This window comes from Ammospiza caudacuta, chromosome 15 (genome assembly GCF_027887145.1).
Source record: "Ammospiza caudacuta isolate bAmmCau1 chromosome 15, bAmmCau1.pri, whole genome shotgun sequence".
NCBI lineage: Eukaryota > Metazoa > Chordata > Aves > Passeriformes > Passerellidae > Ammospiza > Ammospiza caudacuta.
Window position 1 is genome coordinate 16,918,508 of NC_080607.1, and position 64,257 is coordinate 16,982,764.

General features: G+C 49.7%; 1 protein-coding gene across 4 annotated transcripts; it reads left to right on the forward strand.

Annotated features, from left to right (window-relative positions):
- Positions 1-11,385: 11,385 nt before the first annotated feature.
- PMEPA1 (prostate transmembrane protein, androgen induced 1) lies at positions 11,386-51,622 on the forward strand. 4 transcript variants are annotated; one of them, XM_058814775.1, is made up of 5 exons: positions 11,386-11,488; positions 26,728-26,766; positions 43,985-44,139; positions 49,916-49,969; positions 50,057-51,622. In XM_058814775.1, exons 1-5 carry the CDS (start codon positions 11,386-11,388, stop codon positions 50,621-50,623), a joined length of 918 nt encoding a protein of 305 aa, XP_058670758.1. In that variant the 3' UTR covers positions 50,624-51,622. The 4 variants fall into 4 exon arrangements, with proteins under 4 accessions (XP_058670758.1, XP_058670755.1, XP_058670756.1 ...); XM_058814772.1 differs by lacking the exon at positions 26,728-26,766; XM_058814773.1 differs by lacking the exon at positions 26,728-26,766 and having other exon boundaries at positions 50,060-51,622.
- Positions 51,623-64,257: the final 12,635 nt, after the last annotated feature.

Sequence of the window (64,257 nt, forward strand, 5' to 3'; positions counted from 1 at the left end):
AGGGGAAAGCAAGTGGCCATTTAATGAGTCTGAGGTGGTGGATCCAAGAGCTCTTTCAGAGGGTGAGGAATGGGAGACAAGGAGGGTGAAGGGCTGTGTGGAAGTTGGCATTAAATAAGGAGGCCTGGTCATGTAAGGTCTTGTTGGGGAAACTGCTGACTTTTTGCAGGTTAAATGCTTGAAGGAATTGCAGAGTCAGGCTCCTGGAAAATGAGGGCACACACCAAAAAATCAGCACCTCAGCACATGAGCAGGTGAGAAGATCAGGTGCAGAGAGGTAAGCCAGTGCAAAGCCTTTTATCCCAACCTTCCTGCAGCCCAGGAAGGATGCAGAGATTGCAGAAGGGAGCAGCATTGCTGTCCCTGCACAGCAGCACCTACCTGGCCACCAATTTATCCCCTGGGATGGGTTCCCTGTGCAGCTCTGCCCAGACTTTGAGAAAGCTGTTCCAGCACTCATATCTGCTGCCTTGGCAATGCTGCTTTTGCCCTGCCAGGGCCAGTGGGATGGCTTGCAGTGCAGGCTGGAAGCATTCCCTGGGCTCCCATGGCTTTTCCTTTAAGGGAGGAGCTGAGAGATGCCTCAGCTTTGGAGCTGAGTTCTCTGCTGGCACTTGTCACTCCTTGAGTATTCTGGGCTGGAGCTTGTGGTCTGGTGTAAGAAAATAAATCCGCCTCTGAGGAGGCTTGAAGAAAAGTCCCAGTATCTGATCAGAGGTTTTGCTGTTAAGGATGGGATCAGTTGCAGCTCTAGGAATGCCTTATTCCTCACACTTCTCCTGTGCTAAGGACAGCTGGGATGGGTCACACTGTCCCTTGTGCAGCATCTGAGCCCTGAATGAGGTTTCCACTTGATATGTCCAAGTTTCTACCAAAAGCCTTGGGTGGAAACTTGCTTGTGTATGGCTGGTTGGCAGCAGGCAAAACTCTTCAAGGAAGAACAGCTAATTGCATATTCATAATCGCACATACTTGAGAAAAGCCCTTAATTTCTGCTGTGGTGGATCTGGAAATCCACCCCTGTTCACGTTCAGCAACATCTACCCTCAGCCTCTGAAGAATGTGGATCAAGCAGAGCTTTTTGGCCCTTTTCCTCTGAGAAAGAACCACTAATTTCATCAGTTGGAGCACATTATTTTTTTAACAAAAGAGCATGATACAGCTCTGTACACCAGTTGGAAGCAATGTGATTTGTGTCATGAATACTAATATGCATTTGATGGTATCCTATAAATTCAACATGTTCAGAAGAGCGTTAACAAGAGTTGTAGGAACCATACTTAAATTCTTCCCCTACTTTTTTTGTCAATTAAAGGAAAAGGAAGCTAGTGAGAGTCTGCATTTGTATCCAAAACAAATATGGCTTGGGTCACAACAGGACTTCTGCACGCCGTGCTAGACCTGGGTCTACAGCACATGCATTGATTTTTGTCTTCATGAATCACCCTAAAGCTATAGGCAACAAAAGCTGAAGCTATGTAGATGTGATTTCTAGTTCATTTGTTGTTCATTAGAAAGATTTTGTCTCTCTCATTTGCAGCACCCCTGCTGCTGCGTGTTCATTAGGAGAATGGAACGTATTCCAAATATTTCCTAGCTCTGGCAGGGCAGATGGTGGAAAGTAATTTTCCAAACTCTTCTGGAAAAGGATGGGGTGGGGGGAGGGGAGGGGGGGGAACACACCCAAATAACCCCAAGTCACCCCCTGCACACCAGAAGAATTTGGTATTTCTGAGTGCAGACGTGCCGTACACTCTCTGTCTCTCTGGTTGTACAGTGCAGCATGTCGGAGTGGTGGGAAGTGTGTATGAATGGGAATGTATCACATTACATGTGGGATGTTAGCAAGGCTGGGATTTTTTTTCACAGGAAACTGCATTTGCAAAGAGCACACAGCAACACGCAGTACCCTAAAAGATGTGTGTGAAGGAGTGAGCAGGATTCATTTCCCTAAATCTTCTGGGCAACCCAATGCCTGAGGGAATCCCAGGGAGGGAGGACAGAGCCTGGGCCCCACTCCAGTTTCCCAGTCCAGCGCTGTGCAGAGGCGTGAGGCAAACTGGAAGCTCCTCAGACACCCCATCCCCAGTGCCTGGCCTGGCAGGAGGATGTCCCAGCGCTCAGACAATGGTGGAGGAAGCGGCTCTGGCTGCATTTCCCTCCTGCTCCCTGGGGAGCCGGGGCAGCACACACAGGGCAGGGCCACATTTAGCTCTTGGATCCACATGAAACACCCCTGAGCCGACTGCTCCCTTCCTCCCTCACGGGATGGAAGCGGCGCTCACGGGGGAACAGAGGGGCCGGGTCCGAGAGCAGCAGCAGGGCCGGGAGCACAATGAGGGGGAAACAAAGAGCGGGGCTGTGTTTGCTGCCTTCCCGGGGCCATTCACTTCTCCTCTTGGAGCCTGTTTCCTCTTTTCAGGAGCCTCTTGACCTGCAGCTCCCTCTCCTCAGCTCAGAGCCCAAAGCCCCGCAGCTGGATCCTAATGCCTCTTCAGATCAAACCCGGGGCACAGAGCCCGGGCTGTGTGTTTGCAGCCAGGCTTTAAGCTCCTTGGTGCTGGCACCGGGGGCTCCTGTTTGTTTTCCAACTCCTGGGGACAGCAATGGCGCTCTCAAAGTCAATACAAACAAACCAGCAGAGGCTTCAGGCAGTGCAGCAGAGCTTATCCAAGGGCTGCCATCCCTCGGCCTGGGCTGTGCTGATGGAAGGTGCCTCCAGCACTGACCTGGGCTACCAGCTCAGGCCTGCAGGCCCCAAATCTCACACAAAGAAACCTGGCAGAACACAGAACTTCCTCAGAAGAAGGGGGCCAGTGACCCATCCATGCCAAGCCACCCAGCTCGGGAGGGAGGTGCTCTAAAGCCCTGTCAGATTTTCAAAGCTCGTTGTCAGTGATGGATTTCCAAGCCCCCTCTTTCTCCAGGTGCTCTCACAGTGCAGTGAGTGGGTGCAGGTGGAGGTGTTGAGGCTCCCACTGGATTCATTCCATAGAATCACAGAATGGTTTATATTGGAAAAGCCCTCTAAGGTCACCAAGTCCAACCATTCCCCCAGTGCTGCCAAGGCCACCACTAAACCGTGTCCCCAAACACCACATTCACACATCTTTTACAGGAGACCCCTCTGAGCCTGAAAAATCAGGAGCAGAGCTTCCTGTCCCACCAGCCGAGATTCAGGGGTTTGTGCACACCACATCCAACACCTGAATCTGACTTTTAAACTCCTCTCCATCAGCTACAGCTGGCAGCCTTCAGAGATGAGCAGGGGCTGTAATTGATTCGTCAGGGCTCCTGTTAATTGGGCTTTGCTCAATTGTTGTGATATATTTCGTTCCCGATTATTACACTCTGGAGCCAAGGTTCCTTTAGGTAATTTACACTGTTGCCTACGTATGTGTAAAAAATTTATTGCACTCATGTTTTTAATTAAAATGCATGCGATAATACTAAAAGCAGAGAGGGAGAGGGAGGGAGGAGAACGCAGATTAAGTTTTTAATTGTTTTAATAGTGAGATTTGTTTCAGAGAGAACAGGGCATATTGGTTTCCTTGGAAACATTGGCGATGTATTAGCTGTATAAAATCTAGCATAAAATATTTGAGAAAGTGAAGCCTTTAGGTTTTAACTGATGTTATAACTCTTTTCATTTGGAAAATCAGATTCACACATGCTCCCTGGAGCCCCAAAATGGTGTCTTTTTTGTGTTTTCTCTTAAAACTTAGAATATGTAATTTCATAGATTATCAGAATCATTAGAAATCCAAAACTGCAATAACAACAAGGAAAAAAATCCCTTCAACAATTCAATATCCCTGATTCATACAATTTAATTAGATGTGCCTGTAACTTATCTTTGTGCCAAACAGTACCAGGCTCAGGCAAGACTCCACGTGATTTGAGAAAAAAGTGCAAAAAATTTGGCTTTTTAAAATGTTCCAGTAAAGCTAGAGATTATTGGTAATGGAGAGGGGGTAATGTTTTATATACATCCTGTGTTCAGTTGTTTTATTGTACATCACCTGGTTGCACAATATAAACTGCACAGACAGCTTCAAGCTCAGGGAATCACTGAGGCTGATGATGATGATGATCTGCCCTCACACAAAGTCTTCAAGGCCTCTATTTTTCTTGGCTTGTATTTTAGGAACAAGAGGACCCCCAGAGATTCTCATCCCCAGAAATGTCAGCATGTCAAGTTTGGGGTTGCAACACTCCAAGGCAGTACAGGAGGTCAAATGTACGTTTTAAGGGTCTTCTCATTTGAAATTAAAGCACTTTCTCTTTATTCTCTTTGAAAAGCAGCTCTCAAATTATCAGTTTTGTCTCTTTGTGAGAGGCTTCAGCTCTCTGCAGCCGACTGGGACTGAAACAACCACTTTTAATATCTGTGATTCACCTCTGAGCCCAAACTGTGATGATACAGAGCATCTGGGGATCAAATACTGCAGAAACGCTCTCTTTGGAACAAAAAGGGGGAAAATAGACTGCAGATAAAGTACCAGATGTAGGATTTTGGACCATCGGAGAAGAGAATGGATGGCTTGGTTTTAGCATGTAAGACTAATCACTCAGTTGAAATCATTTCAGCAGCTGAGTAAATAGACTTATGGAAAAGACATTTATGGGAGCATTTGTGTTCCAGGATCCTCCCTCTTTCCTAGCCCTGCCGTTTGTTTGCTTTTCTGTCTCGCTGCTGCGGAAGGCTCCGCTCTCGCAGGTTTGGTGTGATGGTGTCAGCTGTGACCGGTGTGAGCAGAGGGGCTGGGGCTGCGCGCCCTGCCGGGGACAGGGCCCGACGGGACAGGGCCCGATGGGACAGGGACCCCGATGGGACAGGGCCCGATGGGACAGGGACCCCGATGGGACAGGGCCCGATGGGACAGGGCCTGAAGGGACAGGGACCGATGGGACAGGGCCCCCGATGGGACAGGGACCCATGGGACAGGGACCGACAGGACAGGGCCCGACGGGACAGGGACCCATGGGACAGGGACCCCAATGGGACAGGGACCGATGGGACAGGGACCCCAATGGGACAGGGACCGATGGGACAGAGCCGATGGGACAGGGACCGATGGGACAGAGCCGATGGGACAGGGCCAGCCCGGCTCGGGGCCATCGCACCGAGCTCCGGTCACCGCCAGCAGCGCCCCCGGCTCGGGCAGCCCCGGCTGTGCCACCGGAGGGTGCGAAATGAGCGGAGCCTGAAGGAAAGCGGAGCTTAAGGGCACGGAGCAGGCAGGCTCGGCCTGCACAGGGAATGGGGGACTTCATGGTCCAGCCCTGTCTGTCTGTCCGTCTGTCCTGCCCGGTGGATGCAAGCAAACCCTGCCTGTCAGTCTGTCCTGCCAGGACTGAGCCCTGCCTGTCTGTCCAGCCCGGCCGGTGCAGGCAGAGCCCCGGCTGTCTGTCCGTCCGTCCGGCTGGGCACGGCGCCTGTGCCCAGCTCGGGGCAGGGCACGGTCACCGCTCGACGCCCCGCAGAGGCGATGCCATCTGTCCCTGCCTGCTGCGCGTACGGGCGGCTGAGCCGGTTCATGACCGGGGCAGGAAGCGCTGGCAGCGCCGCGGGTGCCGCGGCACACCCAGGGCGCGCACAGCGGCAGCGCCGGGGGTCGGGCCGGCCCCGCCCGGCCGCCGTGGCTCGGGCGGCGCGGGGCCCGCGCTGTCCCTTTAAGGCGGCGGCGCGGGAAGCGCGCGCTGCGCCTTTGTCGCGGCCCCGGGTCACGGCGCGGTCACGGCCCCGCCCCACGTGGCGCCGCCGCCCGCATGGCCGCGCGCCACGCCCCCTGCGCTGATTGGCCGCCTCGCGCCCCGCGGCCGCCGCCGTCACTTCTGATTGGCTGAGCCCGCGCGGCCTGTGCCGGCGGGGGCGGGGCAGCGCCTGCCCGTGACACCGGGGCCATCTGGGGCTGCCCCGCGGCCTCCGCGCCATTTAAAGGGGCCGCGTCCCGCCCCGCCGGGCCAGGCGAGTTCGGTTCTGCGGGCACGGTCCCGCTGGGTTTCCATGCGAGATCGAGGGCGCATTCCTCGGGATACCCTTATGGTACCCCGTGAGTGATGGTGATGGCGGGAGGAGGGCTTGGGGCCGCCCTGTGCTGCCGCTGAATGGCGACTCAAGGCAGGGGCATCTTCAGAGCCTCCTCCTCCTCCTCTTCCTCCCGCAGAGTTCCCGTGGCAGGCGCGGAGCGGCTCCCGGGACGGCTCCGGAGCGGGGCAGCGAGCGGGGCCTGCCCGGGGCGGCAGCTCCAGCCCAGCCCGGTGTGTCCAGGCTGGAACGCGCAGAGCAGAGCCCGGCTCTGAGCTCGCCTTTAACGCGAGAAACGAAAGCAGCAAATGTGTTGTGACAAACACGAGCTGTGCGTGTGCAGTATTTGTGCACGGAGAGCACGGGGTGGGTGTGCATGGGCATCAGACAAGGACAGTTCCAGCCGAGAGCTCTCGCAGCTGTTCCGTTCCAGAGCTGCCTGCAGCATCGCTCGGATCATCCCGAAGTCTTCACCTGGCTGTGGCAGAGCTCAGGGTCACCTCTGTGTGCTTTCCAGAGCGCCATTCCCCTCTCCCATATGCCTGTTGTTCCCTTAAGAAGTCAGGGATGGTTTTATGTGTGTACAGTTAGAACTCTTCCCTAGGTGCTGTTTTATTTTACCTGTGCCATCCTGGTTTCTCCAGCACAAGGAAATGAAGTGTGCTCAGGCAGGGAGCTGTGAATTCAGAGCGTGATGTATTTCCTACCACTGCATCAGTAAAATGTAAAGGTAGGGTGGAGTATTCCCAGTGATGTCAGCTGGAGTTATATCAGGCCCCAAATAAGACAGAATGGGTTGGAAGTACATTCTGGTAATTTCAGAGGAAAAGTTTCATTACAAACAAATACTCAGTGACTTTGTATCCCTCCTGGTTGGGAACAAAACCTCTTCAGTGGGACCCTTAACTAAAGCTGCTGAGCATCCACATCCCCATGGCATTGTTCTCTATGGCAGCAGAGATCCTGTTCTAATTGCTGGGGAGAAAACCTGACTTTCTGGTACCAAGCAGTTAGAAAAATAAACTTAAATTGAGAGGTTAGTCACCAGAAAGTGGAAACCATGTCTGGAATTGTTAGAAATAAGGCTTGCTTGAAAATAAATATAGAATTATTCACCATGGTAACTATTGCCCTATTGCGTTAGTGCGTATCGATTTAACATTAATCCAAAGACTAATGCTGTGAAATATTTGGACTCTTTATTGGACAACTGTTTAGTTAACAAAGCTTTGGGGAGTTGTGGAGCTTTTTTTTGTTTTATTTTTCCTTAGGTTGTCTTGAACACCATTTGACTCTTAAGGTTACTTATTTCTCAGATGGATCTTGCTTTTCCATTACATTTTATGAATTTATCCATAGCCCTGCGCTGTAATGATCTAAGTGATGCTGAAGTGTGGCAGTGAGGAATAAAAGGAGAGATTTAAATGTGACTGCACAGGCAAATGCCTGACTTCTAGTCTGGTGCTGGGTGAAATTACGTTACAATCCCCAACTAGCCATGGCAGACTGATGTGCCCGTGTCCTTCAGCCTGTCCAAGGATCCCCGATGATCCCAGAGCTCCTGTGGGTCCCTTTCCATGGCTGCAGAGCCCGAGGCCCAGGGAGCAGCCTTGGATTTGGCAAACCCAGGAAGCGAAGGGAGATCTCGCAGTTCCAGACTCATCCTGGAGCTGTCTGAGGTGTGTCTCCAGGGAAAACATAAAAAGAAGTGGAAAAAAGCTGATCAGTGACAGAGCACAGGAGCCAAAATCAACAATAAAATGTTCTGGAAATGTCCCACAGATGAGCAGCATCCACTGCTGGGACAGAAGCTCTGACAAATGCATTGGGCTGGAGGCTGGATGGTGTCATTACAAAGAACAGGGTGAAGCATTTAAGTTAGATGATGTACTTTTAATTTTTACAAGCCCATCTGGGATCACTTTAATTATTTGTTCTTAAATCATGGTGGAAAAATGCTGATTATTCTTAAAGCCACATGAGTCGTTCAGATGAAATGGGGAAGGTGGTAAACAGGATTTTTAAACCAGCATCGACTTGCAAACAGTTATTTTTTCTTTATTTTTAAAGAAGGTCGGGAAGATGTGTGAACTTGCAGCAGCCTGCACCTGAAACAGGAGCCTTTATCCACCAGAGCTTTGTGAGCTTGTAAAAACTCCCCCTAGAACAAGCTGATTCATGGGGCGAGGGCCTCTGCCACAGCTCCAGGGCAGCCTGGGCACGGGGTGCTGGCAGTGCCATGGCTCAGGGCACCCATCTCCTGTCCCTGTGCCCGGGGTGATGCCTTCGGGATGGCAAAGCCTTTTGGAAGGCAAGGCCGTGCAGACAAGGACCCTTCACTCAAGGAACTGACCTGCCTCAGAAGAATGATCCATTGCTTGGAGCTGCATTCACTCTCTTGAGATTGTTTAAGGGTCTCCTGACTGTGTTAACATCCAAGAATTCTGAATCAAACGTGAACCGTGGCCACATCCACAAGGCTGAAGAGCTCATGGGCTTGGCAGTGGTGGCAGGGCTGGAGCTGCCAGCTGGGACCTCACATGACACAGGGACACGTGCAGTCCTCACCTTGACTTGTTTATGGCACTGCTGTGTTTTCAGTGCAAAGGATGTTAGTGGCAAGCTGGTAGGCTCAGATAAGCTGCCAGCCACCTTTCCTGGCCAGTCAAGGAAGGTCCTTTGGAAAGGTGTTGCTAATGTTCAACCACCAAGTGTTTTAAATACAATATAAAGATAGATTTCCAGATAATAAAAGTAGGTTGAGTGATAAAGCATATCTGAACTGGAATTTGTCTTCAGAATTTTGACCATGTGTGTGCCTGGCTTTTACTTGATGTCCTTTCTGGGGCTGGTGGGCCAAGTGTCTTTGTAACAGGGGTAATGTTTCTTCCTTCACATTTTCACGAAGCATTTCTAAAAATGTGACTGCCACAAAATAAATTAAGCCCAAGAAATAACCTGAAGGAATCAGGATTACCCCTCCTGCATTACTGATGAGGAAACTGAGGCAGGAAACAAAATATAAAATAGAATTGGAAATGCTTTATCTCCAGCTCTAGCACAGATTTTTTTCACATAATTGTCTCTAATCTCCCAGCACACCAATTCCCACCTCTGGTGCCACCCCAGCACCTCCTCTGCCTTTGGGAACGGCACTTGTTGGATAATTCACGTGTGCTCAGTACTGGGGAGCACAAACTTCTCACAGCCCGTTTCTATCCGAGCCACACGATCCCCTTCCCTGTTTCCTTTGGGTCAGTAATTGTTGGGAGTTACCATCTGTCGAGTGGCAAAGAGTAAAACATTAAACAACCTGGCAATTCCTTGTTCCTGCTCTCCAGGCATTTTCACAGGACTGGATGGGCTGCAGGAGTAAAGCATGGGCGGGTATTTATTTAACATTAGTTTGTAGCAGTCATGTAGAAATAAATTCCTTTTCTGGGCAGGGAAATAAAGGTTAAACCTTACCAATGAGTGCCACCAAATCTGATCCGAATTTTGAGACCATCCATCTTCTGTGATTGCTTCAGCTTTGTAGGAATAGGATTTCTGCTCGTTGTTTGCCTGTCCCCACCTCGGTGCATCTTCCCAACAGCATCTCTGGGGAATGCAGGCCCAGCTGGGGATGCCTCAGATACTCCCAAATCCTAAATCAGAGCTATCAACAGTTGCAGGGAAATGTGCTTTCTTAGAAGATAACTGAAGCTGCCTTTATCTCCCAGTAACAGGATTCACCGAGATTTATAGCAGCTACTTCGCACCACTGTAGTTAAGCTTGTTTCAGCATTTTCATTATAAACCTTTGTTTTCACAGGTTTATTTCCCAGAAAAAATATAAAAATCTGTCTCGACTAAAGCTTGGCACAATGAGCCCTTAGGGAAGAGATGATGTTTTTTTTTCCTTTTACCTGTCTTGCAGTGAATGGGGTCACTCCATTTTACAGCGTGTGGTTTGAAACAAAAGTGAGAATGTGTCAGGAACAGTTCCTGAGCTCTGAGCAGCACCACTGGCACCACCATGGGAGCTAATGAGAATTTTCACTGAGCTCAGCCATGGTCAGACTGGGTTATCCCCTGCATCTCCTTCCCAATCTTTCCCATTTTTCTGTCTGAAATGCTGCGCTGGGGACTGGCTGTGTGAAGTGAGCCTGGAGCCCTGTGGCTCAGTGCTGTGGGGCTGGGCCTGAAGGGGGATGTTGTAGGGTGAGCTTGAATTTTGGGTGCTTTTCCAGCAGGATACCCAAACCCAGGTGCTTTTGGAGCTGATTTGCAAAAGGTCCTGCAAAAGGATCATCTCTGCCAGGTCCTGCTGGAGGTGGCAGCTGAGGGTGCCACTGGACCCACCTGGGTGGGCTCAGTGCAGGTGATACTTTAAAGATGCACTGAGGGTGGGTGGGTGCAGTAACGAGTGGAGCATCTCTGATGAGGAAAGGCTGAGAGAGCAGGGCCTGCTCGCACTCAAGGGATGACTGAGAGGAGACCTCATCAATACATATAAATATCTAAAGGAAGGGTGCCAAGAACATGGACCAGGCTCTGTTCCGCGGTGCTGAGCAGTAGGACAAGAGGCTACAAACCAGATGGCCAGGAATTTCCATCAGAACACGAGGAAGAACTTTGTTTCTGTGCAGGTGAACGAACACTGAACAGATTGCCCGGAGAGGGTGTGGAGTCTCCCTCGCTGGAGATATTCCAGAAGCTTGGACACAATCCTCTGCTCCGGGATGTCCCTGCCTGAGCCGGGGGTTGGGACACCGGCTGACCCACGGCGGTCCCTTCCAGCCTGGCCCGCCCTGCGGTTCCGGGGGTCCCACCCGGGCACTGCCCCCGGCCCCGCTCCCGGCGGCAGCGCGGGGAAGGGAAGGGAAGGGAAGGGAAGGGAAGGGAAGGGAAGGGCAGTCCCCGTCTGGCGCTGACGTCACGGTCCCGCCCGCGGCGGCGGCGGCGCGGCCGCGTCCCCGTGGCCGTGAATGAGCGCGGGGGGCGGGAGCGGAGCGGGAGCGGGCGGGCCGCGCTCCCACCGCGCTGCGCCCCACAAAAGTGCGGGGCTGCCGCGGCCGGGCCCAGCGCTGCCGCTTCCCGGGCCGGAGGGGCGCGGAGCAGCCGCGGGGCCGAGCGGAGCCGCTGCCGGGGGCGCTGCGCCGCGCTGGGTTTTTTATTTCCAATTTCTGATCGCAGCTGCATTTCCCTCCCTCCGCCCCCCCGCGCCGAGGAGGAGCCCCGGCTTTATGTGGTGCTGCCCGGGGAGCGCTCGGCGGCCGGGAAGTTCTTTGTGTCGCCGTCGCCTTCCTTTTTTTTTTTTTTTTTTTTCTTTTTTTTTCTTTTTTTTTTTTTTTTTTTGTGTGTGTGTTTAAATGTATAACTTCATGGGGCTGAACAGCACGGCCGTAGCTATTCAGCCCAATGTGTCCTGCACATGCAACTGCAAAAGGTCTTTGTTCCAGAGCATGGAGATCAGTAAGTACCAGTCCTGCTGCTCCCGGGGAGGGTGCGGGAGGTGCCCGGCTGCGGGAGTGCCCGGCGGCCCCGCCGCGGGCGGGGAACTTCCCGCGGGGGCTCCCGGGACCCTTGGCTGCGATGCGCCTTCCCGGAGTGCTTTTCCTCCCCCGCCGTGCCAGCCCCGCTCTCTCTCTCTCTCTCTCTCTCATCTGTTGCCGCTGGGATGTCGGTGCGGGTGTGACACGGCGCGGCCGGGCTGCCGGAGCTGCCCGGGATCGGCCGCTCCCCGCCGGCTCCGGCTGAGATCCCCGCTCCTCCCCATCGCGGCTCCATCACCGCCGCCTCTCGCCCTTTCCCGGTGCCCCTGCCCCGCGCCTTGCCCGCCCGCGGGGGTGATGCTGGGGCGCTGCCCAGCCTCCCCCGGCGGTCTGCGCTGCCCCCGTGTAAATCCCGCTCGCCTCGGTACCGGGGGCACCGCGGGCCGGGCAGCCGAGCAGGGTTTGTATTTGGGAACCTGTTCCCCCCGTCTCCAGCCCCTCGGGGCTTTTTGCTCCGAAGGGCGATTTGGGTTTTTTCATTAATATTTTTCAACCCTCGCAGAGTAGCAGTGAGGGCAGTGCCTGACCTAAATATTCACCACTTCTCTGTGTGCTCTTTCCCTCTTGGAAATGAAGTACACGAAGGTGGGAGAGCAGGAATATTACTGCTGAGGGGAGAGGAATGAGTTGGGCTCTTTGGCAGTTATAAGCAAATGGTATTTTCTGTAAAGGGAAGGTTTTCAAGGCATCCCAGAGCGGGAGGGTTGTCAGGATTGTACCCTGCTAAGCACCTGGTTCAGTGCCTTGAAATCCAAACCCTGCACAGCCTAATGCAAAATGGCCCAAAAGGAAAACTTGGGAAAGAGTCTGGATTTTGCATATATGCCTGGCACTGCGACGGGGCAGGCTGGCGCTCGGTGCGTGCAGGGAGAGCCAGCTGAGCCGTGCCTGTTTCTGCTAGCACAGGATCTGCCCCGTTACCTCCAGCGGGGCTGCAGAGCATCTGTCCCTTGCTATTTTGGATGGCTTTTGTCCAGCGTCGTCTGCCTTCTCCTTCCCCAGCTTCATCCTTGTTTAATTCAGGTGTCTGAGTCCCGGAGAAGGTCTGCAGGCATTTGTATACCGGGTACTAAAATGTGTTCATTCTGAATTTTAGCATAAACCATACCCTTTGTACTGTATGCACTTTTAATCTTGATTTAATCTCATTCGTGTTCAGACAAAACTAAGCTGGATTTGCCTGATTTTATTAACACTACCGGTACTGAATAGACCATTATTCTTCCCTGACTTTAACAGGCCGGGCTAGATGTGCATACCAATAGCAGTGTATAAATAATGAAGATACAGTTCTTTTTTGTGCCAGCCAGTTGCTGAACATAAACTGTGTCCCACAGAATCCCAAGGATGAGACTTTGTGTCTGAACAAGGCTCATGGTTGTGATAGAAGTTGTGAATTAAAATGTGTAATGTCTTTTGAAGAAAAAGCTTCTATTCCAGTCTAACTCTTGGCATGAGGTTTTGTTGGAACAACTCAGGCTTTTAATTTCACTCTTTGACTTTTTAGAAATGGCAAAGTTTCTAATTTTTCCCCCCATTTTGTCAGCATGTGAAAGGCTTGGTAAGAGGCAGGTGCTGCTTATGGATAGGAGGTGTGAGAGACAGGGAAGAGTGAATGACACCGGGGGAGACCTCGGATTGAGATGGGTGTTATTATAAATTATAAGTGGGATCTTCATGCCTGATGCTCCTGAGGTCCTTCCCTGCCTTGTCCCATGTCCTCTCTCAGCTCTGGGGTCCTGACACTCAAGTACTGAGTTCCCGTGAGCTCCCTTATTGCTGCCCTTCCTTATTTCATGTTGGGGTAGGTTTCTTATCTCCAATGTTATTATTTATTTCCTGCTGATGGCGGGCAGCATTGCTCACCTCTGTGCTACAGGAGAGCTCTGCTGGTGTTACCTGATCGCCTCCTGCACCTGGCTCCAGTGGAAAGGGCAGAGCTGAGCCTCCCTGAGATAAATTCATTCTACAGCGTTTTTCCTCCTCCAGTCGCTTGATTTTCGTGCATCTTTCTGACACGACTTTCAGGGAACCTCAGAGCAGCTACCACCAGATGCTCCTTAATTTTCCAGCCAAAATTTTCAGTTACCAGGCAGGAACGCTTCGGGAAAGTGGCACGGGGAGGAGGAACACGCAAACTCCTCTGATTTACAACCCTCTAAATAGGTTAACTGTCCAAGCGATGCCCAGACCCCTTTTCCTCGCAGGATTCATTCCGTATGGCGGCTGCGGCGCTGCGGTGGAGGCAGCAGCTGCTTTCTGTGTGTGGCGCTCCCAGATTAGGATTAGAGCAGGGTTTTTTGGGGGCGGGGGCGCGAGTCTCGCCCGCCGCCGGGCTGCAGTGCCGGTGTGCCGGGCGGTGCTGAGCCGCCAGACGGCTGCAGCAGCGGGCTCCACTCGCCTCGGCTGCCTCAGCGGGTCAGGGGTGAGCGGCGTGCCGGAGCAGGCTGTGAATAACCAATTATTGGGGCAGGCTCCGTGCCTGCCTCCCCACCGGTGCTGGTACCGCCGGGACAGCCCTGCCCGAGCTGCCGGGGCGGCTCTCGGCACAGCCCGTGCAGACACTTTGATGGTGCAGGATGTTATCCGAGGCGTTTGGGATTTTTGGGAGGTGTCCTTGCATCTGCCAGCATCGATGCCGATCCCCCAGCTGCAGCGCCCGTGAGAGCAGGTTCCTGGCCAAGCCAACACTTCTAGGTTTTCACATTCTTCGGTTGAATAACAAACCAAATGCATATGGCTCAACCAGGGATCACATCTTCTTTCCGCTTTCACACCGCTTTTCTGACAAATGCATTTCTTTCCTGACACTCTGTCATCGGCAGTTATGGCTTGTTCCAGGGCACAGTGGATATGAGCCACGTGCTTCTTCATTCCCCCCCAAAGTTTTCCTCGTGGAGGGAAGCCAGAGCTGCTCCCAGCATTTCAGCAAGCCCAAAAGTGCTTGCACAGAGCATGTTCAGTTTGTGGCATCTGGGTTTGACCTCAGCCAAACCGGGGAGTTCCCTATGTCTGGCTCTGGTTGTGTGTCTGTGGTGAGTGCTGCTTTTTGCTGAGATCAGCATCCCAAGGTGTGATCCTGGAGGAGCAGAGCATGGCTGGCTTTATTTGTGGTGGCCCAGGAGCTGTGTGTGTGTGCCCTTGGCCATGCCGGGGCACCCAGGCTCTCTGCAGTCCCACCTTTATAGCCCAGGAAAGGCCTGATTCCCTGAGCCTGGAGAGCACAGGGGTCTTTATTGAAATTGCAGTTTATTTGTGCCCTCAGGTAGTGATTTTGGTCTTAGTATTTTATAATTGATGTCGAATGGGAGAATGGAAAGACACAGAGGGGGAAATGCATGGGAAATAGTCAAACTTTGTTTTTTTCCTGTGAGTGAGCACCTGGATTGTGCTGTGCTGCACAGCGGGACCAGCACATGCCCCAGAGGTGATCCTGTATAATTGGAGCTGATCATTTATAGTGCCAAGTGGAGGCAAGACGTGGTTCATTCTTCTTTTCAGTCAGCGTCAGGGTGTTTGCTGCAGCAAGTCCTGTTAGTTTCTGATGTGGAGGCATCCTCCACCCCCTGTATGTTTGCCTCCCTAGTGTGTTTTCAGATCCTGGCTGTGAGAACACCAGAACCAAAGGGTGTGTGGGGAACAGCAACCATATTCTTTTCCTTAAAGCTAGGAATTCCCAAGGTAGGATCTGGGATTGTCTCTAAATTTTTGGGATATTGAATTAGCTGCTACCACTGCTTCCTTTGTGAATGCAGAGAAGAGCACCAACAAACACATGTCCTTACTTTTATTTGCTGTTGCTCATCGAAAAAAGAATAATTTTATATTTCCCAGTTGAAAGTTGGTGGTTTGATAAATCCAGTTCTAGAATGAATTTATAAACATAAATTATAAGTGGAGAGACATGAGGAGACCTTTCCAAGGGAAGTACCAAACTACATGGTGTCACTAATAAAGGGTAATTACAATCCAGCTCCTTTCCTGAGTAACTCAGTGTACAGTCATGTCTGTCGATGTTGTTTCATTCAGGTAGCAGCAGCTGTCAGAATTTGCTAAGCCTAATTAGTGAAAAAAAAAAGTTAATTTATTTGCAGTGGTGTCTCATGTGAAGACTTCCAACCAGTTTGCTTCCTGGAGGGAGATCCTGTCCTGGTGTGTGGTTTGCCTTATCAGATCCCTCCAGTTCTGTGATACACGGTGTGTCTGCTCCTGGCGGGTTCCATCGAAGGGACAGAGCCGGGCTGCAGAGCTGCTGGGGACGAGGTACAAGGGCCACTTCCCTGCAATGAATGGAGCTTGGCTCACGCCATGAGCACACTCACAGACGGCCATAAAGCACAGGAATCATTGGTGTCCCTGGGATGTTTTCAGGCAGTGTTCTTCCTGTCTGTGTGGCTGGATTGCTGGGTGGATATTTGATAACTATTTTGGGTGGCAGGAGGTAGGTCACTCGGGCAGCTCCCAGGCGAGGAAATGCATCCCAGACCTGCTCTGTCTGCGAGCCTGAACAGGGAGGAGCTGTGTGGCAGCAGGATCTGACCCCTCACTTCCATCTTCCAGAGCTGGTCAGTGGCTGCTGCATTGCTGCTTCCTGCTGCAGGGAATGCAGTGGTGGTCTGGGAGCTCCTCCAGGAGCCATGGGTGAGTGAGGAGTGAAGGGGATCCTGGTGCTGAGCATGGGAGCAGCTCCCTGAGTGCCAGCACCTGGAACCTGGACACTGTGCTGGGAGCTGGAGAGACCCTGCACACACAGACAGACCCCTCTGGGAGCTGGAGAGACCCTGCACACACAGACAGACCCCTCTGGGAGCTGCAGAGACCCTGCACACACACAGACAGACCCCTCTGGGAGCTGGAGAGACCCCACACACACAGACAGACCCCTCTGGGAGCTGGAGAGACCCTGCACACACAGACAGACCCCTCTGGGAGCTGGAGAGACCCTGCACACACAGACAGACCCCTCTGGGAGCTGGAGAGACCCTGCTCACACAGACAGACCCCTCTGGGAGCTGGAGAGACCCTGCTCACACAGACAGTGCTGGGAGCTGCAGAGACCCCGCACACACACAGACAGTGCTGGGAGCTGCAGAGACCCCGCACACACAGACCCCTTCTCAGAGCTGGAGAGACCCTGCACACACACAGACAGTGCTGGGAGCTGCAGAGACCCTGCACTCACACAGGCAGACCTCTCTGGGAGCTGCAGAGACCCTGCACTCACACAGGCAGACCTCTCTGGGAGCTGCAGAGACCCTGCACACAGGCACCACCAAGGGCTGACAAGTTTTCAGCACTTGAAGAGGTCTCAGGGTACTCTCTGTCTGTGTGCATGCAGGCATAAACACGTCCATGAAACTTAATTTAGTAATACAGGAAAGTGGCTCCAGTGAACTGGTTAATGAAGAAGGTGGTAACCAGAGAAAGGAGTTGTGGGGTTTGGTCTTTTTTGATTTTTTTGTTGTTGTTGTTTGTTTTTTTTAAGCAGATAAATTTTGGCTGTAAGAATTTATCGTTCAAATCAGAGGATTTGGGGAGCTATTGAGAGTAAAGAGAGCTTTGATGATTTGGCAAGGAATACAGCTTCTAAGGCAGCACTTTGATCTGCATTTTAAATGCTTCTTTGTAATGACAGTTTCACAATTTCTTTTCTCATTTTGAGTCAGTTTTGCAGAGGTATGTTTTGAGAGAAAATAGTAACAGCACACATTATTCTTGTTGGCTTTGGAGCCAGCTAGAACTTGTAGTTCATCCCAGATCTTTTGGCTACCGTGGTAAATTTATGATTGCACCAAAAAGGAAATTAGTAAAGATGTTAAATATTATCAAAGCTTTGTGAATCTTTTGAAATCTCTCCGGTGTGAAAACTAAACTTGCATTAGCATTTCTGCTGTTGTGTGTTGAACAGTGTTTATCCAAGCATCCACCTAATGCTGCAGGTTCCTGATTTAGCTTTTTCTTTCCTTCTGAAGGACACGCTACTGTTTAGCACATGCATCCTTTCAGTCTTGCATTGCAGCTGAAATCTTGGCTCTAAGGACTCGAGCTTTCTGAAGACAACCCTGCTGGGAACCTTTTTCCTTCCCTTCTATCTACAGCACCTCCTCAGATAAACTCTTGTTGGAGGGAGAAGGTTGTTGGTGCCTACATATTCTTATACAAGAGAGCTTGTGTTGCATTAATTTATGTAGTATGGAGAGGGGTAGGAATTGGGAATATTTATAAGGTTTTAATACAAATTTTCCGTAGCATCTTGAATGCAGTTTGGGGAGAGGTTTATACCTCTCATTGGAAATCAGCAGCCTCAAGCATGAGGACAAATAAGCAGGTTTTCCCAAACTGGTTTAGAGCTCTGTGGCAGCTCTTCCTGTGCTGGTTTTGGCCTCTCCTGGCTCTGATGAGCTGTACCAGGCTGGCAGCTCTGTGCTTGTGGGGCAGGTGTGTAAAACAGGGCACAGATTTCATTTGCAAGGTAAATGTGCCCAGGAAGTTGGGTCTTCAGTAGATGCAAAGGGGACTGGTAGGCCTTAGACAAATAGAGCTGTGTGTACATTTGGCTGGCATCCCTCCCAGGCTGTCAGTGCTGTGCTCAGTGGGGCGTTATCCCTGGTTTGGATCTCTCTGGTGCGGGGTGCTGCTTTGGAGCGTGTCGCCCTGAGACGCGTCAGTCACCATCCCACTCAGAGATGCACAACCAGGGCACTGTCTGTGTTCAGGCTCAGGCTGGCATCCACTCCACCTTCACTTTTAGAATTTTTTTTAACTAAATGCTGCTTTTTCACTCTGTACAGGGAGGCAGCAGAGCTAGAGGCTGTAACCCATCAGTGTCCCCTTTTCTCCAGGTACTCAGATTTCCCCTTTCTGCCTGGTGCAGGAGTAGCTAATGCTCCATTTAGGAGGGTGTGTTTTTCACTGTGTGTGGTGTGTGTTAGCGTGTCTCAGACTGTGGTGTTACGTAAAGACACCTTGCACATCTTTGGAAACTTGCCTCACAAGTTGTCAGTGTTGGTGGATGTCCACAGTGCTTTCAAGTGGTTCACACATTTGTGCTTGGTGTGCTCAGTCTCGCACATCTCTTTAATAAAATGCCTCAGACTGGGTAATTTTTCACTTGAAGGATGCATTCAAAATTGTGCAGTTCACAAGGAAAGTGCTTTTGCACATGGCAGTTCTCTGGACCATTCCTGAGATGCTGCTGGAGCCTGCAGAGCCCAGGGATTGTGCCTGTGATGGTTTGTGCTCTTCAGCAGGTGCAACAGGATTTCCCACATTTGCAAACGTGGCCCAAGCAGCCCAGCAAAGCAGAATTTAGCCTTGGCGGATGAAAACTGATTAACCCCCAGGCTTGGAGCGTACCAAGGATGAAAAAAGTTACTGGCACAAAAATCAAGGCTACTTTTCAAAGAATATGTGCAAGACATGGCTTGGGGATTTTTTTCCATCTCTTCATTCTGTCCAAGATGTAAAGTAGCTGGTTTGTTACTCTAACCCCCTACAAATGATTGTCAGTAATAATTCTGTAAAACTGTGAATCAACTCTGCATGACTTTGTGCAAATAGACTGAGTAATTTCTTTGTTCTTTTCTTCTTACTTTGTAATTGGAGTCTGTAAAAGCCCAAAGGTTTGGTCTTGTGGAAAGCATGATTCATTTATTGGTGTCTGTGCCGACTAGTTATCTTTCAGTAATTCCAGAGTGCTGCTACAAGCCAAGAGTGATTCATACATGGCTAAGTGCACAAACAAATGGGGTCATGGCCATCTGCAGAAACTTTTCTAATCTATTTATGGTATCGGAGAAAGAAGTGGGTGTATTAAGGATGATGGAATAGGTGTCAATTACATTAGTGACTATAACTGGTTAAGTAACGCTCACCATTACTCAAAACCACATCTGCTCCTTGCTGAAGATCACAACAGCAGGTCCTGTTTAAATGTTAACACAGCTCTGATAGCAGAGATGGATTGAGTGTCTATCCTGTCTCCTGAGGAGCTCCCCATCCTCACAGCTCTTCTGCCTTCATTGACATTCAGACAGGGATCAGGAACTTGCACTGGGAATATTTGCAGTGGCAAAGTCTGTCTCTGCTGTTGGAGACCTTGGTCGCTGTAGGCTTCACACACAGAAATTGGCCCTAGACTTCACTTGTGTCGATGGTCAGGGTAGGGTTTGGCCTTGGCAGAACGTCTCAGAGCACTGCTCTGGTGGTCAGTTTTCCTTCCAAATGCATTTTCAGTAGTTTAAAATCATGAGGGAAGATGACCAGCATCTTAAATGTGGCCTTTCTCTTCTTCTGTCCCTTTTCATTAATTGTGAGAATTAATTCTCCCTTTGTAACTCCAATAACAGAGCATCCCTGGCTGCAGCTGTGTGAGAAGTGCTCTGGTCAGGTTTTAGGCTTTTGCTTTTAGGCTCCTGCCCTGCTCAGGGGTGCAGGAGCTGGGCCCAGGGCTGGAGTTGGTTGTGAGGAAGAGTTTGAGATCAGCAATAAGGAACAGGAGAACAAGGAACACTCCAGATGCCCGTGGTTGAGGGTCTCTGGTGGGCTCCCTCTAGATCTCTGGTTGCCAGAGCCTGCCTACTCATCAGCTTTGCACACTGCAGCTGCTTTTGCATCTGAGACAGGAGGATACAACAAGATCTTGCTGTTGCAGAGCATGGAGTGGTCTCACAGTGTGTTAGAACCATCCCATGGATGGGTGTTACTCATGATGAGGTTTGGAGGTGGCCATGGCCTTGTCTTCCTGAGCCCTGGGAGAGCTGGATGGTCCCTGCTCAGTTTGATTTCAGAGGACTTGACTAGAACACAGAGCTCACAGACTCCAATTTCTGTAAACTGAATTTAGGCATCAGCACTGGCCAAAAATATGGGAGAATTTGGCAATGCATTGTTGTTGTCCTTTCACTGATGTTTTGAGCGCTGTGTTCTGCTGTGCCCTCCCTGCACGTGCTCCCATGAAGGGAGACAAGGCCTGGCTGACACCCTGAGTTCTCTGTGGAGGGGGAAGTGACCCAGACTTTTGCCCAAAGGACTGATGAGCCTCTCCTGATGTCTGAGCAGCTTTCTTCTCCTGCCCTTGCTTTACTTAAGTCAACAGATTGTGTAAGCCACATGCGAGATTTACCTGCAGGGCAAGTGGGAGAGGAGCAGTGCCATTTGGATGGGTTCCCAAGAGACATCTAACCACCACTGAGTGCTCAGACTCACATTTCTGAGCTGAGTCCCACAACAGTCCTGAGCCTGCTCGTCGCCTCTTCCGCCCTTCCATCCATGGCTTTGGCTGGATCCCGGTACCCAGGACAGTCCCAGGGATTTGCCGGCTGTGGCCGCTGGCTGGCAGCTCCCCTGCAGGCTGGGCTCTGTGCTGAGCAAGCTTGGAAATTCTCCCCCTTAGTGGTTTCTGTTTAATGTTATGATTGATGTCATTATTTCTTACCAAAACAAGCGATCCCCCCAAAGCAGAGTGCCTCCCACACCTCCCGCGTTTCCCACGGCGCTGAGGGTACGCGGGGCTCACCTTGGAGCGCTGCGCTCTCTTTATGGGGTGAAACCCACTGCTCAGCAGCTGAAATGGCCATGGCTGGGCCTGTCCTTGGTGCCTGTTCCAGGCCTGGAACCAGGCTGGATTGCCATGTGCTCCTCACAGGTATTTGTGCAATGAGAACTCGACAGTCAGTGGTTGTCGGTGTTCCCTGTGCTGGCTTGGCTGCAAGCGCTCACTGAGGGCTGATGTCTTTCCTGGAGGGGCAAGTCCTGTTCCTTCTGTGCTGTTTTCATTATTTCCACCATGATTCCCCTTTCCCAAGGATGGTCTCTTGGCTTCAGTAGCTCAGAGTAGCATATGCCGATTAGGCTGTTCATCACTGAGCTCTGAAAGTGCCTTGTCCTGCTAGGTGCTCTCTTTAGGACACTGAAGGAACAACATGATTGATGGGCACTTGCTTCACACAATTCAGGGAAAATTTATCTTAAATTGCAATTATTTCCCATGTAATAAGCAGGAATCTCATTTTTGTTGTTACACTTACATTGCTGTAATGGGACTTTGCTTGAATGGGAAGATGTGTTTTCAAATTCAGTGTTTCCAACTGCTGAGACACTCAAGGTGTGTAACACTTAATGGTACTGATCACTGGTGTGTAATGCAATCAGGGTTTATGTTTCTCTAGTGTGACTTATTCATAGCAGTATATACTGCTGCACCTTCCTCAGCTTTTTCTGGGAATGCAGGTGCTGGCTGTCCTGTCAGCTGATGAGCCAGAGGTGGGCTCAGAAACAAGGAGAGGGGGCAGAGGTCTCTGATGGGGATCCTGTGCCAGGTGCAGAACAAACTGCAGGGTTACAGACCCATTCTGTCCTGCTGATAGCTTTTAATCCTCATCGTTCTCATGGGTTTTCTTGATAAATACGCTTTTCAACCTCCACTGAGTTGCCATCCAGGCCTGAATTGTAAGGAACAATAAACATAATGGAGAGACTCAATTTAATAGATTTTGCTACGAGCTTTTTATTAGTGCAGCTTTTTTAAAAAAAGAAGGAAAAAGAGATGACTGCATTTATTTACTTGAAGTGCAGAAAGCAGCTCTTTGAAATCCAAGGGAAGCGTGCCTGAGTGGGCTCAGTTCAGCTGGTGGCTGTGGGGTGAGGGAAGGATCCATCCTGCTGTGCTGGCCGGTCTGGAATGGGTTAACAGTGCGTGCAGATGTTCAGGAATTCCTCTTTTGACTTGACCGTGGGGTTTTGCTGCTCTTGAGAGCACAAGTGCACTCCAGTCACAGCAGGTTCGTGGGTTTGGAGATGCCTTTCATCTCTCCTGTTCCTGCTGCATGCCTGGGAAGGGATCACGCCGTATCTTGCTGCCATGTGTCTTCCTTGGTTGTGTTTCTAGAGATTTGCAGACCCACATAAAGCATCCATTAAATTAAGCAGAATGGCCTTTAGAAAGCTACGTTTCGAGTGGAAGAAATGCTTTATGTAACGTAGGGGTATGTGAGGGGACCTAAATACAAGCTTAAATTGGCTGTTACGAAAATAGGTATAATTGGGTTTTTGCACAGTGATTTTACAGCTCCTGAGTTTAATGTCCTGGTGAAATCCTGCATCCAGTCCACGTGCAGCTGAGATGGGGGTTGAGCAGCCTGAGGAATGGGGCTTGTTCTAGGAACAGCCTTGCCCTCGATTGCAAAACTGGACATACCTGTCGCTGGCTGGGGCTCTGCTGTGTCTGAGAGGTGTCTGCAGTGAGGTGGTTCCTCTCACCTGTGTTTGCCCTCCGGCCTCTCCCCTCAGCTGCCCTTTGTCAGGGCAAGGGGCATCTCCCACCGTGGCTGTAACTGCTTGCAGGTGAAAGATGCAGCTGTACCCTCCTAGCTGGGCACGTGCCAGGAGCTGCAGCTTTGTTTTCCAGCCAGATCGATGCAGTTCGTTGGAGTCGTTGGGTAATTTAGTAGCTGGAGGCGCTTCTGTGGGCTTGGCGTGGGAGCCACTGCCTGGCTTCCCCCTGGGGAGGGCTGGGAAGGGTTTCCCTCTGAACCCCGGCTCCCCAGCTGCATCGGGGCACAGGGGATGCTCTGGGGTCGTGGTGCAGCCATTCTGGGACCAGGAGCCTCAGGAAGTGGAGGATATCACTTTTTGAGCTTGCATCCTCATATTAATCCCGATGGCTTTTCCTGTTTTAATATTTAAAGCCTTTCCATTCTTCTATCTGGGGAGACAGAGTATTGGCTCTCCTGGGTAAAGATTGACACATCCTCTTTTAGAAAGCTCATTCCAAAGCAGGTTTTCTTCATAGAAATCAAGGTGCCTTCAAATCCTGTGGCAGGAATTGGAAGAATATTTTTTTTAATTTGGTCTATCTCAGTTAGGCCTGAGAGCTGGTTTCCTTTCTGGCTTACTAAGGTCTTGCAAGGATGAAAAAAATCTGTTGCTTTCCTTGGAGTCTCTTAGCCAAGGCATGGAGGAAAGCCTGGAACTGCGAGACAGGGCGGAAAAAGCTGAGATGGTATTTGCTGCTTCTTTGAAACTATCCCTTTTTAATTGTCTAAACAGCATTTCAAAGAAAATCTCTGCTCTTCTCTATGTTCTTCCAGCATTATAATTCTATATAATCACTTTTCTTTCTCTAAAAGAATAGCGCGTGATTTATTTTTTTTTTCAGAAGGGAGAAGGGATAAATTCCAGATGTTGCTGGGATACACTTTTTGCCTCTGTTTAATGTCTAGTGGCTTTCAGTAAATATGCTGCAAGAGGTGGGGCTGGTGTTTTTATTCCAGGACAAATCATCTACAACAAATCCCATCTGCTGGTGGGGGGAGAGCATCTCCTGGGTGTGACGTGGTGGAGTTGGAGCTGATTCTGCCAGAGACTGAGGCTGGCCCAGGTGCTCCTTTGGGGTCTTTGCCCTTGGTCACTCCTGGTCTTCAGGCTGCCCTTCCCACAGCACTGCCCAGCTGCTGCTCCGTGAGCGCAGGGGTGGTGACCCTGGTGTGGGAATGGGCACTTCTGCTCTAAACAGGCACAGGGCATTTTGGGGAGCAGCTCTGCTCTGCAGGCAGCCCTGGCTGGGTGAGGGCTGTCACGTCCTCTGTGCTGTCCCATGTGGGATGCTCGCTTTAGCAGGACTCTCCTGGCACGCCAGGTGCTGGTGGTTCAGCCCAGCAAAGAACATCCAGCTCCTGGATCCAGAGCTCTGCAGGTGTGCAGCCCTTTTCCCTCCTTCCCTGCCCTTTCAGTGCAGGCCATGCTCGTCCCTGCTCTGCAGCCTTGCAGGCTGAGGCAGCAGTGATTTTCCAGCATGTGTTGCACAGAGGCGTTGTGGGACCAACACGGCTGCTCCGTTCCCTGTTTCATGTTTTCACCTGTTTAGGCAAAGCACATCCCTGCTTTGTTGGCAGCCTGTCGGGTTGCACAAACAGTGTAAGACAAAACCACGAGCAGGTGTTGGTCCAGCCAGGGTAATTACTGGTTCCATGGTAGGCAGAGAGGCTGAGCCACCCTTCCCATGGAGCTGTCTGGCAGCGCTGAGGCTGCACAAGGGCTCCAGGCACAGCCCAGCCACTCCCTGCCTCTCTTCCCTGCTGCCGATTGCATAAAAAAAGTTTATGCATATAAGGATGGAGGGAGGAGAGGCTGAGGGTGGCTCTGGTCAGGTTTAAAGCACCGACTTTATGTGCCAATTCTCATTTGCATTTAAAAAGTTGGCAAATGCATGGCTGAACCTAAAGGGCAGATGTGAGGATGGGAGAGGCAGACGTGCTGAGAGAGAGAGAGGGGAGAAGCAACATCCCAAAATCTTGCCTGACTTCAGAGGGTTCAGGCTGGCTTCTCCCACACATCCCAGACCATGGCCAAACATCTTGGATGAGACGTGATGGGGAACACATGCCCACACGTGCACAGGGTGTCATGCTGCATCACCTGGGCTGTGGAACAGGGAGGGGAGAGGCATTGCTTTCTACCCTGTTGGAAATTTGGCCAGAGAAAAGCTGATCCTGATCCAGCCAGCTGCGTGCACAGGGTCTTTTTCTCAACCTCTAAATTTCCTTTGGACTCCCACCCTTTTGGCTCTCCCAAGCCATTTTGGTATCCATTTTTTCTCAGACTACATTTTACTTTTGGGACTCCCACCCTTTTTGGCCTGCAGTCTTCTTTTGGCCTTTCACTCCTTTCCAGCCTCCCACCCCTTTCCAGGCTTTGTGCAGTGAGCTGGCTGAGCAGGAGCAGGAGGAGGAGGTCCAAGCTTGTTGCCACACGTTGGTGTTTGGCTCGGCAGAATTCCTTTCTTTCCTTTCCTGTCACGCTCAGTGTCAGTGCCCATTCCAGAGGGGTGGTGGTGGTGGTGCTGCCCATGGGCCTGGAGGCTCAAGGCTGCCCATGTGCATTCAGGTGACGCCTCATGTGTGCAGGCCCACTTTGGAACACCTGCATGTGAAGCATTTAAATCAGCCTGGCTTCCCATCAGTGAGCCCAGCCTGCAACCCGTCGTTATTTAGCTGCTGCAGTAATTTACAGCAACTCTCTGATCCTTAATCTTTTCCTGGGATTAAAAAGCTGGTTTTCTCTGTCCTCCCAGCTGCATGGAAAGTAACTTTGTAAAGCTTTATGTGGGAGCAGTGATGTGCTGATGTATCCCTCGAGCCTGCTGTGTTGCTGCAGAGGCAGGCGCGGTGTGAGGAGCAGGCCGTGTGTCGGTGGCCCTGTGTGACTGCCTCCCTCCTCCCTTGCTCTCAGGTTAAAGGCCACTTTTATAGGCCAGTAGGGCTCCTTACGGTCAGACTGCACTAATTAGTACCAATTAACCATTATCAGTGACAGACCGTTCTTACAGGCTTCATAAAAGAACCCTGTATGTGTTTCTCTGGTGAACCTCCTGTGGGATGCAGAGCTCCCAGCCAGCCCAGAATGTCTCAGCTTGCCAGGCACTGGGGAGGATCCATGTCCTGTAATCCCCTCAGTGTTGCAGTCACACAGTGACGGGTGAGAGAGAAGTCATGAGTCGTCTTTTGTTGCAAACTTTTGCTGCTTTGTTCTCTTCACTTGAAATTACATCTGCTGGGCTAGAAAATACAACTCCTGGGGTGTTGTGCAAGATTTTGCTGTGGCTCTTCCTCCTTAGCACTGCACAGCCACTGCCCCTGCTGTGGGCATGGGGTGTCAGGAGACCCTGAGCTTTCAGCAGGCTCAGCTGCATGTGGGGCTCAGCTCTGTGTGTTTGCAAGGAGACAGAATGTGATAAACAGTCCAGCAATGCCTTGAAATGCAGAGTGCTGCCCTGGGCCATGGACAGGCAGTCTGGCACTGTTGGATGTGGCAGAGAGGTCTCTGGGGTAGGCTGAGTGATCCCAGAAACTTCACAAACCTCTGTGAAGCTTTGGCAATGCCATCAGGCGAGATCAGGAGAGCATCCTGGGGGAAGCAGGGGAGAGAGGAACGGGACCTTGTGTGGCAATGTCTGGTGTGGGAAAAGCACGTGGGGTCAGGATCCAGGAGCGGTGGCACCTCTGGCACTGCTGGCCTGTGGAGATGGTGGGAGCAGGTGATGCTGGCCAGGGGAGCTCTGCCAGGACGAGCCCCCAGAGGGGAGCTGGGGTGTGTGTGCAGCCGCTGTGGTGGCTCCCATCACTGACGGATCCTTTTTGTTTTTCTTTCAAATGTCTCCAGGCACTGAATGTTTAGGTCGCACCTTTCCAGGTAAACTGGGTAAGTGAAGTATTTCAAGAGTTGCCAAGATCTAATTACGAAGGCTGATTGCATGATTGCAGCTGCTGTACCGTAAACACCCCGGGTCCTGCTCCATGCCACAGGTGGGACATTGCTGGCCCCCAGAGCAGCAGGTACCTGCTCCTCTGCCCCACAGGGGGATGCAGTGGTGTCTGCAGAGGCTGACTGTGCAAACCTGCTGTTCTTTGGCTGTCCATACCTGGCTGCACTTGGGTAATCCTGGATGGGATTGGTTTTTTTCTGCTGTTCAATGTAGAAATGTGTTCAAAAGCTGAGTGTCGTTTTAAGCACCAGCACTCTTTCGTTTGCTGCTACTCTGGCAAACTGATGAGCAGTGTTACATTGAGGAAAGAGACTTTCACTCATTTTATGGAAGTTGTTGACATCCTGCAGCTTTTTAAGTCATGGGATGTGGGACTTTAGCTGAGTGTGGCCAGAGATGCTCAAAAGCACAGACAAAACCAGGTGTTGGAAGCCCTGTTAAACCAGGCTCCTGGATTTGAGCTGAACCTGTTTGCAAAAGAGCCTTTAAAAAGACACTGCTATAGTGTTTATGGGTCTGTCTCTCAGTTTAGAATTGAGTTTATGACAGTACCTCAAGACTAAGGTGTCTTTGCTCAAATGTGGTGTCCCAAGCCTTCTGGGGAAGAACCAGCTAAATAAATTGGTAACAAGTGGTGAATGAATGATTTTAATAAATGGCAAATCAATTGCTATAGAGCCTAGAAAGTCAATAGAGCTTATGACCTTGGCTTATAACCACACTCAGATCTTTAACATGCCTATAATGCCTACAAATCATTCATTATGCTTTTATCAAGCATCAATTAGTAAAAGTCATAATCTAAAATAAGAGGGAAAAAAAAAATTATTTCAGTTCCTTTATTTCAAGCCTGGTGGCACAATTCGGTTGCACAGCAGGATAGCCCTTGCTTATGCAAAAAAGCTGTGAGACACCACCGGTCCCCCAGCAGCGTTATCGTTATCGTGGTGCAGACATCAGGCAGGGGAACCACGGGAGCCTGAGGCTGGGATCAGCCCCGGAGCTGGGACACTCACACCAGCCCCAGGGAAACTGTCCTGCAGCACTCAGGGGTTGATTTACATTTATTTTATATTAATGCCGTAAGATCTCAGCAGATCGGGCGGGCAGGGGTAGCTGTGGTGTCCCGGTGCTCTGAGGGGCTGCTCGGGGCGTTTTCGCTCCAGCAAAAGGTGTTTGGCTGTTGCTCCGTGGTTGTAAAACTCACACCCGTTTTCTTGTGCTGTGATTTGGGAAAGTGTGTGAGCGGGGATGTGCTCGAGCTGTGCTGCTTTTCCTGCTCTCCCTGGTCTTCCCATTTTGTGTGTGTGTGCTTGTGCCTCGGGGAGGGAGGCAGAGATGCAAGTGAAAACATGTGGTTTTCTTAGAATATAAATAACAGAAAATTAAGTATAATTTTTGTTTGTTGTAGAGTCATTCCCTGCAGTCTCCAGTTGTTTGCTCCTTTGCTGCACTCCTGTACTCTTTGGTTTTTTTTCATCTTACCAGATGGATGCTGTTTGGAGTGTGCTGCAGGACACTCCAGTGATCTTGCTGCGGGGTTAATTGTGCGCCCAGCGAAGAGCTGTGCTTGCAGACATCAGTGCATGCCCAGGCTTCTGAGAGCCCGGCCTGCCAGACGGGGCTGCCTCTATCAGACGGCTTTTTGCCTCCCTTTGTTGTCTGGGTCCTTGTCTGCAGCTCCAGCCCGGGCCAGCATTCCCAGACATCGCCACCTCCACCACCCGCTTCCTCCCAGAGTCCTGGTGCTGCCTGCAGGGCCACAACCCAGGGGGAGATCCCCCTGCCCGTCCCAGAGATGCCCCTGCCCGTCCCTGTACCACCTGGGTAAAGCCCTGCACGTGGTGGGTCAGAATATCAAACCTGGGCAGGGAGCAGCACTGCCTCCCTCAAGGGAGGTTTGCTTTTCACTGGGCTTTTTTTCCTGGGTTTTTAAGGTGTTCCACCATCTCCTTGGTAACTCCTGGGTGTCTGTGGTGTGGATGTCAGGCTCTTGGATTCCTCTGAATGACTTGTGGGTGCCTCTTGTGCCTGCTGGGAGGGAACAGTTTGGCTGAGCTGCAGCCTCTGCCCAGACCTGTGCACTGGGGCATGGGCAGGCACCGCTGTGTCCCCTCCATGGGGAGTGAAAGAGGAGATGCTGCAGTTTCTGGTGGATTTTGTGTTAGCCCTCCTGCTTCTCACAGAGGGTGGCTTGGAAGTGATTACAGAGGGGGACGGACAGAATGTCCTCAACAAATGGCTATTCATCTTATTTAGGAGGAGATGCATTCCTTGAACTCTGTAAAATCAAAGGGCAGGGTGGAGGGTTTACACCAAGCAAAATTCACATAGCTGAACGTGTAAGTACATGAAAATATGTGATTTCTTAAAAGTTTGGGTGAATTCTGAGAGAAGCTGGGTCATGTTCTGCATTCACTGCAATGTGAAAATGCCAATGTGCACCATTCATTATTGTATTGCTGTGGGTTTGGGTATTTTGTTATATTAGTCTTAAATGCATTTGTTTCCATAGCTGCACACTGCTGATAAAAATCCCAGTGTGGGATCTCTCAGTCTCCCTGTGCATGTGCACCAAAAATAAATCCCAGGCAGTTGTCAGGAGAGGAGCTGCTGCCATGGCAGGTGCCAGGCTGTGAGGAGGGTCTGGCTGGACCCTGCTGAGGCTCCAGGTGTGTGGCATCTTGCCGTGGTGTCCATCCACTGTCCTGCCACAGCTCCTGGCTCTGTTGGTGCCTCAGTAGTCCCTGGAGCACCTGGGGAAGGAGTTGCCAGTGATGTTTTGGAGATGGGGCAGGAAGCAACAGATGCAGGGGGAGAAGAAAGTCCTCATCCCTCACCTTTTTGTTGTGTAAGGTGTGGAAGTGGTGAGGTGTGCTGGTGAAGGATTGGCATCTGGTGGCTACCAGGATACTGAAACTCCTCTCCTGCTCTGAATTCCCTGTATTCACCATCAGCTGTTTGTAAATCACCTCTCATCAGAAGGAGGTGGAGATTTAATAGCTGCTTAAACAGTCTCAGTTGCTGGGTCTGGTTTTGCTTGGTCTCAGGCTGTAACTCCAGAGCTCCAGCCTGGAGCTGGCAGGAGGTGAGGGATCCCTGCAGTGCCTGAGGCGGCTGCTGGCTGTGCCCAGGGTTGCAGGGTCCATGTGGAGGGGTGCCATGGGCCAGTGAGTGTCACAGGGAGCTGGGCTGAAGCACATCTTCCAGGTATTTACCTTTCCTCCAAGAACAGTGAAACAAAAGGGTTTTGTTTAGCCCAGAGTTCTGATCTGTGGGTTCCCAGGTTTGCCTGCAGCCCCACTCTGTGCTGGGTGTGCTCGGGGCAGCTCCTGCTGCCTGTGCTGGCATGGCCAGGGTGTGGAATCACCCCAAATCACCCCTGGGGGCACATGGGGGTGATTCCCCTCACTGCTCTGCCAGGGGTGTCCTTAACCCCCCCGAATGCTCTCTCTCCTTTAATGCATGTTTTTAAGTACTGGGTAATAGTGTTTTCTTTCTGGCAGAGACAAACAAGGGCTTTTAATAGGTCTTTTATTTTCTCTTCGTGCAGTTCCCTGGCAGTAACCTGCCATTAACTCCAGCATTTATTTAGAGTATTAATATTTTTATATGTGGGGACCTCAACACTGGGAGGCCAAGGGGTTTGATCAGGGTCACCCAAGAAATACGTGTTAAAGCTGGGATTTTTTCTGAACGCTGAGCTGACCTCTAGGCTTGGCAGAGAGGGAACATCTTGTTTGTCTGGTTCAGTTAAAAGGGGACAGGGAAAGCAGAAAATCAAGGCTCTGTGGAAGGAAGCATGTATTTAATTTGTGCTGTTTCCTGTGGGCAATCCGCGCAGGCCTGGGATGGATCTGCGTTCAGGAGCGTGAGGATGCTGCGTGCGGAACACACGGAGGCAAAGGAAATAAAGGAAATCTGACGGGCTGCTTCACCTCCGCGGGTTCCAGCGGCGCTGGGAGGTGGAAGCTGCCCTGCAGACCCTGTGCTGGGGAGGAAGGGCAGGGCAGGGTGTGCCGTGCCGTGCCGTGCTGGGCTGTGCTGTGCGTGCCCCCTCCCCGGCAGCGGTGCGGGCGCTGCAGCTGGGGCTGCCCCGCAGCGCCTCTGTGCCCGCCTTGTGTGAGCAGCCCCAGTGTGCCGGAGCACAATGCTCCCTTCACTCCCCGGCAGACTGGAGGTCTAGACGCTCTCCCTGCCTTTTGTTGCCAGGGTCACAGGTTAGGGAGCGTTCCCAGCTCCTTTTTCCCTGCGCCGATCGGGGATCGCTGCCCGCACGGGGAGCTGCGCCGGGGCGCCCCTCCGGAGGCGGTCACCCCGCTACCCAAACACACTCAGACTTCAAATTATTGTGGCAGCTCCCAGAGAGAAATGTGCTTTTGAAAGGCAGCCGGGATCACCCCCACTCCAGCTCTTGCCGGCACAGATGCTCAGCTGACACCAGCTAAATAGAAACCTTTTAGCTCTTGCCAGTAAGTCTGGAGCAAACTGCCAAAAAGCATCGAGGACCAAGACACAAAACCAAGTCAGGCCCCAGCAAAGTACTTGCAAAGGAAGGATGGAACTGATGTGTTCTGTCTCTTGATCTTTGGCACATGAGGTGCTTCAGTCTCGGGGTTGTTGGTTTTTTTTTCTAAATACAATGGTGGCATTTTAAAGGTTTTCAGATAAAAAGTAATTCCCCTAGCAACAAAGGGAAGGTTTTTCCCTTAGTGCAGGCTTTTTTAAGCATTTCTGAAATTTTCCTTCCCCCTTAAAGACAAGTTTGGCTGAAGGAGACATTTTTAGTGGCTTTTAGACATATTTAGAGATGGAACTTGAACCTGTGATGTTTCCCCTGCCCCAGCCCACCCCTGTCAGCCTTGCCCTGGCTGCAGCCCCTTGTCTGGAGAAGGGAGGTGCACAGGAGGAAATGGTTTGATAAAGAAGTTAGGAACAACTTTTTTCTTCTTCCTGGCAAGAAGACATAACAAAAAAATTGGTAGGTTCATGCTTTTTAATATTGAATTAAAATCTATTAAATAGTCACAGGGAGCCAAAACCTGAAATTGCTGTTAGGCATTGCTGTTGGTGAAGTGAAATGCTTCTGGATCTGGCTCACTTCTGCATTTTGTGTGTGTGTTTGTATCATGTGTGAAGAATGAGTCTATGAAGCTCAGATAGAGGTTTTAAATAGCAATAATGCTGGCAGCTCTTTCTCCCTGAATCCAGGGCTATTATGTGTCTGGCTCTTGCCAACAGGAATTGCAGAGGAAGTTCATGTGAACTCCCTGGCTGATGTGACAGCTGCACAGCCATGGTGGGTTCAAAGCCCAGGCACTGTTGAGCAGAAGTGGTGACTTTTCTGGTGTTTCTTATTTTCAGAGGGTGAGGATGGCCCATGGGAGCCTGTTTCCCACCCCAGTCCTGGCACAGACAGGGATGGGCACATTGAGCAGTGATGGCCCAGCTTCTTCCCCAAAGCTTTATCCATGGTCCACATGCACTCTCAGGGGGATGTCACTGATTTGTGCTGCCTGGGGGACATGAGGGGGATACAGACCATCCCACCAGCAGTGGTGGCGACCACAGAGCCCCCAGACCTGCCCCTGTGGGAGTCCTGATGCACCTGTGTGCAATGGGAGCAGTTTGGGGCTGATTCCTCTGCAAACCCGCAGTGCAGCGAATGGTGCTGCTCGAACGGGGCGTGGGGGGAAATAATGGTAAATTAAACTCTGTAAGGGAAGAAAAGCATCCAGCCCCATTCTTTACTGCTCATTTTGGTAATTTCTTCCAGATAACCTACACATCTGTGTCAGTGCAATTAAAGCAGAAATTCTGTCTAATGAACAGTTGTAGCCCTTGGGCTATTGCGGAATGAACAATGAAGTTGGAAACAGTCTTATTAAAATAATAATTAAGAAACAAGGGTTGGGAGACAGAGGGAGGTGCAGGTGAGGTGGTGGTGGGATGTCACAGGGTGAGGAGCAGAGAGGAGCTGGATTCAGGCTGGTTCTGGACTGCCAGGGGTGGCTCCCACCGTGACCCTGCCCTGTGGAAGGGACTGGGCAGTCAATTGGAGCCAGGGCTGGGCACAGGGCTGTGCCAGGGGCACTTGGCTGTGCCATGTCCCAGCACAGCAGGCTCAGGCCAGTCTTGCCCTGGGGTGGAAGTGTTGGCCTGCAGTGGCTGTGGCCTGGTCCTGTCACGGCAGCGTTTCCCCTCCTGTTCAGCAGATCAGTGATTTTGCCTGTGTATTTTATTTTGAGGTTTTTTGGTTCTTCAACAATTGATAAAGCTCAGAGAGGAAGGAGAGTGTTTCTTGTGTTAGACAGGATTATATTTTGTTTTGTTTTTTTTTCCAGAAAACCATCCTTTCTCTGTAAAAAACCCAACACTCTGAACACCCACATAGTTTGCTTTAACTTTCTTTTCTTTTTTGCATTCTTGAGGACTTGGACTGAGCAGGCTCAGCTGTGTCCGTGATAGGGACTGGCCAGTTTTTTTCATGTGATACAGTTTATTCTTTTGTTTCTAAGTAAATAAAAACAAAAAATTCCTTTTCAGTGTTGTTAACCCTTGGGGTTGTAATACTGTTTCTCCAGGAGTCATCATTTTATGCCAGTAAATCAGTTAAAACTTGGAGCTGGCTTTTTCAAACTTAATACACTCCTATTTAGAAATGCATGCGCTGCAGAAAGCCACTGACATCTCAGATTAATAAAATAAATTAAAAAAAAAAAAAGCAAATGCCATAAAAAAGAGGCCAGACAAATCCCACTGGAATGATACATTGGAATGATTTTAGTGGGATTTATATCTATGAGCTGTGGGGGTTTTGTGGTTTTTTTTTTCCTTTTGAAATGGTTGTGAACCAGAGTGATTACTTATCATTTTCATTTTAACTCCATCTGACAAATCGTTTTAGATGGAGAAAGCAATACTGCGTCTTTAAATGGCCACTCTGTCAGCGCATCTTGCAGGGCTTTAAATGCCCTTTGTTATCGCAGTCTAGACAGGACGCAGGCGGAATATTTGATATGTTATAAGGCAGAGATGTGACAAGGTTGAATTAATTTACTGGCTTATTTAAAGCTGAATTTCAAAACATTTTTCCTTACAAACTTTTTTTTTTTTTCTCTCTCTCTATCCTATATTTTTTTTTCCAAGTTCGTGCAGTATGTTTCAACTGTTTAGACTGGGAGAGGAGACATTGGCTTACTGCAGCCTGCAGTACTTTAATTGCCCTTTTTATGACTGTCTAGACATCATGCAGATGCATGTTTGTGGTGAGAAGACATTTCCCCCTCTGGTTATACGATAGTCTGAAACCTTTACATTGCCTATCTCCTTACCCCCTCTGCCTCGGAATGCGCTTTGCTCCCTCCATCCCTGAAAATCACTTTTTCCCTCAGTTTTATTTTTTTGAAGGACGCTTCTGCCCCCGTTTTCCTGCTCTTTTCCTCATGCTGGTGCGCAGACGGAGGTGCAGGAGGGGATGGCTCTGGGTGTCCGGGGGTGTCCCCGCAGCCCTGTCCCCGCAGAGCGACCACATCGGCGGGGCTTTCAATGGGTGCGGAGTTTTAGTTATGCAAATCGATGCATTAATTAACCCCGTTGCTATAGCTACCGCTTTATTGTTAAACGCAGTGAAAAGGGGACAGGCTGTGTCCGTGGATAATCCTCCCGTCGGTGCTGTGCCCTCTCCCGCCCCGGTGCGGGGCAGCTGCCGCCCGCAGCCCGCAGCCCGGCGGGCAGGTGGCGGGGCCGGCGTGGGCCGGCCGGGGCTCCGCCGCCTCCCCGGAGCCCTTTGTGGGCGCTGTCCCGCGGGTCGGCTCTCCGCAGCCCCTCTGCCCCGTGGATCTGGGGATGGGACAGGGGAGCGGGACAATGTGGCGGCAGGAGGGATGCAGATGGGCCGGGATGGGGATGCTCAGGGAGGGCAGGGATCCCCGGGATGGGGATGCTCGGGGAGGGCAGGGATCCCCGGGATGGGGATGGGGATGCTCGGGGATGGCAGGGATCCCCGGGATCGGGATGCTCAGGGGTGGCAGAGCACCCCAGGATGGGGATGGGGATGCTCAGGGATGGCAGGGATCCCCGGGATCGGGATGCTCGGGGATGGCAGAGCACCCCAGGATGGGGATGGGGATGCTCAGGGAGGGCAGGGATCCCCGGGATGGGGATGCTCGGGGAGGGCAGAGATCCCCGGGATGGGGATGGGGATGCTCGGGGAGGGCAGGGATCCCTGGGATGGGGATGCTCGGGGATGGCAGGGATCCCCGGGATGGGGATGGGGATGCTCGGGGAGGGCAGGGATCCCTGGGATGGGGATGCTCAGGGAAGAGGCAAAGCACCCCAGGATGGGGGTAGGGATGCTTGGGGAAAGGGGCAGAGCACCCAGGGATGGGGATGGGGATGCTTGGGGGAAGAGGCAGAGCACCCTGGGATGGGGATGCCTGGGAAGGACAGGGATCCCTAGGTTGGGGATGCTCGGGGATGCAGAGCACCCTGGGATGGGGATTTGGTTTCTTGGGGATTGCAGGGAACTCCAGGATGAGGATGTTCAGGAAGGGCAGGTGAGCCCAGCCCTGTTCTTGGCCCCAAACCCCATCTGTGCCTGGCCTTTCTCTTTGTGTGTGCCCTAAAACCTGCACATGCAGAACCCCCCAGTGAAACAGACTTCCCAGCAGATCTGGTGTGGGAGATAAAACCTTTCTCAGGCTGTTGCTGCAGCTGAGGTGGAAGTAAATTTATTACCTTTAATTTTGTCAGATTTGGGGCAGTTGTACTCACCTCCCCCATTCACTCTGCTGTGTGTGTATATATATATATATATATATATATATATATATATATATATATATATAAATACAATTTTTTTTTTCACATCTCTGTGAGAGTGTGCACATGCATTCGCTCCCGTCTGGTGGTAGCGACCAGTTCAGACCAGTTCAAGAACTGAACTTGAATCCTGCAGTGACCAGACACAGTGTGCCTTGTCTGGGCATTTGCATGCATTTTGCATATTTTCTCCCTGCAATGCATAATTTTGCCTGTAACTTAAGATTGTCCTTGTTCCCTGGGAGTAACTTGCCTTGTGAAAGGTCACTCCTCTGGCGAGCGGGAGCTGCAGAGTGGCACAGATGATAACTGGGTGCTTGGGAAGAGGCAGGGCAGGGAGTGTTTCCCGTTTTTTGGCCCTGGACCGTGCTGAGGAAATCCGGTCGCAGTTGCAGCCCTGTCGTGACCCGTGTGGCTTTGGCCAGCTTGCTCAATCTGGGTTTCAACACCCGTCTGCGAGCCAGGGCAGCCCCTGTGGCACTGCTGCCCGGGGCTGCGTGTCCTGGAGCCCCTGGGGGAGCTGCAGCCTCGGGACAGGGGCACGGCAGGGTCCCAAAACCGTTCCCAAATGTCAGAGGGCTCCTTGGGGACGTGCTGGTTGATAAGGGAGGTGGTGTGAGGGAGCTGTGCTGGCATGGAGTAGAAATGCTGGAGGAGCACACGTTACCCAGCTGCAATTTGGGGTGTTTTGTGGCTTTTCTGCACCTCAGTTGTGTCCCTGAGCGGGGTGCTAGGTGTGAGTTGATGGGTGTCCTGCTTGTGGCAGCGAGGCACAGGCACCTGCTGCTGTCTCTGTCTCACTTGAGGTGCCCCTGCAGGAGCACTGGTCCCACAGGACTTGCTGGGCGCTGTGACAGGGGTTGGGTGGCACTGGGGCACCTGGAACTGCTCTGGGCTCTGACAGGGTCATGGCTGGGCACCGTAACAGGGGTTGGGTGGCACTGGGGCACCTGGAGCTGCTCTGGGCTCTGACAGGGTCATGGCTGAGCACGCTGGGAATTGACCAGTGGATGGTTTCGACAAGAATAAGTGAAATGGAAACTTTATAGTGGACAGCCAGGGTGGAGAGATGCCTGGTGAAACGTGGTGTCTCCAGCATTTGTTCAGCAGGCAGAGGCTGTGGTTGATGGTGATGGCATCCACAAACCCCCATCTGCACACCCCCGTGCTGTCCCCGCTGTGTCACACACAGAGCAGGACAGCCTGTGCCATCTCCCTGCCCTGTTGCTCCTTTCTGTGTGCGCAGCAAGTGCAGCCTGCTGGCTCCTCGTGACCTGCAGCATTCAAGGCTCCCTGTTGTGCTGGTCTGGGTGGCAAATGCATCCCCCATTCCTGGGTGTCCCCGTGGCAGCAGGAGGAGGGAGCAGCTCCGTGATGCAGCGCAGGGGATGCAGCTGAGGGAGGCTGCAGGTGCCCTGTCAGCACCAGGCATCCCTTGCAGAGGGAGACAGGGCTGGGAGGAAGCTGGAATCAGGAACCCAATCCCTGTAATTGCCATTTGCTTTCTGGAGAGGGGGCAAAGCCCTCCCTGCGTGGAGCACTTGCTCTCCTTGGAGCGTCCGCGTCTGGCAATTTGTCTGTCGAAACAGATGTGGGCAGCGACAAACATCTATTTCTATAACTAGAAACAAATTTGGTAATTGCCTCTTTCAACAGGACTTGCTCAAGCAGGAAATGAAATTCCTAAATGGCAGTTAGCAAAAGTATTTATAGCTAAGTTCATAAATGAGATGTGCTTTCCTTTGTCATGAATTTCTGCTGGGTGGAAGGAAAAAAAAAACCTCTACAGTAGCAAGCCACATATTGATCAGGAGTGTTTCCAGGGTATACCAAAATACTTATTTATTAATGTGTTTATTTTTACTGGCTGTTAGAAATACCCCTGACAAACAAAACCTGTTTGGTCTTTCAGGGTCAGCTGGTGGGGTTTGATCCGGATATTGTGTGCTGTGTTTTTTCACTCATTATTTGGTAGATTTTTTTTTTCTGATTCAGGCTATTTATGACTGCAGATGGTAAAATCTTGTTCTTGTGTCCCTCTCTCTTGGTGCTCTTTTTCAAAGGGATGGGTGATGTTGTGCCCTCCCCTCTGCCCAAACACCATCCAGGCCTGATGCTGTTGTGCTTCCTCTTGGGAAGCAGGAGGTGTTTTGGATCTGCTCAGCTTGGTGGGGGCCATGAGCCCTGCTCAACCTTTTCTAGTAAGCAAGCAAATTTACCTGTCTTTTAAGTGCAAAATCAAAATGACTTTATTCTTTTAATCCAGTTCAGCTGTTCTCACCCTGGGAGTAACTTCAAAAGCCATGTACTGCTTGCAGTCATCTCGGTAGGCTGGGATCAGCCTGACTGTGTGTGAAATACCTCATCTAAAAACCCTGGAAAAGGGGAGGGTGAGAGAAGTAGGCAGAGAAAAGAGAGAAGGGGTTGGCATATGCAAGATTTCAGAGAGCTGGTGTATCCCAAAGAACCTTGTTAGTTCTCACTGCTCTGAGGGAGCTGTTTCATGTCTCCAGGAGTTTCTCTAAACAAGTGTCCGGCTGACAGGTCTCTGCTCAGAGCCCAGAGCTCTGTCCTGGCTGACAGAGCTGCTGACCCCAGCTCTCACATTTGCCATTTCCCTGAAAAAGCTGAGTTCTGCCATGCTGATCCTGCCTCTGTGGCCCTTGGATGTTTGTCCCACTCCCTGCAGCTGCCCCCAAGCTGGGTGAGCTTGGCAAGGTCACCTTCTGGAAACAGGCCCAGTGATGCAGCCAGGACAGTTGCTGTGGTTTTTAAGCACCAAAAAATGTTCTGAGGCCCAAGCAGTCTGATATTTCTGTGACTATTAAGCATGAAATAAGGCTGTTTCCTTTAAAACAAACAAAAATGGGGGTGGGAGGATAAGGCCACCATTTGCCAGTGACTCAGAGGATGTGATGCTTGACTACCTGGGTGACATCTGAAAAAAAAGAACTATATTAAACACAGTTACAGCCCAAAGCTTGGCACTATGAACAGGACTTCTTGAGGCTCTATCTCCTTTTTTTCCAGCAATGTTTTTATTTCAACTGACTCCTTTTCTGAGTCTCCCTTGCTCCCTGCCCTCCTGCCCCATCTCAGCCTGTCCTCACAGGCTTGCAGGGCATCATTTCTGCTCACTGCATCAGGATTGACTGTGCTGAATCAATGAAGTTTAGCTGTTAACTGTACTGATGATGCATGAAACAGGCCCAAAATTATCTATTCCCTGCTGTCCTGCCTGTTGTCACAGGCCTGATCCTGCTTCCTTTGCTGTTGCTGCAGCTTCAAGGTGCTGCCAGTCAGTGCCAGCAGCAGCACTGTCAATGTTGAGATCATATTCTGGATCTTCCCCTGCTCCCTGGTAAACAAACACAATTGTTGACAATCTGATGGGCCCTTCTCTCTGGTTTTATGGGGGTATTAGAAGACAAATGTAGCAGATGCTAATACAAAAATAGTGCAGTAATGACTTTGCCTGCTCTGATTGTTTCTGAGATGACCCAGCAGATGAGCAAGGGTGAGTAATCTGCCATCTGAAGTTCTTTGTTCTTTCATCTCTGCTGTCCACAGCCTCTGAAAGGGAGAACACTCTTTAATGAGTGTATATGCGTGTGTGTAAAAATGTGTAAGAGTGTGTGAGAGAGTTTGTAAGAGAGAGTGTGTAAGAAAGTGAGTGTGTTAAGAGTGTGAGGTTTTTTTCAACTTTTTTCCTTAGGAGTTATGGCTAGTGCAGCTACATTTCTTCATCTTAGCTGTTATCTCCTGAGTAATTTCACTTTTTCTTGTCACTTCTTACACGATACACAATTCCAGTACCTACAGAAATTGTAATTGAAGCTCAGGGATGACTGGTTTGACCTGCAGATGTGTGTTATACGTGGCTGAAAGCACAGGTCATCTTGGCTGGGACCTTGCCTCTAAGCTGTTCTGTCCACCTGTAAATGATAGCTGGAGTGTCTGGAATGATTGCAGCCAAATACAGGTTTTGGGGTTTTTTTTCCTCCTTTATACTTGTGGTGGTTTGGAGAGTTTGTCTTCTGCAGAGGTACTCTGTGTGGAAGGAAGGGCATTAATAAAGTTTATAGGAAGCATTTTATGAACTGAAATGTAGCTGTAAAAGGCAAGGCAATGCATTTAAAGTGTAACCCAGCCTCACCTCCCCTGCAGCTGTAAGGGTGCTCCCAGCATCACCATTGACTCAAATCACTCTCTGTCCTTGTAAATGTATTAATTAATTTGTACCTGTGGGTACCAGTATTTTGTGGGTGCCAGTGTTCTGTTTGTAAGGACTCGGGGAAGCTCCCAGGTGCTCCTTCCTGCAGCATCTCCTGTGGAGCTGTGAGCAGGGTCTGCAGCATGCCAGCCCTCAGTGAGGGACCCACACATAAATCCAGAAATCTGAGACACTCCAGAGCTTCATGGTCCTGGTGACTGGGCAGCAGGGTGGCCAGTGTGACCGTGTTCACAGGGGTGTGAGGACGAGGGAGGAGACGAGGATCTGACTCCATGTTTCAGAAGGCTTGATTTATTATTTTATCATATATATTATATTAAAACGATACTAAAAGAATAGAAGAAAGAATTTCATCAGAAGGCTAGCTAAGAATAGAAAAAGAAAGAATGAATAACAAAGGTTTGTGTCTCGGACACTGCGATTGGCCATTAATTAGGAACAACCACATGAGACCAATCCCAGATGCACCTGCTGCATTCCACAGCAGCAGATAATCAATGTTTACATTTTGCTCCTGAGGCCTCTCAGCTTCTCAGGAGGAAAAATCCCAAGGAAAGGATTTTCCATAAAAGATGTCTGTGACAGGGCAGCAAGGGCATGAGCTTCCTGTAAATACAGGGGAGTGGAGTGCGCAGGCTGTGGAAGCGCAGAGTGCCCATCACTCATTCATACATCTCCACAGCCCCCTTGTCCGAGGCCATGCGTGGCTTGAAGTGGCAAGTGAGCAGTGAAGATGAGGAATGGGAGGTGACAAGCGCTCTCCTTGGTCACGAACAGCCCGTTTTGGGGTGCTGAGGGGAAGTGCTGACTTGCAGAAGGGGGGCACGCACGGCGCCCGGCTCCCGGAGCTGCCGCGTCAGGACGGAAAACACGGAAAAGCAGGTTGTGTCACTTCAATGTGATGTCTGAACCTGTTAGTTTGAAACGTATTCTGGAATGAAAATTATGCAAAATTAAATTAGTGTGACCTTGCTTTGCATTTGGAGGCGGAATATGCCCATCTTGTAAAGCCTAGTGCATTTATAACACTTCCCTTGGGGAAAATTACAGAGAGAAATGGAATGAGGTCTCTTCTAATTGAAAAGTGACAATGATTAGGAAGCCAAATACAAAATGTGTTGAGTATTTTTTTTCTTGTTTTGTTGTGTGTGTGTTTTTAAGAATACCAGTAGAATTATAAATTATGTGCTTTGCAGTTTGGCTTGTTTTTCATTCCCCAAAGGCTTTTTATTAGCATAGCAGCTGAATTGCACTTGTATAATAGCATATTAACTCAAACTTTGGGTTTTTAATGATCTTTCTTCATTAGTTTGACTGAGCTGCTTGGATAAAAATCTTACTGAGCATATCCAGCTTTCCAGTGTGTTTGGTTTGTTTTCCCTTCTGCAGAAAAGAAGCCCATGAAGACAAGTTAAAACAGAGGGAGAGCTGGCAGAAACTTTGGTGCCTCGAGTGGATATGAGTCTCTTGAAACATGAAAAGCACAAATTGAGTGTGTGTGTGTAGGGGGGGTGGTTTGTTTGGTTTGACTTTTATTTTATTTTTTCTAAAGGCCAGATTGGGCAACCTGAGTGTTCTTGGGATTAAAGCAGGATGGGTTTGCTCCTGGGCATGGAAAGGCTGGGCTGCTGCTCAGAGCCTGGGCTTGGAGTAGGGATGGGGCAGGAGGAGCATCCCAGCTGGAAAGCAGCATCCCCTTTGTTCTGGTGATCATTCTGTGGCACCTCTGCCTGTAATCCCCAGTTACAGCAGTCCCAGGGCACTGAGCATGGATGAGACACTGGTGTGTTGTCCCAGATGCTGATGGAATTCCCATCCTTTCTTCTGCTTCAGGCTCTGCTGGTTCTGTGTCTGTGTGTGCAGGAATTCTGGTTTAGGTCATTTGTAAGTGGCACATCTTGTGTGTTCCTTCCTGGGAAGGAATTTCCTGGGCCAAAGCTTCACCTGTGTCACTGAAGCACCAGGAGCAATTTAGCAAGGTTTGGTTCATTTAAGGCATCTCTTGTCCTAGGAAAGGAACTTTCCTTTATTACTACTTTGGCCTTGTTTTTCTTTAGAAATATAACCCCTTTTAACAGAAAAGGAAGTTTTCCATCACCAGCTTCATTTGTACTTTTTCTTGTGTTTTCTTACCATGGCCAAAGCACATGCTGCATTTTGAGGCTGAAGTGACTCATCTTCTTAAAAACATTTAGGGTTTTTTTTTTTTTTTTGCTTACTTTTGTCTTTTCCATAATGATTTGTGCAAGAGATGGGCCCTGTTCCAGCCAGTTCCTCCAGCACAGGGGCAGCTTTTGGGTCCCACAGATGAGCTGTGCTGCTTTGGGGCTGGATCAAATTTATGGGAATGTGGTTTTCTTCCATGCTGTTCCTCTCACAGTGGCACTGGGCAACTTGTTGGGGTTGATGTGAAAGACCCAGAGCTTATCTAGCATTTTTAAGGCAAAACTCCTGTACAATGTTTGGCTTTTAATCCCTCTCTTCCCACCCTGTGTGCAACCTTCCAGAGGAGAGGCGGCTGCGTTTTAGGGGTGCTGGAAGGATCTGGGCTCAAAGTCCCTCATCCATCCAGCTCCAAGTGCCAGATAAGGCTCCTGCTTTCAAGGCATAATTCTGCTTTCTGCAGGCAGTGGGCAGAGCTGGTGGAGCATTTTGGGCAGTGGCAGAAATAGCTGCTGTTTAGCAGAAAGAGCTCCAAGGTAACTGGCAGCGCTCACCACCTGGACTGTTTTCTTGACATTTATTTGCTTTTACTGGCACTCAAATGCCACCTGTCAGGAGAAAACTTTCCATTAAAAAAAAAGAAAAAAAACAACAAAAAACCTAATAAATTTGCCTGACTTAGCAGAAGCCACCCCAGCTGGTATGAGTGAGTGGTGCCCTTTGAGGTCTGATGGGCCTTGCTGTGTGTCTGTAGATATATATGTGTGTGTCTCTATAGATTAAATATAGATGGCAGCATCCATGATAGCTTAGGGCATGGCTTTCCCAAACTGGATTTTATAGCTGTCGCTGCTGAGAAGCAAACAAGCTGTAAATCCCCAGGATGACTGAATTTTGCTGTCTGGCCCCTCCTTTGTGCTGGGCACTGGAGTTGCTGCTGCCCAGTCCTGGGCACTGCTGGCCTGAAGGGGAATGGGGGGAGTGACTGAGCAGTTTGGGAATGGCATGTACTCCCTGGGCGCCAAATTCATGGAAATAATGACCCAGCACAATGTTTGCCTCCAGTGCTCAATTTTCCTAAGCCTCAGAGAGGTGTGAGGAATTATTTCCTTAGGAAATTTAAGGAGCGACTCCTCGCTGCCTCCTGCCAAGTGTCTGCAGAGTTAACAGGATAGTCTGTTGTTTGCTTGTTGTGTTTGTTTGGAGGGGTTTTGGCAGTTTTCCTTTCTGCCAGTTGAAGCCACTCAAGCTGCCACTGTCAGCTGGCCGAGCCCTGAGCTGTCTGGAGCTGTGGGATGTGGCCCCGTGGCAGAGCATGGCACCCATCTGGCGTCTCACCCCAAGGCAGGAGCTCTGCCCCCCTGCTTCTGCTTCCTTTGGTGGGTGGGCAGCCTCGGAAATGGGGGCTGCTGTGCTGGGCTGTCCCCTGGGCCACCCCTGTCTGACCCTGGGACAGAGGGCATGTGTGATGTGCAGGGATGGGCCAAGGAGGGCTCAGTCCTGTCCTCCCCAGAGGAAGGAGTAGTGGTGATGGGAAGAGAACTGCAGACATTTAGCTTGCATTTAGCTGAACTGTGCCATTAGGATGAATTCTGTTGGTTCATGGCTCTGCAGCCCCAAGAGAGGCATGTGAGGCACTGGGATGCTCCTGGCTTTGTGACACCCAGGAGATCTTTGGGAAGTCCAGTCTGTGCTGCAGCCAGGACACTCTGCAGTGTAGATCGTCTGCAAAGATCTCTCCTGGAGACTCTTCTGTGACACTGAAAAAGTGAATGAATGAGGTTTTTGTGGGCTCAGGGCACGCAGAGCCCACGTGTGAAGCTGTGGCAGGAAGGGTGCAGCGCTGTCAGTGTTGTCTCAGCCACTTCAGTTGTTGTTGTGCTCATTGCCTGCTGCTGTTCCTGATGGCTCAAATCTCTCTGTCTCTCTTGCAGCGGAGCTGGAGTTTGTACAGATAATCATAATCGTGGTGGTGATGATGGTGATGGTGGTGGTGATCACGTGCCTGCTGAACCACTACAAGCTCTCTGCGCGCTCCTTCATCAGCCGGCACAGCCAGGGCAGGCGGCGCGACGAGAACCTCTCCTCAGTAAGTCACACCCTGCTCTCCAGCCACACAGGCCAGGTTGTGTTTGCCCTTGGCATCATCTGTCTCTGTTTTGGGGGTGAAGGGGCATTTTTGGGGTGCCTCTGGCTCTTTAGGGTGCTGTGTGTATGGACAGCCATAGCCTCTGCCTTTGCCTTGAGCTTTGCAATTTGGATTTTACATTAGTGAAGTGACTGCACACTGTTCTTGGCATGTCCTGCTCCTGAAACCACCACCCCCAGCTGGTTCATCTGCCTTGGTTTAGCAGTCCCAAACTACCCAGTCCTTTGGCTCCAGTTAGTCTCAAGTGTCTGTATAAAAACTTCCTGCCTGCCCTGCAGAGAGCAGGAAATCCTGAGTAGCATTAATTTGCTCCAGTTTTCACCAGTGCTGCTGGCATCTCTGTGGTGGAAGGGGCAGAAATAATTTGTCAGCCAGACCAGCAGAGATCTCTCCAAGGGGATGTGCAAGAGGCTCTCTTAACCCAGGCTCCCAGCTCCATAAAAGCCTGAGGAGAAATGTGTGAATTGTACCTCTGACAGGGATTTGAGGGGAAGCCTCAGCAGCCTCAAGGCAGATGTTGGTTCATGCAGTTTCCTCAAATGTAGTGGCTCAGAGAGACTTAGAAGGATGTATAGAGAAAAGACATCACATTTTCTTGGAGGGGAGCATGTACTGTTCACTGCTGCTTCCATGGCTTTGTCTTCAGTGCAGGGATGTCTTGTACAGATATTCTCTTTCTTAGCATTCACCCTGAAGAGTCTTAGAACCCTTTAAATGGGGCTCCCTCAAGGTCGCTGCTGCCTGCCCCCTCCTCTGCAGGCTGGACACACCACTGGTGCTGTGTGCTGCTCTGTGTGGGGCTGTGCCCCCTGAATCAAATCTATACTTGCTGCAGGAAAAAGATCAAATACAGAGATTGCTCGGGGTTTTTTTCTTCTATTTTTCCATTTTCTTTCCTCTATTATTTTTTTTGAGAGGGGTATCTAAGATGTTTCACTAAGCCATCCTTCAGTGCAGTTGCAGGCTGCCCAGGGCTGTCCCTCGTAGCTGCTGTTTTGTCACACACCACACACAGAAGTCCCTTCTTGGTCCCTTCTTGGCTGCTTTTTGAGGGGGATGCCCCGTGGGAAGGAGAGCTGTGCCAACCCCAGCCCCATTAACCCTTTGTTGTGTGGGCTGTGAGCACTGGGCTGTGATCCCAGCTCAGGATCTGTCCTGCTGCAGTGGGATGGGAGTGCTGGGAATGCCTGATCCCACGGGATGCTGATCCCACGTTAAAGCAGCTGGTGTGAGGGTGGAGATGGCTCAGGCACCTCCTGCTTTGGGGCTCAGAGCCCAGCTCCCCACACACATCCCAGCTCCACCCGGAAATCTTGTGTTCCTCTTACGGTCCCGTGCACCCACTGCCAGCAGCAGCAGGGTGTGGGCATCCGAGCACATGAGTTATTAAAAATAGCAGAAACGTTGTTTGCCCATTTTCACATTCTTTCACTGTATTATCATGTCCAGAATGTTTTACCTGCACCATGCCAAATGTGTTGTTTTGCATTTTCAAAGTTCAGCTCAAGCCCTCTGTATTTTAATACAGTCATTTCTGTGTTCTTAAGTGGCCTGTTTTTTATTTTCTTTAAAAAGAGTTCAGAAGGCTAACATAGAAAGAAAAGAGAAAATCACGTGGAGATTGACCAAAAATTTCAGATTAAATAAAAAATTGACTCTTTAAAAAACAATTCCTTTTCCCCCTTTATTGTCTTTTTCTTTTAAATTTTACCAAGCCAAAATTGCCAGGCATTTTTTTGGCTCAACTCTGTTACTTATTCAGCCTTCAGACACATCAGTGATTAAATGGCTTTCCAGCAGTGTCTGACCTCTGTGCATCTGCTCAACCCCAGTGAGGATGTGGAGTCTTCCAAACATTTTTTGGAGCTAAGGAGAGATATAAGAATGTATAATTTGGGTTTTTTTTTTTTTTTTTTCCCATCTTTATGGTTGTTCCCCATCTCCTGCCCTGTCCATGCTGTGTGTGCAGCACTGGTGGAGTGGGAAGCTCCTTACAGGGGATCCAGCATAATAAACACCTGAAAGGCAGCACCTTTCAGTGTCTGTCAGTGGAAAACAGTCTGAAGGAGGGCTGGAGCCTGGCAGGCAGAGGCCACGCTGGGCTGGATGCTGCTTGATGCAATCCATTGAACTTGCACTGAACTTTTTAAATCCCAAACTTCATTTTGGTGTCGTGACCGCAGACGGGCACCGGAGCTGCATTCGCGCTTTTCATCTGCTGAAATATTAAAGCAGTTCATCCCATGGTCAGGGTGCTGCTGGGGCTGCTGGAGTTGTCCTTTTTTGTTGCTGCAGCTCAAAAATTACAGCTGAAGGAGAAATTAATTTCCCTAAAGGGTTTTTTAATGCGGCTCTCACTGGCAAGCAGTTTTTGTATTGCTTCATGCGTTTCTCCATCACCGTTCTTGCTGTACTTAAACTGTTGTCTCCTCATGACAAGCACCTTTGATTTTCCAGAACTAAAAATATATAAGAAATGTTTCTAATAACTTTTTTCCTTTTAGAATGGCACTTTCTCTGCACCTTTGTGACAGTGGTATCCCACTCCCCCAAGAAGCAGTACCTTTGTGTCCCCCAAAATAGAAAATGAGTCTTCCTGAAGGCTCAGAGACTTAATCTGCACCATGCAGCTTTACAGAGAAAATTCTCTGACATCACTAAAGCAAGTAGTTCTAAAAAAAGTTGAAGATTGATGTCTAAAAAGACATTTTAAAGTAATTTTAGGTTCTGCAGCAAGTCCTGCAATTCTTGTGGAGGCTTTTACAGCTGTTTTGCTCCCAAGACAGCAGAATCTCACCTTTCATTTCAGAAACCTGTGGCTTTCTAGGCTGTTCATTGTTGAGATGGATTCAAGTCCTAAATATTCTGAAAATCAGAGGTGGGTGAGGAGAGGCTGAGGATCTGCTCCTGCAGTTTTGCTTGGCTCAGTGGGGCTGTGAAGCCATCCCAGGCCAAAGTAAAGGCTAAAAGCAGGGATGTATCCTGTCCTGAAGCTTTGCCCTCCTCTGACTACTGATTTTCCAGCACTTTTAATCTTGCTATGGAGTTTTTAGGGGAGCTGAGCTGCTCCCCAGATGGGTTCATGGTAGTGTGTGAGGCAGGGGTTGGTTTTGGGGAGCACTGGGTGCCTGTGGTGGATCACCCATGGGCACAGGAGTCCTGGGAGAGGTGGTTAATAATGGCTACAGAACATGGGTCTCCTGTCTGCCCCTCCTCTCTCTGCTCATCCCATTTAATGCTCTTTCTGCTACTCTTGCATCCACGTGTTGCCCAGGGCATCATTCCTGGACCTCATCTGTACAAACAGATGACTGTGTGTGAGCCAGAGCTTTGATTCCAGACACACGGGCAGGATCTTGGTGAGGCTGTGGCTGCCTGGGCACCCGGGGTAGGGCATGTTTGGGGTGGAGCAGCCCTGCCCGTCCCAGCCCTGCCCATGCCCTGCCCCAGCTGAGCCTGGCAGGGCTGGGAAGCACCAGGAATCTCAGCAGCCACCCTCGTGGGAGCTGGCTGACATCACTCCCGGGAAAGGGGGGAGCAGATGGGATATTGCCATGGCGCTGCCCACTGCCAAGTTAAATATAAAACATCTAGCAGAAGGCAGCGGGGTACTCGCTGCTCAGGAAGTCTGCCACGGGGGCACGGCAAAGTAAACACAATTTTGGGAGTGCTTCCCGCTCCTGCCCACTGCTGTGGTGTCCTTTGGGATGAGGTGACAGGCTGGCAGCGCCTGTGGTGGCTCTGGAAATCCTCCCCGGGCCCTTTGGTGTCAGTTGGAGGTGAGGATTTGTCCTGTGGCACATGCAGTTCCTCTTGGATCATTTGGCTGCTGGGGGAGATCGACTGCAGACTCTCCCTGCAGGCAAGAAATCCGTGTAAAATGGACCAGACTAAACAGCCCATGCCTGTGTAAACAATTGCATGGTGGAGTGCCGAGGTCTGCAGTGAAACAGGGCTGTCCTGCTCAGGAAGGGCCATGGGGGCTGCAGCTCAGCCAGCACATTGCCCAGCTGTGGCCAGGGAGCTGCTGGCATTGTGACATTCACCTCTGCTCCTGAAGGTGCTCCTCAAAACCCCTTGGAGAAGGGGGAAGGCTCTGGGCAGTCTCATTTCCATTTAAATCACTGTTTTCCTTGCACTGGCACCAGCCCTGCCTCGAGGTTTGTGTGCAGAGCTCAGCTTCAAAACCCAGAACCTGATGGATTCTCTCTTTACCTGATACCACGTCCTATGCCAAAGGAGAAAATACATTCCAGCATTGGGGAAAAATGAGAAAACATGAGGGTGGGGGATATAATGGGTGATTTCTCTGGAGATTTTAATGTGGTGCTGGTGCTGTGTTTGGGGCAGGTGGAGAAATAGGAGCTCTCATAGGAGGAAGGTGTGTGGTTTCCTCAGACCAGCCTCTCAGTGCAACACTTAAAGGGAAAAAAGGGGTTTCTTTTTCCCTTGGCATTTTTTTTTTCCACTGGTGCTAAATACTTCTGCCTGTGCCTGGCTTACTAGTGCCAGAACTGGAGATTCACCTGCAAGGAGCTGGGAAGTTCCAAGTTATAATTACAAGCCTTCTGGCTGTTTTCCTCCAGCTCTGCCTGCCAGAGGGATGTTGCTATATGTGAATATTAGCAATATTTAAATATTGCAGTTCCTAAGGCAAAAAAGTCTGGGTTGAACTGTGCGTGCTCAGAGTATCACCAGCAGATGGGAGGAACCTTTGTTTGTTTGTTTTGATCATGAATTGTAAACTAGTCTCAGAGTTTGGGGGAAATTGTGGCTTCACCCTGCCTGGGGTTGTTGGCACTGAGGTTTGGATCTCAGGATCAGGGCGATGCTTGCAGTGTAAGAAAGCCTCTGCACTGCATTCCCTCAGTCTATTTAAGTCAAGGACCACTTACTCTTTGGGAAAAAATACTCTGAAACCATCCTGTTGCTACAGAGTTTTTTTCTTTTTGTTTTTTTTAGCCAAATCAAAATTAGTCTTAACATTTGGTTATTCACTTATTATCTTTATTTTCCCATGATGTCCGTGGTTGTGAGCATCAGAATGTGGGTGTGAGGGGTTTTTTTTTGGTTTGGTTTTTTTCCTTGGTTTGTTTTTTTTTTTTTTTTTTTAATCTTGTCATTATTTCATGGAGCATTTTTTGATGTCTTGTGAATCACCCACGGCTCATGGATCACAAATTGAAAAATACTCCTCTGGCATGTTTGAACCAGGGAAAGAACCCTGCTGGGGGTGGCAGGGGGGAAGTCTGCACATGGGAGAGGGCTGTTTGGTAGTGCTGTTCTCATCATTCATTCTGCAAACCATCCATTAGATGGAGATGGAGATGCAAGGGGAGGGAAGTTTTGCTTGGAAGAGGTGTTTTCAGTGGCCATGTGGTGACACTGGAGCAGGTACCCACACCGTACTCAGCTCACACAATCGTAGTTGGAGATGCTGGTTGGAGTTTGTGAGGCAGGGCAGGAACACGCTGTTGGCAGTGTCTTCTCTAGGTGACTCCTGTTGGCAGCAGGAGCTTACACCCCTGGCATCACTCACCCACACGATGCCCAGCACACACGATGGTAGTTGGAGATGCTGGTTGGGGTTGGTGCAGGAGGGCAGGAACGTGTTGGTGGCAGTGTCCTCCAGGTGACACCTGGAACAGGCTGTTGGCAGCAGGATCTTACACCCCTGGCATCACTCATCTTGGCCTCTCTCTCCTTTCCCACGCAGGAGGGAAGCCTGTGGCCTTCGGAAAGCACCGTGTCGGGGCCCGGCATAAGCGAGGTGAGAGCGCTGCCCGTCCCGCTGTCCCGCTGTGCCCCAGCACCTCCCGCCTCTCACCCCTCTCCTCTCCTCTCCTGTCCCTTCCAGCAGCAGATCTACACCCCGCGGCCCAGCGAGCGCCTGGCAGTGCCCTCCTTCCTGCAGAGGGACCGCTTCAACCGGTTCCAGCCCACGTACCCGTACCTGCAGCACGAGATCGACCTGCCGCCCACCATCTCGCTGTCGGACGGCGAGGAGCCGCCGCCCTACCAGGGACCCTGCACGCTGCAGCTGCGCGACCCCGAGCAGCAGATGGAGCTCAACAGGGAGTCCGTGCGCGCGCCCCCAAACAGAACCATCTTCGACAGTGACTTGATAGATAACTCCGTGTTCGGGGGGCCGTGCCCCCCCAGCAGTAACTCTGGCATCAGCGCCACCTGCTACGGCAGCAGCGGCAGGATGGAGGGGCCGCCGCCGACCTACAGCGAGGTGATCGGCCACTACCCCGGCTCCACCTTCTACCAGCACCAGCAAAACAACAGCGGCGTGCCCCCCATCTTGGAGGGCAGCAGACTCCATCCCTCACAGATCAATGGCCTTGAGAGCACAACGACGACGACGACGACGACGGCGTGGAACAAAGAGAAAGAGAAACAAAAAGGGCACCCCTTTTAAAAAAAAAAAAAAAAACGAAAAAAAAAGGAAAAGTGAAAAAAAAAAAGGCAAGAAAGTAAATGAAACACTCTGCACTTCTCGTTAAAAGAAAAAGGAGAGAGAGAGAGTTGAGGAAGATGGGCAAGAAAAAAAAAAAGAAGCCCTTCCCCATCTCTCCGTGTATAAATATTTACTTGTTATGTCTGGTCTGAATGCACAAGCCTACCAAGCTTGCAAAAACATTTCTTTATTGAGCTGTGTCTAGACGTTTAAAAAGGAAAAAAAAATTCAACTGTAGTCTTTTTTTTTTGTTTGTTTCTAGTTGGGCTGTGTGTGAATGCTTTTTTTTTTGTTTTGTTTGATTATTTCACTTATCTTTAAAAACAAAATATTTGCACAAAAACCATTTTGTTTAAAGATCTGCAATATAAATATATAAATATATATTAAAAATAAGAGAAAGTGTATGTGTAAGGAGCAGGAGTATTTTTGTATTAGAAGAGGCCTATTCAAAAAAAAAAGTTGTTTTCTGAACTAGAAGAAAAATGGCAATTTTTTGAGTGCCAACTCAAAAAGCATGTATTACATTGTAAAAAAACAAAAAACAAAAAAAATCAAAAGCAGGGGTTTAGAGTTATTTATATAAATGTTGAAATTTTGCACTATTTTTTAATATAAATATGTCAGTGCTTGTGTTGGTCAAAGCCTCTATCATGTCTACCATGAACCTGTTAAGGGATCTATGTGGAAGTGAAGAACAAAGTAGCTGGAAGGGGAGGAGGATCGCTGGAGTGGAGATGCCAGCCCTGGGAGGAGCGGTGAGCGAGACTGCAGCTTATGCAAATCCTTAATTTCCAGAGTCCCTGCGCGTGGCCGCCGACAGCCACGGCTTTTATACATTCCCTACAAAGCAAGAGGAGTTGGTGTGTGTCTGTCTGTCATCCGGTAGGATTATTGGAGTAACAAGGTAAAATGAAAACTCCCTGCTTCCCGCAGTCAGGAATGACTGAAGCAGGCAAAAATTACTTGATTTTTTTTTCTTTTTTTTTTTTTTTTTTTTTTTTTTTTTTTTTTTTTTTTTTTTTTTTGGACAACCTCTAACTTTTTGGAGGGGAGGGTGGTGGGGTTGAGAATAAACTTCTGTGTCTGAAGGAACAAAAGTGTTTTTTGGTTTATTTCTTTCCATGTTCAACTGAAGGGCCCTGCTGGAGCCGAAGCGGTGGTTGTGGAAGTTGATGTGAGGAACTGGTTTACGCACCCACTGGCTGCCCTTCAGCTGGGTTTAAATGTCTCGTTGAAAGGACGAGGTGGAAAGTGTGGTGGTGGTGGTGAACATCATTTTCATTTTGTTTCAACCTCCCAAACCTCAGTTTGGGATGAACGGGCGCAGCCGTGTTCCGCGGCGCCGCCGTCCCTGGTTGTCGCTATTTTTGACGTTTGTTATCCAGCTAAAGAGGCACCAGGTACAGTAGATGGAAATGAATCTGCTCCTGTGTTGTATTAATTAAAGGCTACAAAAATAACGCTTAAGGCTTTAGAAGCAACCCCCCCTTACCTCTTTTGGGACATCCTTCCCCCCCAGGTCCCGCTGCCCTCCCGCTGCCGGGCACTGCGCGCGGTTAATTTCTCTCGGTTTGGAAGTGCTTTGTCTTGCTCTGCTCTTGTTTACATTTTCTGTCACCTCGGTGTCTGGTAGGGGCCTCACCTCGTGGTGAATTGGTAGGTGACTGAGTGAGTGAGTGGGGAACCTGAGAGAGCGAGGGGAGAAGGCAAAGGGGAAAGATCCCGTTGGGGTCCCGTCTCTGAGCGCGAGGAAGGGTCGGTAGGGAGCCACAGAGAGCAAGGATTTTACAAGGGGGTGTGATTTGATTTCCTGCAGGATGCTATCTAGTAGAGTGACATAAATGAAAGATATAAAGGCAATAACTATTGTTTTTAAGCAACTTTTTTATTACTTGAAAAAGAAAAAAAAAACCATAACCATGAGAACGGTTTTGAAGTTCTGACCATTTGAACAATATTTATATATATTTTAAAGAAGATGATGAATAGCTGAACTTGAAGTTTGATCATTATTTTTTTGCTTTTTGCTTTTTTTTTTATTTCTGCCTAGAAATAGTCCTTCTCAATACTTCAAACTGCTTTTCCACAGCTCTTGAAATCTTCATAGTTTTACAGTCACTTAACCTAAATTTTGATGACCTAAAAAAAAAAAAGAAAAAAAAAAAAGCCACAAAAAATAAAGTAATGCAAAGGAATAAATCTAGTGTGTCATGAAAGGTACAAAACTGGTGAATTTGTACGAGTTTTTAAAATGTATCTTTCCTTTATGTAACATGTCTATTTAGTGCCTTATTAAACAAACAGTAACCCTCCCTTATTAGAGAGGGGGACACAGAATCATCGTTAGCAGTACAAGTAACCAGCGTCTGGTCTCTTGCTCCTTTGGACCTTGCATTCACTTTTGCAGTCCCTTTTTCCCGGAGCAGCTCCCTGTGCCTGGCCACACGTGCTGCTCCCTTGGCCGCTGCTCTGCTCCGACTGTTCTTAGGGAACTTGAACACGTTTTATGCACATTATCCTACCCGGGGAGGTAGGAATCTGTGGTGGATATTGTAACTGAGATACCAACCAAAAGAGAAAGCGAAATATAATATCTACTGCCCTCTTGAGCCAAAATGCGTGAATAGTGTTGTTGGGGTTGGGTGTTTGTTTTTTTGTTTTGTTTTTTTGGGGGAGGGAGGGGGGTGTTGTTCAGTGACCTGAACTAGTTTTGTTTGCTATTAAAAAAATACGGTTACCTCAGCAGATTTTGGGTGGAATATGCATCACATGTTTAAAACTGAGCAGTGAGTAAAGAGGTCGTGTGGGACCAGAGGTTGTTAATAAATGAGATTGTCTTGTCACAGGGTGTCACCTGGCCACCGAACCCCACGGGAAAGTCAGGGAAGTGGGCAGGGGCTGGATAGGCACAGAGGGGTAGTGGGAGAGGGTCTGAAGATGCAGTGCAATTGAACCCAGCTCTCATGCTTGAAAGTCCTCAAAATTTCAACCAATTCTCTTTTCCTCCTTTTTTTTTCCCTCCCTCCCCAATCCTCTCCCAGTGTGAGCTTTTATTCGTCTAGTGTCACCCCAAGCTCTGTGCTTGAGTGGTCAGTTTGTTGAGTTCCTGGGTCCAGTTTCATTTACCTCTTTCTCTAGTTTGGGGAGCTTAATGAGTGTGAAATGGGATGGCTCATCGACACCAAATTTCTGTTGCAAATGATGCCTTTCAGCCCATCCATGCACAAACCCCAAGCTGCCACCTTTCCCTGTCTGCTGCAGCTCCAGTGGGGAGAGCCCCAGGTCCCAGGCAGTGGGTGCAGCTCCTCAGCAGAGCTCAGCTGTTATCTTTTGTCTTTCTTCTGTCCATCCCTCTCTTAGCAGTCCTGAGAATTGTGTATTTCAAGTGCAGATACCAGATCTGGGGCCCAGATCGACTCCAAGTTCTGAATGGGTGTTTAGAAATAATGGTCTGTTCTTTTTTTTATTATTATTATTGTTGTTGTTATTGTTATTATTATTATTATTACTACTATTTAATGTTACTTTTTGCCTCGGGGTCCATTTCTTCCCCATTCCCATGTCCTGAATTGCCACCAAGGCAGGGAATTTGCTTTGCACACCCTTGCTGATGTTCCTCTGGCCTTGGTGCAGCTCAGTGGAGAGCAGTGCTAGAGTGTCCTGCAGCTGCCAGCACAGAGATTCAGGCCCCTTAAAAGTGATTTATTTTTAAAGAAATACAGAAGAATCAAAGCATTGCTAATGCTTAGCAACCTCATGTCCTAGCCTGCCTTTTTGCTCCGAGTTTTAAGTCGCGTTAGCTTTAAAAGGGGTTGTTGATCTTACAGAGTTTCTTAGCTTACAGTACAGCAAACAGCATCCCTAAAGTGCCCCCAAACCTCACTGGCCTGGAGTGGGAACGTGGCTTTGTGGATTCTGGTGGGGTGGAAGGATGGGTTTCACTTGGGGCTGACTCTGGTCAAACACGAGTTCCCTTCACAACCCTTGGTTACACCGGTTTGAAGACTCAGCTTTACTAATCCAGTGTGTTGTTTCCATAAGTGTTACAAAATTCATTCTGTCTTAAGTGGGGTCTAAGGAAATCCAATTGCTTTCTGGAGAATCACCCTTTTGTATATGTATTGAATTATAAAATTGCACTAACTGCTATATTAAAAAAAATAAAGTAATCAAAGCCCAATGTTTTTCCTAAGGATTGGGAAAAGACTGAATCAGATGTGTAGCATTAACAGTGCTAGGCCAGAACAGAATGAATTTTAATCTCTTCTGTCTCTGAACTGCTCAGAGATATTCTGTGTACAACAAAAGCTACAAATAAAAACAAAACAAAAAGAAGTTTTCCAGAAACTGCGCTTCAGATTTTTGCTGTACTATAGAAGCTCATGAAGGACAACATTAAAGTCCTAATTTGCCTGCCTTATAGACACATTTCATTGTATTAATATTTTCTTAAACTTCCAGTTGCATTGTGTTGGCTTTGGAGTTTGTTATAGGCAGTCCTGTATCCTGAGTTCTGTTCAATTTAAACTTATGTAAACTATTGACAGCACATGCAATGCAGTACTTATCTATATTTTGCTGTTTTAGTATGAATATGTACTCTGATGCCAATTTACAAAAATCTGTTGTAAACGCTTCTTGTGTACCAGTAACCAATAGTGGCAATTATATGTCATTCTAAAAGCTGCAATACTTATACAATAAATTTTACAATACTTTGGAAAATTTGCCTTCACCTTTTGCTTTGTTACCCAAAAAAAAAAAAAAAAAGAAAAAAAAAAAAAAAGAAAAAATCAGGGCTTGTCAACACAATGTAATTTCAGTTTTCCTGTTTTCTTCTGGAATGTTGGAAAATGAATGTGCTCAGTTTTGGATATTTGTGTGGGTTCCCCTGGTTCTGAAGCACGGCCCCAGCTCTGCATTGCCGCCCCTGGAGCTGGAGCTGGTTCCTGGTGCATCTGCATGCTCCCTGTGTGTGTGTGCACGTACGGCTCTTCCCTTTGGAGCAGAGCAGGTGCATGGAAAGCTGTTTCCCTTGGAGCAGGGCAGGTGGCACAGCTCCAAGCCCAGAAGAAGCATTCCTGCTTTGCACACTCTGTCCAACCCTCCTGGTCCTGCCTTCCAGCCGAGAGCGTCACTGATGGTCAGAAGGTTTTAACTTGAATAACGTCAGTCAACGAGAGCTGCACAGATTGACTCAAATCCTAAGCACAGAGAATTTGTGTGACTTCTTTTTTTTTTTTTTCCTTTCTGAAACTGTGGTCAAATTGCAGTGATCACATTAAAGCGATTGAAAACTTGACTGTTTGCAGGGGGTTTTCTTTTGTGTGTCTGAAGGATGGATGGATGTCCTGTAGATTCACCCAGACCTCGGGTTTCCCCCTGGGGCTAAGGGATGTGTAGTTATTAATCCCTGGGGTTTGCTGCCAGCTCTGCCCAAGCCCTTGATCTCCCCGTACCTCCTCTCTGGCTGGTCACAAACCTTTATTTCAGGTGGCAGCACTGTTAAAATGTTAAAAAAGTTAAAAGTGGCCCCTGGCTTTGACAAGCAGCTCCTCCAGCTGCTTTGGATGGGCAAGGGGTGAACACTTGGCTTTGCTTTGGGCACGAGGAGCTCCTGTGGGTTTCAGCAGGATGCTGGGATGCTCTGCCTGTCCAGTTATTTGCAACACAGCCCCAGGCTGATGGTCAGCTGGGAGAATGTCTCTGGTAAGGAATGAAAGCGGCTTGATTGCAGCCCAGGGAGGAGAACCCCAAACCCACCCCTGTGGCTCCAATTCTGGAACCGAGCCGCTCACCTCCTGGTTGTGGTTTGTTTGTGGGATCCCTGTGTCCCCCGTGCGTTGCTGCTGGAAGGACAGCCTGGGCTGACACAGTGCTGGAAAGCAGCTGGCCTTGGCTGGAGCACTTTCCCTGTGGTAGGAAGTCAGGTGGTTGTAAGGCTGTGCCAATGCTGTGACCCCCGTGCTGGCTTGAGCAGCTCCAAACCCTCCTTCCCATCTCATGCCCAAAGAAACACCAAAACACAAAATTTCTGAGAGCAGGCAATGCCCCTGCCCCAAACCCAGGATCACAAATATCCAAGTGGAATACAGCCACCTTGCCCCAGGCATGGTGAGGCAGGGTTTGGTTTGAATTGCTGTTTTGAAATTACATTTTTGGAATCACAGCTGAAACCAACATCTTCCCACAGAAAAAGAGAGCTCAGCTGAAACCACATTTTCCAAAAGGGAATTTTTTAAATGACAAAAAAATCAAGTTCAACCAGTGCAGTGCGTGGGAATGGGCAGAGGTAGCTGTTACTTAGCTACCTTTCCATGTCTGCTGAGGAGATCTGGGGACACTGCAGCACCACTGATTGGCAAAGGAGTATTTTTAAATTTTTGGGTTTTGGTCAGGTTTTTATTTCAGCTCAATGGAAGAAACAATTTTGTGACTTTTGGAAACCGCAGGTGGCAAACCTTTGATTTTAAACAGATTTCTGTGCTGCAAGTGGAATGGGAGTTAAGAAGTCGGGTTCAGATTTTCCCTGTGCTTCCAGCCCTTGTGGAAGCCCTTCTTGCAGCTCTTGTGCCATGGTGCACTGGCTGGAAGGTGCAAATTCCACCTGCAGAGAATTTAAATCTCATAGAAGCTCTTTTTTTTTTTTTTTTTTTTTCTCTTTTGTCTCTATATTTCCCTGTTTGTCCTGATCCAGCCCTGCCTCTCTGCCATCCTCGGGAGTCCTGTCCATCCTGCTCCTGCTCTCCTGGCAGATGATTCATTGCTCAGGCTCATGCCTGTGTTTAATCAGGTTTGTGCCTTCAGGGCACCAAGCAAAACCCCTCTGGGGCTTGTCCTGGTGCTCAGGGATGCTCCCACCAGTGATTCCCTCCCAGGCAGGACAGGGATGGCTTGGGGTGCTTTGGGATGGGGAAGGTGTGAAACCTGGCATCAGCCTCTTGCTTTTTAGCCTGCCCAAGCTGCATTTCCCTGGGTTGATTTATTGGAGGTTTTTCCTCCATGCTGTGCAGGCAGAGCCCTGTCTCACCACGGAGGGAGGGGAAGCCTTGAGCAGGGATAGAAACCCTGGGTAAAGTGGCTGGAAACAGATTCTCCCTGCAGTGATGTTTCATTGAGATTTGCTAAGACAGCTCTCACAGGGATCCTGCTGCTGACTCTCCCAGCTGTAATGGGAATTTACTCCAAACACTTGCTGCTATCCCTTAAAAAAAAAAAAAAAAAAAAAAAAAAAAAAAAAAAAAGTGAAGAAATTCCCAGTGCTTTGGCATAAAACAGGTCTGTGTAGCAAAAGCAAAAGAGCAAAAGAGCAGACGGGGGAGAAGAGGAAATAATCCGTGCCCTACTGCCCAAGGGTCCCTTCATTTAAGGTCTGATGGGGTCAAAACTGATTCTCCCTCCCTCTTTCCCCTCTCAGGAGCCCTGCAGACAGCTCTGCCCTCTCCTTGGAGCACTGTGCAGTAAGACTCGGGAGCTTTGCAGGGACAGGCAGGAATGGGCAGCTGGCCCAGCTGGGGGATGTGGCCCAGGTGGGCACAGTTTTGCCATGGCCCAGGTGGGCACAGTTTTGCCAAGGCCTAGGAACCAAATTTAAGCAGCTCCAGGGAGGGGGAGGTTTGCTCTGGGGGTTTCTCTGCTCTTCTGCTGAGTCACAGCCACAGGAGGTTTAGCAGAGAATCATTCCTGACCAGGTTTCTGAAGCTGCCTGGATGATGGGAAGAAAAGATAAACCCTCTGAAACAGCAGCCACCTTTTTTTGAGTTGAGATTGGGATTGAAGGCATTTTAAGGGTGCACAAAAGTGGGTTTCAGGCTGTCCTGGAGCCACACACTGCCAGAGCTTGCTGTCTGCTGGAGATTGTCCCCATGTACCCCGCAGCTCAGGCTGGTGGCTGCACCACTTTGGAGCTTTCTCCCTGTCTTCTGCCCATGAGAGCCTGGTGCCAGGTAAGGCTGAAAGGTGCATAAATGAAATTTAGAGCTTTGGCTGAGCAGACTGATGGAGAGGGAGAGGTGACATGAAGCTCTCCATGGAGTGAGCTTGGATAGGGTTTGCAATGCAGAAATGGGGGGGAGCATCCATTGCAGGGTTCATCAGTTGTGCGGGTCCATTCCCCCTTGCTCAGTCCTGAATCACTTCAAATGCACGTGGTTGCCTTGGGATTGATTGTTATCAGCAGCAATAAATCACAATCACAGCAGCCAGGGGTGAGTTTTGGATGCCAGTCAAAATGCAGCTCCTCAGAGCATTTATCTCTGCAAAGGCAGGGAACCTGGACACTGAACAATTGGATCAGCCTGGCTCTGTGAAGCTGCATTTGATTAAGAGAGTAACTGCAGTACAAAGTTATTGCTGGGTGTAGCTGTGCATTGCTAATGAGCAGCCTGGCTTTACAAACAGAGAGGCTGGAGATGGGAGCATCAAACACCAAACCCCTCTGTGCATCCCTGTCCAAGGGAGATCCCCCCCCTGTCCCTCCTGCTCAGGCACAGAAAGGACACAGGAGTGGCCTTTGCTGCACTGGAATTGTGCCACAGGTGTCCTGCCCTGCTTCCTCACACCACAGGAGCTGCTTCAAGGCTTCAGGATGGGAACACCTGAGCCTGAGTCTGGCTGTGTGTCCCAGGCAGTGCCACAGTGCAAATTCTAACTGCAGAGAATTTAAGCCTCATAGAAGCACTTTTTTTGTTGTTCTTTTGTCTTTATATTTTCCCTGTTTGTCCTGATCCAGCTCTTCCCAGTTTCCACTGGAAACCCAGGAATTCCCAGTTAGGCACTCTGTGCTCCCAGCAAGGGATGGGCTTGGCCACAGCTACTGCTCCAAGGCAGCACCACTGAACTGAACCCACATCTCCAGGAGCAGAGCTGCCTTTCTGCACGAGGTCTTCACTGATTTCTGCTATCTGGGCTCATTAGGGTGGGAATTCAGCATCCAAAACACTCCAGCTCTAAGATGTTCATGCAAGCACCCAGTCCTGCTAGACCAACCCCTCCTGGGTGTTTTGGGGAGGTCCCTGCAGGTCTGGGGTGACCAGCAGGGCTGGTGTGAGTGTGAGGAGCGTCTGGGTTGGGTTTAACCTGGGCTCAGTGCACACCAGGGGCTTTCCCAGGGGAGATGATGGGCTTCACTCACAGCTTTGTTCCACACAATTTATTACTGTGCACACACTGATTTTAGTTTTTTTCCTTGACTCTCAAACCAGGCTCTGCAAGGTTCAGATGAGCAGAACCAGGTTAACAAACAAATGTTGGGTGACCCTGGTGGGCCCCACTGCCCATCTATCTCATCTCTGTTTTTCTCTTGGGAGCTGCAGTTTCTCTCTGCTCTGCTGAGCAGGTCTGTGGATTTTCCTTTCTGAGGAGGAAAGCCTGAGGTTCTCCAAGAGCCTGGCCCTGGTGCTCTCCCTCCCTGCTCCCAGGGCAGCCCTTCCGTGGGCATGGAGGAGCCTGAGCTAAATATAAGCTGTGGAGGGGAAAATAAGGGGGAATTGGAGGAGGTTGAGTGAGAGGATCTGTTTATTTTCCCTCTGATCTCTGAGCCCTGTTATGTTTTATTGCTTTACAAACAGGAGGTCTGGAACGCTTCCTTCCCTCCTGTGCCAGTGCAAGGTCAGCTGGGTGCACAATTCCTGCACTTGAAGGAAAAAACACCAACTATTTACAGTAATGCTGTATGAGTGGCATGAAACTGGAACTCTGTTCACTCTCTCCAGGCCAGGTTTTACTGTAAATGCCCAAATAAGCTATTTATATAAACAATTTCTGTGTATTTGCTCCGTGCCTGGATGCACTCCCACCCTGCTGCTGAGAATTCAGATCTGGTGAGTGACCTGTGGCAGAGGAGCAGCTTTGATTGCAAAAAACCCCTCTGGAAGGTGATGCAGGCAGGTGCTTTATGTGCAGTGGATCTCAGGGAAGGTGAGGCACCTCCAGCGCGTTTGTTCCTTCCCTCTGCAGGAGGATGTGGTGCCCCCAGCCTGGCAATGCTTCAAAAGAAACCCATTTTGGGGTGAGTGGTGTTTGAGATGTGTCAGAGAGCAAAGGGGCAGGACCGAGGAATGTAACTGAGATTCCTCATGCTGCAGAAAAGGCTGGAATAAGGTGAGGCTTTAAGGAAGCAGACTAACTCAAAAAAATGTGTTCAGGTTTGCTCAGCTCTCCCCATTCATCAGAACATGCCCAAGCCCTCAGTGAGGTTTCGGCTCAGAGCCGCGATGTGGGACGGAGTCATGAGCAAATGTAACTTGTGAGTAATTGCTGGAACCAAATGTCAGCTTGGAAAATGGGCTTGGTGTCTTCTCTGAAGGTTCTGGTTTATGGGAAAAGGCAGTGGTTCTCCTTTTGTGCCCTGGCTTTCAGTTCCCTGTGTGGGTAAAGCGCAGCCAGAGTCGCTGTTTCTGTGTGTGGGAGTTTGGCACCCAGGACTCTGCTCCTGCTGTTTCTGCCCTGGTCCTCAGCTCCTGCACTGGCTTCAGGCCTTGGGAAAGTGGGACAAATGGGACAAATGTCATCCAGCACAGGTACATGTTGCTTTTAAAGAAATGCTGCATTATCAGCCTCACACAGAAAAATTCCTGCCTGAACCTGAGCTCTGCATCCTGCTGTTCTCCATCCCCACCTGGGTCCCTGTTAGCCCAGGATTGTCCGTGGCCTGAGCTGCACAAACAGCCCAGTGCTCCAGCCCTGTCCCCCAGTGCATCCCAGGGTTTCCATGGCAAACCCAGGGCTGACACTTCCACCACTGTGATCCCCAACCTGCCTTTCCTGGATATTGTAATTTCTTCTCCAGATCTGACTGAGATACAGGGTGAGAGGCTACAGCTCAAGTGGAATCAAAATTGCATTTTAATTGTAAACATTTGTCCAGAAATTAATGTTTCTGAACTAATGTTTCTCTCTGACCAGTGTGTTCAGAAACAAGTGACTCTCACTAATTGATTTTCCCCTCTATAACTGGAATTGTACATGTACAAATTCAACCATGCATAATTGAAAATCCCCCTCTTTCAGCAGGTATCCACATAATCACTCAACTGATGTGTTTGCTTGTCCTCTGGCAGATATCACCTAGGGCTTACATGGCTGGCTGGAGGGGGATAATTTCTCCAATTTTTGTTCCTTGTGCTGGATTAAACATTAAAATCACTATAAACAGGTGTCTATATCTAATAAATTTTCTCATAATCCCAAACATGTATGATGAGGGAATGTTACTGATGCCTTCCTCCTTTGGAAAGGTGTATTTTATACCTTCACACCTGTGAGATCATGTCCCAATATATAAAATGGTTTTGAGCACTTGCAGGAGCCTTTGAGCAGCTGATGGACCCTGCAGTGCAGGCAGGAGGGATTTGGCTCTGCTGTGCCCCTCCAGGAGCCCCAAAGCCCAGGAGCCTCCCAGGGAGCTGACAGCCCGAGGGAGTGGGAGCAGGGCAGAGAAATGAGTGTAAAATCAGCTGTGAAACCCAAGGCTGTGATTCACTGCTTCGTGTCACGGGCAGGTGAGATCCTGCCCCGCTGCAAACCAGCTCCTGGGGCTGATGCAGATTTCAGGCACTCCAGGAGGGTGAGGAGCAAGTCCTGCTGTGTAAATGGGGTGGTTTAGGGGAGCTGTGGTGTCAGTGGGGTGGCATTAATCAGTTTTGCCTGCTCCAGTAACACCCACAATGTGTCCCAGCAGAGCTTTACAGGAGCTTCCCTGGGGTGCTTTGACCTCTGGTACCATCAGCCCTAACAGGCAAAACTAATCAAGGTCTGTTCAGAAGTAATTTGGCATCACAGCGTCTGTTGAGGAGCAGATAATCAGGTTTTATTTATTTATTTGTTTGTTAATAAAGCTGTATAACAAAGGATTTCATCATTCCAGTGATATTGAATGTAATGTGCTTGCAATAATTAATGCCACCACTAATGGAGGATTGGAATTTTGCCTTAATTATATCATTAAGACACATTTCATGCATTTAATTGTTTTTGTAAAATGACAGCCAACCTCTCCTGCCTCATATTTCCCATTTCCAGATTCAATTACTTCCCATGCAAGGGCAACCTGCTAGTAATGGCCTCTCACAGTTTTTGCTTTCCAGGGGAAATCAAGTGGGTTTTTGGTTAGATATGCCAATACTTTTCAGGTTAGCAAAGTTTTTACGTGTTGTTTGTCAATGTTAGTGATGAACAGATGCACTGAACTCTCCCTCCCTCCTTGTTGGCCTGGATTTAATGAAAAATAGAGGTGGGGGGAAGGGGGAAATGTGTCAAGACAGAACAAGAAGGTGAAAAATCAGTCACAGGCTTTATCACGTGCCCTGCTGCACCTGTGGGAGGTGAAGTTTGGGTAAAACACTCCATGTCTGATCCAAAATCAGGAGCCTTGGAATCAGCAACTGCAGCCTCACAAGGGAGGATGCTGTGATCATTCTCATGGGGCACCTCCAGCCAGGAGGCTCACGGCTCTCTGCAAAGCTTCCTGCTTGTTCTTTGGAGCTAAATTTGTGTCTGTAAGGTAGAACCAGCAAGCCCAGGCTCCTGGGGAGGCATCTCAGAGCTGTGTGAATCAGTGAGGTCCATTGTGCTCCAAACCAGCAGCCAGAGCCCTTGGCATGGGGATGCACATGGGTTTGTTTGGGATGAGTAAATGCAGTTTTCACTGGACAGGAATTTATAGTTCTGTCTGCAGCTCCCAGCTGCTCAGGGGGATGGGAATGGTGTGTTCCTCCAGTCTGTGCCTTCTCTGGCTGCAGCTCTTTCCCAAATCTGTAATCACTGCTGCACAACTACCTAAAGGCAAAATTCAGGGTGAGGATGGTAGGAAATGGGAATCTCTGCTGCAATACAGAAAATATTAAGTTGCCTTGAGTGTAATCACTGCTGGATTTTGGACCACCTGAGATAAACCAAAACCTCCCCAAATGCCATCCAGGTGGCAAAGCCAGCAGCCCACAGCTGGAATGTAACAAAAAGCAGGTAAAGCAATGGGGGAATGGAGTGGATTGTGCAGACAACAGAGGGAACTCCCAAGGCAGGAGCAGACTCAGCAACTGGTGAATGCTCTGAAAACCTTTCCTGGCAGTTCCTGCAGCACTGGCTGTGGGAAGCATTTGGGATCAGCTTTTGTTCCCAGACTGTGACCATGCTGCCCACTCCAGGATTCCTCAACCTCAATGAGCTCAGTTTGTTATTTGGAGCCCAGGGGGAACGAAGTCACCTGTGCTTCCCTTCTCTTCTTCATTCCCATCCTTTCTTGCTTGGTGCATGAAAGAGCTGAAGCCTGGCTAGGGCACAAATCCCATCCAGTCCTTGCTGGGATCTGCAGGGGAGGTGCAGGAACCCTTGGGCTGTGCAGACACAGAGGGATCCCCCACAATAAATGTCCTTCTGGATGTGTGCTGGGAACCTGGAGCAAGAGGCTTCACCTGTCCCTCACTTGTCTCAAAAGTGATGAGGAACATTCAGGTGCCATGTCCTGGATGCATGAAGCACACTGGGGAAAATAACTGAGACATCAGATACAAAAAATCTAAATAAGAGGTGTGAGAAGCACTGATTTCCACTCTACAAAGCAGTGCAAAACCATCCCACATCTTTCTACAAGG

What these genes read in the sequence shown, in the direction of transcription:
- PMEPA1 (XM_058814775.1), top strand. Translation starts at nt 11,386, where the DNA reads ATGTATAACTTCATGGGGCTGAACAGCACGGCCGTAGCTATTCAGCCC. An exon ending in CACCTTTCCAGGTAAACTGG is followed by an intron (nt 26,767 to 43,984) that starts GTAAGTGAAGTA and finishes TCTCTCTTGCAG; the next exon opens with CGGAGCTGGAGTTTGTACAG. An exon ending in CGGGGCCCGGCATAAGCGAG is followed by an intron (nt 49,970 to 50,056) that starts GTGAGAGCGCTG and finishes TGTCCCTTCCAG; the next exon opens with CAGCAGATCTACACCCCGCG.